Raw genomic sequence first — 72,089 nt, 5'->3', positions numbered from 1 at the left:
ATTTGAGTTAATTAAGATGGTTCTCTTCTGATTCTTGGGTAAATGGATTTGGTTGGCCGATTGATATCTTTTTTTTGTAAAAGCTTGTATGGCCTATAGCTCCGGGTTTGTGCTCCAAATGTTTTTTTTTTCCTCTTTTTTTTGTTTGTTTTCTGTTTTTTTTTGTTTTAGTTAGTAGGGGTTGTTTTTCCTTCTTTTTTTCAAAAAAAATAGCTCTAACATTTTGTTTTGTTTTTAATTTTTATTATTGATATGTTGTTTAGCTTGGTTAATAGTTTGACTCCTATTATACATATTGATATATTGACTTGATTATTTTAATGTATTTTTTTTGTTGTCAATTTTTAATAATAATTAATAAAAAGATTTAAAAATGAAATATAAAGACCCTGACCTGGAGTTACACGCAGGCTTCGGTTCTTTGCGGGAATGGGACCCGTTGTCGGGGTTCCACGACTGGCCGTTATTCGACATGCAAGGGTTTGGCCTGAGAATCTCGATCGTGTTTGGAAGCCTAAGATCTCGGGGCTCTGGAGACAGGTGGATCAAGGCTTGGCAGGAGACTCGTGTGTCATCGGGTAGGCTGGAAAATCTTTCGCTGTGGGCCTGAAGACCCGAGGTCTCTGCGATCTTCGGACACAGAGCTCGAAAAAAAGCCACAAAACGGACTTTTAACATCATAAACCAGCGGGTCGTTGTTATGTCTCCTGCTCGCTGTGAAAATGGGGGACACCTCCCTCTCCCTTGCCAGGGAGAGAGAGAACCTGTGGTTTGTCATATTTTGGATGAAATGCGAAGCCTTTGGGGTAACTTTGGCCTGTATCTTTGCTGCTGCTTAGCACACGCTTGGGCTCGGTGTTGGTACCAATGTGCATTTTTTTTTTGCTGGTGAGGGGAGGGGGGATCATCGCTTGCTGCCGCTTACACGTGGGAGGGGGTAACTGGGGGGGGAGACTTTGGGGTTCTCACATTTAACTGTCATTCATTCTTTGGGGCACTTCTCTGTTTTTGTGGATGTTTGTGAAGAAAAAGCATTTCAGGATGTATATTGTATACATTTCTCTGACATTAAATTTGACCTTTGAACCTTTGAACTCCATCTTCCCGCCACCTTAACAGGGATAGAATTCCTCGTCCTGAACTACTACTGCATGAGCCTCCGCATCCAGCACAACAGTCTCCACACCTTTTGCCATCTTCAGTGGGACCCTACCACCAAACACATCTTAATTTTCAATCTTTCAACCAAATGTGAATACAGCTAAACCAAACAGTGTTCCTCTGGGGCCACAGTGCAAAACATATTACCAACAGTCCTACACAGCAAAAGGCACATATAAGCATATAAAAGATTGCAGTAAATATACAGTAGAGTTCCAGGGAAAAAAAAATAACCCAAGTCCCTGAATGACATGTCTGCAGATTGATGGTGCATGGATGATTGTCGGTAAGAACAAACCTTCTGCAATCCACAGGCAAACATGCACACGCAATTCACCTTGCCTTCCACTGAACAAACACCGGAAAACAGCAGCAAAGGGAGGGGTTTGCCCCCCTCCCCAAACCCACATGGATGCCACACCACAGTGCCTCTGGCATCTCCCCTCCTGGGTGACTGCAGTAGATGAGACCGCAGCTTGAGACCTAGTCCGCACTCCAACCGAGGCCACACAGCTCCCTGGCTGTTGGTCTTTCCAATGAACCAGTGAACCAGAATTGCGGTATTCTACATTACCAATGTCCAACAGGGACTTGCAATCACAAGAAAAATGTCCAAGACAATTACATGCATTTAGACAGCGCACGGTTTTTATGCACCAACAGCGACGCCATTCTGTTGCAGGCAGCAACACATTCTGCATTAACTCCAGTTCCTTCAGCTCACCTGCTATTGAGCAATTCACTGACGGGTGGAGCTACAGTATCTGAGCTTCTTCTGGCCCAGCAGTGTCTTGCAATCATAAAAAAAAGATGCTTATAAAATACAAAAACACCTTTGGTTGGCCCCAGAGAGCCTGCTGCATCTGAGTGCACCACCATTTTACACAAAGGGCCTTTACCTCCCCCCAGCTCACCACTTTTCACAGGTATTGTTCCCTCTGTGATTCCATTGTTCATACATCCCCCTCCACTAATCTCCCTCCCGACGCTTATCCCTGCAATCCAAAGACCTGCCCAAACCCTTGCTGCGTTATGAACCTTCCCAAGCTCTCAGGTCATCTGGTGCAGGTCTGCTTGCTGTCCCCAGGGTCAAAACTAAACAAGGTGAACCAGCTTTTAGTCACTATGCTCCGCATCTCTCGAAGAACCTTCCAGATGATCTGAAGTCTGCCCCAACTTTAAGCTCTTTTGAATCAAGGCTTAAGACTTTTCTTTTCGCGATAGCTTTTAATTAGAATTTCCTGTACTGTAACTTTTATTTCTTTATTTTTATGTGTGATTTTATTTTTTTATGTTGTCTGAAATTTGATGCTTGAATTTTTTAATCTCATTTCATATAAAGTACTATGAACTGCCTTGTGTTTGAAAAGTGCTATACAAATAAACTTGCCTTACCTTTACCTTTACCACCTATCATCTCCTACCATGAAGCTTCTTACTTCATCACCAATCCCCCACCCACCTGGCCTCATCAATCAGCTTCTAGCTTGTGCTCCTGCCTCCTTCCCCGTCTTCTTATCCTGACTTCTCCCCCCTTCATTTCCAATGCTGATGAATAGTCTTGGCGCAAAATGTCAAATGTTTATTCATTTCCTTGGATGCTGCCCAACCTGCTGAGTCCCTGAATAAGAGTTGTTAAAGCACAATGAACCTGAGTAAAATCTTTTAAAGCACAGGGACCATGAATAACATTTGTTAAAGCAAAGGGATCCTGAGATGCACAGAATACAAAAGTGAAATTAATTGTAAAATACGTAAAGTATTAGTTAGGTCAAAGCTGGGGTATTATATTGAATAAAATAACAGTGAAATTAATTTAAAATTATGGAAAGCATTGGTTTTCAAGAATGGATTCCACTTACACAGTTATGTTGGAGAAGGTGAGGTTGATTTCCTCGAAGCAAAGGAGCCTGAGAAAAGATTTATTTGTGCTGTATTCGATCATGATGGGTTTAGTTAGGGAAACAGATGGAGCTTTTTCCTGTTAATGAAGGATGCATACACCAGTGGATGCAGAATTAAAGTGACGCCCAGAAAGCACAACTGAGAGGAAAGGATTCTTATAAGACAAAGAAAATTTATCGTTTTGGGTTCATTGATTTTGTTCAGAACAATATCAATCGGTGTCTTCAAAAGGGAATTGCATAGGTATTTGGGAGAGAATAATTCACATGACTATGGGGAAATAGCAAATAAGTGGAACTGATGAAATTGTTCTACCTGGAACTGTTATAGACATGGATCATCTTGCTCTGTGGCAAAGAATTCTACAATTTGGTAGTATTAGTTCTTCTGTGGCAGTTGACCATTTCCCAGACTTCAGTCCTTAAAGGAATGATATTTTGTTTTTAATTAGGAAGCAAATTAATTGGTCTCTCTGCATCAGCACAATTCTTTGTTTGAGAATCCCTTTCGAGTGATGTGATCATTTTCTGGATATATTGGCTGGTTATTCCCTTATCTTACCTTACACTGTAACCTATGTTTACAAATCAAGTTTAGACGTCTCAGTAGATGGCCTGCTTCTAAGTAACAATCATTTTCTCTAATGCTACAATGCTTGATCTCTGATAGTGATACCAAAAGCTGCTAAAGATTTAACATCTAATAGTTAAGAAAAGCTTCCCTAAACCAACAACTAATTAATAGTACTACCTGTCTACCAATTGACAGAAAATTGGCCAATTTAATCAGTTCAAATTAGTACGGCCAACTTGTGATCTCAACCCTAAAGGTAAATCATTCAACCCACTAACCTCAAGCTTCTCTTCCTTAAACTCTTTCACCATATCCTTCTAGTCCTCTCCTTTGCATGTTTATTTATTTTTCCTTGTCAAAATCTGTCTAAAGTCCTACCAATAAGTGAATTTTCCCCTTTTCTCCAAACCACTGAGTTCAGACTAACTGGCTAGTTTCCTTTCATTTGCCTCTCTCCCTTCTGAAAGAGAGGAGTGACATTTGCAATTTTCCAGTCTTCTGGAACCATTCCTGAACCATTCTAGTGGCTCTTGAAATATCATTACAAATGCTTCCACAATCTCTTCAACCAGTTCTTTCAGGACTCTGGAGTGTACACCATCTGGTCCAGGTAACTTATCTACCATCAGCACTTTCAGTTTCCCAAGAACATTCTCTCTAGTTATGGTAACTTCATATACTACATGATCCCTGATACCCAGAACATCCACCAAGCTGCTAGTGTCTTCCACTGTGAAGACTGATGCAAAATACTTATTCACTTCATCTGGAATTTCATTGTCCCCCATTACTACCTCTCTAGCATCATTTTCTAATGACCCAATATCCATTCTCATGTCCCTGTCACGCTTTATGAATCTGAAGAAACTTTTGTATCCTCTTTAACATTATTGGCAAGCTTACCTTTGTATTCCATCTTTATCTTAATAACTTCTTTAGTTGCCTTCTTTTGGTATTTGAAAGCTTCCCAATCCTCTAACTTACCACTATTTTTTGTTCTATTATATGCCCTCACGTTGGCTTTTATGTTGGCTTTGACTTCTCTTGATAGCTGCAGTTGTGTCATCTTTCCTTTAAAATATTTCTTCCACTTTGGGATGTATACATCCTCTGCTTTCTGAATTGCTTCCAGAAACACCAGCATTACTGCTCTGCCATCATCCCTGCCAGTGTTCTTTTCCAATCAATTCTGTCCAACTCCTCTCTCATGCATCTGTAATTCCATTAGGCTGAATAACATTGACTGCACTACAGACACTTCCTCATCATCAGAAGCTTTGATACTTTACATTGCAATCGCTTCCCAATCAGTCAGAAACTTTAAATGGCCCTCCAGTACATAATGATAAAGGTAATGCATTTATCACTGCAAGCTCTTTGCTTCAACCTTGAGTTCCAGTGTGTGTGTTTCCTTATTAACATTTTAATGAAGGTTTGCGGGAATGGATGGAAAATTCTTCAGGCATACATAATTACAAAATAAAGTGATGGGTACTGCATTTTTCAACAGTAATATAAAGAAGTTACCTTAATTTGCAATGAATTGCTAGAACACTGCATATAGAATAATTAAAATGCACTTCAAAATTCTTCCTTTGAAACTGGTAAACTTAATGTTTAGTATCCTCTTGGTAATGTTTTTGGAACTGGTGATCCAGAATCAAATTCCACATCTCCTTCTTGCTGGTGCTGTCTCTTCTGTTTAAAAACATTAGCATTTCTTTTTGCATTACCTCAGCTTGATCGACCAGAGTTACACCATTCTATTGTGATGGCACTCATCACTATATTTATCATAGTATTTATTTCTTACCCTCTCACCCTCTTGTAACAAGTTACCTAGTGTCGATCTCTCTCCAATGTCGTGTGCTAACTAGCTAATTAAAAGTTATCTGTACATTTGCCATGAGACCATTGTCTGTGTCAGGGTTTTCCAGCAGCAGTATCATTTCTGCTAAATGAGTTCATGCTCTAACATGTTTGTTACCAGTTTCTGGTTTCCCTTCTTTCCCCTTCTTCCCCCTAAACTCCTGCACTCTCTCCAGAAAATGGCTACACCTGATTCTTCTTCTTTTTTTTGTCTTATGGCAGTTGGCAAGCAGTTTTTCAGTGCATTACCGTGTTAGAGTGGATTTTTTTGGGTAGATGATTTGTTAACACTTAAATGACTTTGGCCACCAGACTTCTATTTTAACTGTTTGACAAAGGACTGTGGATTGAGTCCACCACAATGGGCTTCCTAAAAGGTGTAAATACCAGAAGCTTCTGGTGCCTGATGCTGTAGTTTCAAAGACAGTCTTATCTACACATTATAAATATTAATTGTCTTCTATGTTAGCATGTAAGATGCCAAATAAATGTATTGTGGATTGAACTAAAGGCTGTGGATACCAACACAGACAGGTTGGCGTCAGAAGGAAAGGATGAAATCCGAAGGTGTGATGTTTGTACTTTGTGTTTAGCATATAAATATCGAGCCCACATTTTCTGACGAAGGGTCTCGACCTGAAACGTCGACTGTACCTCTTCCTAGAGATGCTGCCTGGCCTGCTGCGTTCACCAGCAACTTTGATGTGTGTTGCTTGGAGCCCACATTTTAGCTAGCAGACCTTTCTGCGGAAAGCGTCTCCGTCCGTATGATGCCTGCTGTACCTTGTTGTGTCGAATAAAGAAGCTGCTTTGTATCTACCAGTGACTCTGTCTCTCCTGTGATTTCATCCACGCTAAACATCTGGTGTCAGGAGTGGGATACCTTCGTGACCCGTCGTCTGGCCAGCGTTCCTAGTAGTATAAGTTTGTGAGTATTTTTCTAAAATAACACTCACACTTGGACCTATTCGGTTGGTGGTCACACGGGAACACGAGGTGTCACGAATGTGGAGAGCTGAACTGGTAGATATTAAAGTAGTGTGTGCGTGTGCATGTGTGTCTATGTGAGTGAGGAATCTTTGCATGTTAAACTTGGACCACCAGTTGCGAAAGGTGGTAACCAAGGGTACGGTTCGAGACGCCAGCGGAGGGGCGTGTGTACTCGTTCGGGGAGCTGCATTTTAGTGTATGCGTGTGCAAGTGTGATGCAAAGGAATACAGTTGGCATCATGAGTTCGGGTACTCAAAATTGGCAGATTGTGGAGTACATACTCTGTGGTGTTAAGTATGTACTGTTTAACTGCTACCCGTCTATAATATTTTGCGTAGTTTGGGAATTAGTGTGGGGAATTCTCAGGAAGAGGTTTTACCCAGATAAATCTACCAGAGTGGCACCTATTGAAGTCAGGCAACGTCAGGCTGAGAACCCTGATGATCCGAGCCTGTCCTTGACCTTGATTACGACTATTCATAAGCCCTTCACCCCCGGTGAGAAACAGAGTATTTTGTCCGAGTTGCCCTCACTTAAAGTCGCCTGTGGGAATTCAGAGTTCTGGCGCAAACTCGAGGAAATGGTTGAAATTCACCAGCTGCTCCCTAAAGATATACATGTGTTAGTGAAAGCCAAGTGTCCAAGGAATATGTGGGACAGGATGGCCCAGGGGATGCGGGATGGTACATGGACAACTACCGGGAGCCGCCAGTAATGAAGAAAGATATCGCTCCTTTAAAGGGGAAGTGAGACAGTGTCTGGGGGGGAGGCGAGAGTAGCTGGGGAAAGATAATGGCAGTGATTCAAAAAGCTGAAGAGACAGCCATGGATTACGCAGAACGTAAATACCGAGCGTACGAGGAGCATTCAGGGCTGGATAACCCAGGGAGGGATGACCCAGTCTTCCTGAAAATGCTAAAGGAAGGCCTGAGCTCAGCCCACCAAGAAGTTTTAGATTTAGGCATAACGGTAGGATCTAACTATTCTGAGATAGTTTCGTGGGCCAGTGAGATAGACCAAAGAAAAGGCAAGATAAATCGTAAAGTGGGTATAGTGGATGCTGCTGCTGTGATGTCCCGGAGGGCTTGCTTTGCTTGCCAGCAGCCAGGGCACTTTGCAAAGGACTGCTGGACCAGGTATAAAACCGTGAAGGAGTTGATATGCTACAGCTGTGGCCTATCGGGACATAGCCGGAGATAGTGTCCAAAATGGAGGGGGAAACCCCAGGCGAAGAAGACGGCAGACACACAGTCACTCACCCCATCAGCACCCAGTCTGTCCAATCTGACTGCTGACCAGATCATAGAACTAGTAAAGACGGCTTCTAAGTCAGGAAAAGATGTGACAGGGGGCTCCACTGCCAGCTCTGGTGACCCGCGGATGTACACAACGGCATCGTTAGGGGGACGGCAATGCAATATGTTAGTGGACACAGGGGCGTCGGTATCGATAACAGACCTACCCTTACCAACAACCGGACAGGCCAGTTATATCAAGGGTGTAGGAGGGAAAACAGTAAAAGCAGAAAGAAGCGAATCGCAGATACTAGAAATCGGGGGAGTGCAGCTTCCAGTGTATTTCTGTGTGTGTCCAAACAATGAGGGCACGATCCTTGGAAAAGACATCTTAAGGGAAGCAGGAGCTGTTATAGATTCAGGAAAGGGAGAAATAATATGGACAAGTCATGGCAGCGAACGCATACAACCAACAGAATACACGGTCTGGCTGGCATAGGCGCAGCTGCCCCGATCACCAGAGATTGCAGCCAGGATGGGGTCTATGGGTTACCTTGTCAGCAGTTCCCAGCTGTGTGGGCTGGAGACAAGCAAGATTGTGAGCAGGTAAAGACAGACCCAGTTAAAATAGAGGAGAGTCTGTATAAACCCCCTAAGCAGGACCCTATACAAACTGACACACTGACCGCTGTTCAGGGTATAGCGAAGGAACAAAAACGTCAGCGGATACTCAGAGAGACTGCGGCCACTCCAGAACATAAAGTTTTCCCAGTTCCTCCGAGGGCAGACATTACTGCAAATAAGGAAGCAGGGGAACAAGAGGCAATCGAAATTGGCAGTGTGCAGGAGGAAACGACAGAAGCCAGCTTAGTAAAATTATATGAAGAGGTAGAGGCAGAAGAGAAGGAAAAATGGAGGAGAAAAAGAGCAAAGAAGGGACCAGGTGGGCGCTGGACACATGGGGATGTTGAGAAATTCTGCCGCCGTTGTATCACTTGTGCCCAGCATAACCCTGGTAAGGGCAGAAAGCTACAGCGGGCAAATCAGCCTCGGCCGAGGGGACTCTGGGAAAACATCCAGATAGACTTCACAGGGCCCCTGCCAAAAAGCAGGGGGAAAAGTTACTGTCAACTTAAAGTATTAAAGGACCGAGCGAAACAACAGCAAATCTCTGATCAGAAAGAGCCAGAGGGAAAGGGGATAGGGGCAGCCCGGCGACCAAGTCATGGTGAGGGTGCTGCCAGAAAGGCCAGGGTTTGTCCCCAGGTGGACAGGACCACAGACAGTACTCTTAACCAATGATACGTGTGTCTGTGTACAGACTCGGCGAGGCAGCCAGTGGAGACACTGGACTCAGGTTAAAGCATACAACTCACCCTCTTGTTGCTCCCACAGAGTGGGGAACCAAGTGTACCCAGTAACCATATAATTACAGAGAACCTCGGAGAGGAACACCAGCCGGCCATGGCAGACCTGACCACAGCTGATGAAAACACACCCGGAGAAAACGCAAAGGCAGAAAACGCTGAGAGCGTGGCAGAAGACACTGAGAACGTGTTGGAAAACCACGAATAGCCTGCTAAAGTGTGGTGACGATGGTACTCTGTAGAGAAGGCTGGTTGCTGAAGGTAGATGATTAATTTTATCGCATAGTATAGAAAATTATTTGGGAAATAGATGGGGAGGGATTTTTGAGTTAAAGCAGAGATGGCAAGTTCCACCACTTCAATGGCATTTCAGACTGCACACGGCATCTGAAAGCAGTCACCCTCAGTCTGAAGAGCTGAGCCCTTTTCAGCAGTTGAGCCAGTGATCAACGGAACAGTTCGGAAGGGGGTGCCACCGGGGAGAGGTCCTTACAGACATTTATGTAGAGGCCACCCAACCCCTTCCTGTACATCGATGAGAGAGCCTGTGGGTGCTCCTGGAAGGAGAGTTTCAGCGACCAGAGAATAAAGGGCTGAAGACAAAGGAACGTGATTTAAGATGCAGTCAACCTGCAGGCACATGAAAGGAGCTGCATTCCTAAAGACTTGGAACAGCCCCTCTGCTTAGCATTTGGTAGGTAATGCTAGGATAGATATCGAGGTACGTAAAATTGGTGGGGGGGGGGATTTCAAGACAGGGCATTTTTGCTGCCCTATTTGAGCAGATCCTCCTAGGTTGGCCTTTCCTGATACAAATTTAATTTGTCCAGGAGGGCCAAGAGGAGGGACTGTTAGAGTGAATTTTTTGGGTAGATGATTTGTTAACACTTAAATGACTTTGGCCACCAGACTTCTATTTTAACCGTTTGACAAAGGACTGTGGATTGAGTCCACCACAATGGGCTTCCTAAAAGGTGTAGATACCAGATGCTTCTGGTGCATGATGCTGTAGTTTCGAAGACAGTCCTATCTATACATTATAAATATTAATTGTCTTCTATGTTAGCATGTAAAATGCCAAATAAATGTATTGTGGATTGAACTAAAGGCTGTGGATACCAACACAGACATGTTGGCGTCAGAAGGAAAGGATGAAATCTGAAGGTGTGATGTTTGTATGTAACTTCAAAAGGAAGCATTGTCTGTAACTTTTTAAGTAGCGATTGCCTTTGTGTTTAGCATATAAATATCGAGCCCACATTTTAGCTAGCAGACCTTTCTGTGGAAAGCGTCTCCGTCCGTATGATGCCTACTGTACCTTGCTGTGTCGAATACAGAAGCTGCTTTGTATCTACCAGTGACTCTGTCTCTCTGGTGATTTCATCCACGCTACAACAACCGTCACCTGCTAGACTTGTGGCGTTCCAACCAAATATGTTTTGGAGTTCTCTACTTTAGACAATCTACAAACGTTTGTAGTTCAGCCTGCAGTTCTCTATTAGCATCACTCTGTAGTTGTAATTCCTAGTGAATGCTTAATACGCTCATTAGATAATGCCACAAACTGCTATTCTTCCCTAATTTTGTCGCATGTTTTCATATAGTTCCATTACCTCAATTACATTGATTTCATCTACATCACTTATAAGACTAAAATCGTCTTGTTAAAGAATAGTAATTATCGCACGTTATACTTTTAAGATTGCTGTTTTTCCAAGTCTATCTGCTTTTTCAGGTTTTCCTTTTCTTGGATCATAGCCTGTAGTTGTTTACTGAGAGCTCAGTGTTCTTCATTTGCTTCCATGTTTTAATTTTATAATCTGAATGTAGATAATTCACTTTGCAACAAATTCCTTTTCCTTTTGTATCCTTGTAATAAATTCCTCCATTTTCCAATCTCTTTCCAACTCACAGTTGTTCTTGTCGGGTACTTCTATTTGTTGTTGCAGTTCTGCACATTTACCCTGGGCTTCAACCATAAAATCTGAGGATTTTTCCTTAAATTCTGAAACGTATTCCTTAAATTCTTGACCATTTGCGATAAATATACTGCCATTAAGATTCCATCTCCCCTGCCTGTGAACTGTTGGATCCTCCATTCAGCGTTTCTTTGATTTCTTCCCACCTAATCCCTTTAGTACCAAGATACTTTTCTGAAGACTTGACTATAATTTTAATTTTCTCAGTTCCTTTGCTTGTTTGTGCTGAACAATTAATTGCACCCACCATAAAAAGTACAAAATCCTTTCCCCTCATTAGTGTATCCTTACTTTCCATATTACAGCCCTCACAATTCACCAGTTTATTATTCCCTGTATCTGTTTGCTTGACAGCCTTTTTACAGCAATTCTTTCACTGCCTCTGTAAAGCTGATTCCTTGAGTTACTTTTACATATTGTATATCAGCCGCCTTCTTGCTATAAATGCACCCTCGATAAGCTGTGCCGTGTTCCTCGCCACAATTGCAGCATTTCAGCCTAGCTCCCGCTTCACATTTCCCATATTCATGTTCTCCAGCGCATCTCCCACATCTTTGTTTTCCTCTGCAGACTGCCGCAATGTGCCCGAATTTCTGACAGTTATAGTATCTTTAAGGCGGTGGTATATATATTCTAACCGCATAACACATATACCCTAAGTAAACGTTAGTCAGCAATCTCTCTTCGTCAAAGTTAATCATTACTGATAAACTATCACACTTTTTTCCCGTTTTTTGTAACTTTCAAACGTTTGGCCTCAATAATTTTTGCTCCTTTTATGTTGTTTAATCTCATCCATAGTAACTTTTGTTGATATCCCCGAAATAACTCCTCTAGTCCACTTTCTATTGTTGGGTATTGAGCATTGTACTTCTTTGCCGTCTATTTTACTTAATCTTATCACTTTGCCTTGCTGAGCACTATCCCGACAAATCACTAATAGCGATCCATTTCGTAAAATCTTTGCTCTTTTAATCTCGCCTATAATTTTGTCGAGCATCTTTGTCAAACGAATCAGGCTCCAATCACCAAAAGACGCCCCGTCTTTGCTTAGTTTTTTAATTGCTTTAATCTCATTTTCTTTCCATTGTTTTGCTGTCCTGTTTTCATCATCCGCTGACTCCTCTGTGTTGGATATCCCGTTCCTCTGCTTTCTGTTCTTCCTCTTTCCATTCTGTTCCTCTTTCCCACCGACCTCTATCTCTAGTTCACTTCCACTCTCGCCAAGAACTTCCATCAACAGCTTAACTCTTTCCTTGATGTTCTCTCTCTCTCTCTCTCTCTCTCTCTCTCCCCGCCATTTTCCAGTCAGCCGTCTCGACCCACTGCTTCCAACACAAACTCCATCCCCTCTCAACTCCTCCAGCCACAACCACCTGATCCTTGTTAACATTCCAGTGCTTTATATTGGCCAATGTTAACAAGACAAATCCTATTGGCTGATTTAACAACCCTAACTTATCAATCAACTAAATAATTCGATTGTACAATGTAATTAAAGGAACACATTTCGTTTTGAGAAAATCTGCAGAAAGTAACATACCCAACAGCTTAACTGTGTTAATGAAATAAAGCACCGTGGTAAACCAGGGTATTACATATTATTATTAGGTATTGTATACTGTTTGCTCTGTCAGCTTCACCCGGGGAATGAATTACATGATAATAAACTAAACTAAAATGGATTCTGAATCTACAGATGGCTTGGAATTTAAACTGAAATAAAGATACTTGAAACTAGAATCCAACATGATTTACAGTGACCACATAACTATCAGACTGTGATAGAAACAATCTGATCTTGCTTGCTGATGTCCCTTTCTCAAAGGAATTCTACTGCCCTGGTGATTGGTGGTTCTGGACAAAGATAATGTTGTTCATTCTTAATTGGCCTTAGAACAATTTACCTCAGAAGGTGGGAGATTCGTGATTAAGTTAAAGCGCTTCTATTCAGCATTCTGGACTCTTTTTGAAAGCAGCCAATTTCAAATCAAATCATAGGTACTGCTCAACTCATATTCAAACAATTAATTAAAGCCAGAATTTTAAAATGAGAATCAGTAAAAAACATGTGAAATTACTGAATTATCATACAAATACATTGCTCTTCAGGGAGGTAAATCTATTCACCTCTCCTGGCCAGGCTTGTAGAAACTGCAAGTTCACAGCAAGGTGCTTGGCTCGTAAACAACAAACAAAATGATAGAGGAACTCAGCAGGTCGTGTTATGTCGGTAGGGGGAAAGCTTTAAGTCAAAACCTTGCACCCACATTGATACTAAAATAACACAACTTGAAATTGTTGTGCAACTGACAAATCAAGGCTTGCCTGTGGTGTCTACATTTTCAAACTAATAACAAATCAACTTACAGAAGTTCAATAACCTCTGTATGTCAGCCAGTGATGTCATGTCATCAACACCAGACTTCGAGATGTATGCTCCCGAGTACGAATCTGGCTGGCTCTTTGCGTGCTTTCCATGCATGCTGGGTTGATTGTTAATCTTGGCCTCATCAAAAAACAGTCAAAATGCTATGAAAATGGCAAAAATGCCACCCGATGCATCATAAGGCACAAAAAAGAAGAACAACAACAATAACCTCTGGACTGGTGAGTGACCTCCTACATCATCTGAATAACATTCTCAATTATTTGTCATATGCCAAGAAGTGTGAAGTACATGTAGAATGAAACACTTGACAATTGAGTTTTTTAATATTTCAGTAATATTTAGTTAATATTGTATGTGCATTGTTTGATTAAGCATTCTTTGTTGTTTACATAATTCATTGCAGGTTATATGTAAAAGTACGTGAATTGAACCGTCATTACGCCACAATGTCATACCTGAGCACCTCACTCTCAGTAAAAATGAAATTGAGCACAGGCATCTCTGTGCTTCTCTTTTGATTAGTTTTATGTTTTAGAGTTACAAAATATAACAGTGGCAACAAGAAAGTTTTAAATGAACTCAAAATGACTAACTTCCAACTGAAGCACTGCAAGACATAGAAACAACATACAGAACAGAACAATACAGGCCCTTTGGCCCACAGTGCTGTGCTGAACATGTACTTACTTGAGAAATTACCTAGGGTTACCCATAGCCCTCTATTTTTCTAAGCTCCATGTACCTATCCAGGAGTCTCTTAAAAGACCCTATTGTATCCGCCTCCACCACCATCACCGGCAGCCCATTCCACATGCTCACAACTCTCTGTGTAAAAAAAAACTTACTCCTGACATCTCCTCTGTACCTAATTCCAAGCACCCTAAAACTGCCCTCTCATGTTAGCCATTTCAGCCCTGGGAAAAAACCTCTGACTATCCACACGATCAATGCCTTTCATCATCTTATACAACTCTATCAGGTCACCTCTCATCTTCTGTCCCTCCAAGTAGAAAAGGACAAGTTCACTCAACCTATTCTCATAAGGCATGCTCCCCAATCCAGGCAACATCCTTGTAAATCTCCTCCGCACCCTTTCTATAGTTTTCGCATCCTTCCTCTGGTGAGGTGACCAGAAATAAGCACAGTACTCCAAGTAGGGTCTGACCAGGGTCCTATATAGCTGTAACATTACCTCTCAGCTCTTGAACTCAATCCCATGGTTGATGAAGGCCAATACACTGTATGCCTTCTTAACCACACAGTCAACCTGCACAGCAGCTTTGAGTATCTTATGGACTCGGACCCCAAGATCACTCTGATCCTCCACACTGCCAAGAGACTTACCATTAATACTATATTCTGCCATCATATTTGACCTACCAAAATGAACCACCTCACACCTATCTGGTTGAACTCTATCTGCCGCTTCGCAGACCAGTTTTACATCCTATCGATGTCCCACTGTAACCTTTAACAGCCCTCCACACTATCCACAACACCTCCAACCTTTGTGTCATTAGCTAATTTACTAAGCCATTCTTCCACTTCCTCATCCAGGTTATTCAGGAAAATCACAAAAAGAAGGAGTCCCAGAACAGATCCCTGAGGCACATCACTGGTCACCGACCTCCATGCAGAATATGACCTGTCCACAAACACTCTTTGCCTTCTGTGAGCAAGCCAATTCTGGATCCACAAAGCCAGGTCCGCTTGGATCCTATTCCACCTTACTTTCTCAATAAGCCTTCCATGGGGTACCTTATCAAATGCCTTGCTGAAATTCATATACACTACATCTACTGTTCTACCTTCATCAATGTGTTTAGTCACATCCTCAAAAAAATCAATCAGGCTTATAAGGCACAACCTGCCTTTGACAAAGACATGCTGACTATTCCTAATCATATCATGCCTCTCGAAATGTTCATAAATCCTGCCTCTCAGGATCTTCTCCAGTAACTTACCAACCATTGAAGTAAGACTCATTGGTCTATAATTTCCTGGGCTAACTCTACTCCCTTTCTTGAATAAGGCAACTACATCTACAATCTTCCAATCCTCTGGAACCTCTGCTGTTCCCATTGACGATGCAAAGATCATTGCCAGAGGCTCAGCAATCTCCTCCCTTGCCTTCCACAGTAGCCTGAGGTATATCTCGTCCGATCCCGGTGACTTATCCAACATGATGCTTTCTAAAAGCTCCAGCACATCCTCTTTCTTAATATCTACATGCTCAAGCTTTTCAGTCCACTGTAAATCATCCCTACAATGGCCAAGATTCTTTTCCGTAGTGAATACTGAAGCAAAGTACTCATTAAGTACCTCTGCTCTCTCCTCCGGATCCATACACACTTTTCCACTGTCACACTTGATTGGTCCTGTTCTCTCACGTCTTATCATAGTCATAGTCATAGTCATACTTTAATGATCCCGGGGTAAAATGGTTTTTGTTACAGTTGCACCATAAATAATTAAATAGTAATAAAACCATAAATAGTTAAATAGTAATATGTAAGTTATGCTAGGAAGTAAGTCCAGGACCAGCCTATTGGCTCAGGGTGTCTGACTCTCCAAGGGAGGAGTTGTAAAGTTTGATGGCCACAGGCAGGAATGACTTCCTATGACGCTCTGTGTTGCATCTTGGTGGAATGAGTCTCTGGCTGAATGTACTCCTGTGCCCAACCAGTGTATTATGTAGTGGATGGGAGACATTGTCCAAGATGGCATGCAACTTGGACAGCATCCTCTTTTCAGACACCACCGTCAGAGTCCAGTTCCATCCCCACAACATCACTGGCCTTATGAATTATAATCTTACTCTTTACATACTTGTAGAATGCCTTGGGGTTTTCCTAAATCCTGTTCACCAAGGCCTTCTCATGGCCCCTCTGGCTCTCCTAATTTCATTCTTAAACTCCTTCCTGTTAGCCTTATAATCTTCTAGATCTCTATCATTACCTAGTTTTTTGAACCTTTCATAAGCTCTTCTTTTCTTCTTGACTAGATTTTCTACAGCATGGTTCCTGTACCCTACCATCCTTTCCCTGTCTCATTGGAATGTACTTATGTAGAATGCCATACAAATATCCCCTAAATATTTGTCACATTTCTGCCATACATTTCCCTGAGAACATCTGCTCCCAATTTATGATTCCAAGTTCCTGCCTGATAGCTTTGTATTTCCCCATACTTCAATTAAATATTTTCCTGACTTGTGTGCTCCTATCCATCTCCAATGGTATAGTAAAGAAGATAGAATTGTGATCACTATTTCCAAAATGCTCTCGCACTGAGAGACCTGACACCTGACCAGGTTCATTTCCTAATACCAGATCAAACACAGCCTCTCCTCTTGAAGGCTTATCTACATATTGTGTCAGAAAACCTTCCTGACCACACCTAACAAACTCCACCCCATCTAAACCCCTTGCCCTGGGGAGATGCCAATCAATATTGGGGATATTAAAATCTCCCATCATGACAACGCTGTTTAAAAAAAAACATTCGAGTTTAAGAAAAGCACAGCAAAATGTTTGAGTTAAAAAATGAAGCAATGCATGTGCTTCTTTGGGAAGGACACTGGTAGTCAAATTTATAAAAGGGCAGAAAATGGACTCAATTCACTGATTTATAAATAGAGTACAGAGTGATAATAATGATAAATAAATAAAAAGAAAAACATAAATGGCTGGCTAAATCAGAAAGATTGATGTGTTCGATCGCACAACATATAATATGTATGCTGAGCAAATTTGAAGCTAATCAAATAGCCAATGAGAAGCAAGTACCAGTTTTGGAAGATATAGAAGGGCATTCGGTTTGTTTAGAAGGCTTGACTGTTCCAACAAAACAAGCAGAAATGAGCTTTGCCCATATTGTTAAAGTAATGTAGGGACAATTTGAACAAAACCATTGTTTACTGCAGAATGTTTAAGGTTTCATAAGTGGAATCAAAAGGAGGTGGGATGCATTTCAGCATACATGGCTGAATTGAAGAGATTATCTGAGCACCGCCAGTTCAGTAATAGGCTTAATGATGCACTGAGAAATCATTTTGCTTGTGGAATCTTACAAGAAAGCATTTAAAAACAGCTCCTAAATGAAGCAAAATTGCATTTAAACGAGCAGTTCAAATAGCTGTGACCATGGAAACAACAGATAGAGAAGCAATTGAGTTGCAGTTAGGAATAAAAGTAAGTGTGAACAAAATGGTAACATCTAAACAGAAATGTGCCTGGCCAAAAAAAATGTTTTATCATTGTGGCAGGGGCTCTCATACACCAGGCCAATGTAGGTTTAAAGGCAAAACTTGCAGAAAATAGAATAAAGTAGGGCACCTACAAAGAACATGTCAGACAGATAAAAATAAATGGTCTGCACAGGGAAGAGAAAAAAGATGAAAAGTCAAGTTGCAGTTTCAGAAAGAGCAGTAATCTGTGAAAAATCTGACAATGATGAAAGTGACACAGAATTAAGCATTGAAAACTAACAAGAGGGAAACAATATGATTTACATCAGAAGTGAACAGTGTATAACTAAACTGGAAACGGACACTGGCTCAGATGTTTCAATCATTCCACAAAATTAGTTTGAACAGCGTTACAAAGATACTAAACTGAAGCCTGCAAATATGCAATTAAGAACTTAAAAACTTATACTGGAGAAAATATAACTCATGTGGGAATGACATTTGTAATAGTGAAATACAACAACCAACAAGCCACATTGAGCTTGTATGTGGAAAAACAGGTGGGCCAGTATTGTGGGGCCATGATTGGCTAAAACAGTTGCAAGTTGATTGGAGATCCATCCACCATTTTCATGCCAAATCCCCTGTAATAGAGTCAACTGAAAGGGAATTAAGAAAGGTACTGGATGATGCCACAGAATGTTCAAGGATGACACATGGAATTATCAAATACATGAAGGGTAAAATAGTGTTAAATGAAAATGCATATCCAAGTTTCATAACGCTCATCCATTTCCTAATACCATCTGTGATAAAGCAGTCAATGATTTAGATCACATGAATGCTGAAGGAATTCTTTCCAAGATTAAGTGCAGCCCAAGGGTAATGCTAGTGGTCCCAGCAGCCAAGATGAATCGGTCTGTCAATATCTGTGGTAACTTTAAGGTCACCATCAACCCAGTACAGAAAATAAATCAATACTCTCTGCCTAGGATAGAGGTTGTCTTTGCAGACCTTTCTGGAGGAATACACTTCAACAAAGTGGACTTAGTTGAGGTCTACCTACAAATGGAAATGGAAGAGGAGTCAAAAATGATTTTCACCACGAGCACTCACAAAGGGCTTCACTGCTATAACAGGCTTATTTTTGGAATAGCATCTGCACCTGCACTCCAGCACAAAGCTATGGACCTGGTGCTACAAGGTTCCCCAGGCACTCAGTGTTACCTGGACGACAGCAGTGAAGATCACAAGGATCATCTCCAAAATTTCAAGACTGTGTTTAAATGATTAGAGGATTAAAGACTCAGAACATGACACGACAAGTGTGATTTCCTTAAACCAAGCATCACTTATTGTGGTTGCATTATTGACATACACTACAAGCTTTGCAAAAGTGTGCTGAGAAAACTCAAGCAGTGGTGGATGCCTCAAGGCCAAAGGACGTGTCACAGCTGTGGTCCTTTTTAGGATTAGTCAATTAATATAACAGATCTCGGCCAAACTTGGCTATTGTACTCCACCCTTTGAACTCATTACTACAGCTTGGGAAGTAATGGCAATGGACAAAGCAGTGTGTGGTGGCTTTCCAAAAGGTAAAGGAAATGGTGATACCAGATACGGTATTCATACATTATGGTTCACATCATCCAGTGAAGCTTGACTGTGGTGCCTCGCCTTCTCTTGATGTATTCTTCCTAATGGAAATCAAATGTCTCCCTATTATCCCTTACTATCTCAGGTCCACATGGCAACCCAAAATGCCCATAATATGTTGCAGAAGTTCCAGTTTTCCCATTTTACCAGTTCCAGAAAGAACTTGCCCTTAATGAGGGTTGCCTTAAATGGGGATTGAGATTTGTATTGTCTGAGCTGAGAGCTAAAATGTAGGAGGAGCTATATGCTGGACATTTAGGTGTGGTCAAAGTGAAAGTGTTGGCTCAAAGCTTTGTTTGATGGCCTGGTATAGGTTATCAGATCAAGCAGATTGCCATGTACTGTTTAGGATGCCAACACGTCCAGAAGATGCCAAGAGCAATGCCTCTCCATTTCTGGAAATTGCTTCATTGCCCTGACAGGGGATTCATGTAGATTTTGCCGGACAATTCAAGGGTACAAACTTCTTGGAGGTAATGGAGGCCGCTACAAAGTGACTGAGCCTTCACTACAGCCTCAGACATTGTTGATGTGTTGAGAAGTCTCTTCTCAAGGACTGGTCTTCCAGAACACTAAATCAGTGCCAATGGACTACAAATTCTCGTGGAACAATTTCAGTCATTCTTGAAAATGAATGGAATAAGACAAATTACATCTGCACCATATTGTGCTGTGGAGGTGTATATAGTAGTTATATGGTATAGTATACTGTATATATATATATATATACAGTATATTGAGTTGGAGTTTATAGCTAAGCTGGGAGGAGTGCTGTGTATTTAATATTTCAGTAATATTTCAGCAAATTTGTAAATATATTGTTTGATTAAACATTGTTATTTACATAATTCACTACGGGTTACATGTAAATGTACGTGAATGGCGTACATCATTATGCCACCACGTCATATTTGCCTGCCTTGCTTAGAGTAAAGATGAATCTACACACATACATCTGTCGGCTCCGTTTTTTTCTTTCCATTAGTTTTACTTTTTGAAGTTGCAAAATATATCATTGTCTACACTGAAAAATCATTTGGTATCAGATTTACAGCATCGGTTTTGCCTAAAATATTGCTGCACTTCCAGTTTATATTACATGCTTTCTTTTCACATAATTTGCAATGTTATCATTTATTTTTACTGATATGACAATCAGCAAGCTATCTTTATGTTATCTTTCATTCCCAGAAATGTGGGTTAGACTCTTTTAATTTTAGATTAGCTGTCATTAAGCTTGTGTGACGAATGGGAAAAAGAACGGGGATCGTTAATTTAAGATGTTGGCCTATTTAAAACATTCACATATGGCTTTTTCTGATTTTGACAGAGTCAGGATGCTCTCACCTGCAACTTAATTCAATACACTGCTGAAACCTGGGTGGCACCAATTAAAGAAGGGCCAGTCTTTTATTTGGAACTTTCAATGACCACCGGGCATGCCTTGGCCGTGGAGATAATGTAGGAAACCACTTTCAAATCACAGCAGATAGCTAATTCCCTGGCAGTTAAGTGAGTGTGAGTGAGTGATAATTATTTTCTCTGCAAACATGTCTGCTAGCTCTCTTTCAAAGTGGTATGGATTTTAACGTATGACAGAGAGACTAGTCCAAGGCTGAGTTCTTAAAAGTCAGCAGCAACATTGGTGTGAAAGGTCTTCTGGCAATGCACATTCAGCGTTGCAAAGGAGGCATGGCACGTCAAGAGAAGCAGGACAGACATGGATAAGGACGTAGAAAGAGAATTCAAATCAGTTGGTGGAGTAAATAGCAGTGCTGGAATAAAGGCATGTGTGCTCAACAGGAATCCTCATAATCCCATTCGAATGTATGGACCCAAAATGACATTGCATTCTTCCCTGAGGGCCAGGGGATTAACGAGGTTCTCCACTGAAGCTGTCACAGAGCTGTGTAGCCTCTAGAGCAGGTTGTTCCAGATAGTTATAAAGTTACCCTCAGTTTTTAGCTTCTTTGCCTCCAGCCCCTTCCAATCTGTCACAGGTTATTAGGTGTTATACTGAAATGTGGTAGAGAGATGGCAGTTTCCTGATGTGGCATAACTTTATTCTGCAACTTGCTGGAATTCAGAAGACAGAAAGGGGATCTCAGAGAAACATATAAAATTATGAATGGGATAGATACAATAGAGACAAGAAAGTTGTTTCCTCTGGCAAGTGAAACTAGAACTAAGGGATATAGCCTCAAGATTTGAGGGAGAAGATTTAGCACAAAGATGAGGACGAACTACCTTTCCCTGAGAGTACTGAATCTGTGGAATTCTCTACCCAAGAAAGCAGTAAAGACCACCTCACTAAATATATTTAAGACACAGTTACTGTAGATAGATTTTTGCATAATAGGTGAGGTAACAGTTATGGGTAAATGGCAGGTAGGAGGAGTTGATCAGCCAGAATCCTTCTAAGTGCCACAGCAGGCTCAGTGGGCCAGACGGCCTCCTCCTGCTCCTCTTTTTTATATTCTTATGGTCTTATGTAAAGTCCCTCCAACAGAGCCACTTGTGCTCCACTTGGCTACTCACAGCAAAGTCTCTTCAAAGCCACTTCTTCAAGGTCTACTATGAAGAAATTTTCCTCCAATCCTGATGAAGGGTCTTGATCTGAAATGTCGAATGTCCATTTCTCTCCAGAGGTGTTACTTGATCCGTTGAGTTTCTCCAGATAGTTGTTTGCTGCTCCAGATTTAAGTGTCTCATGTATCTACCCATTTCTGTCAGCATGGTAGGGCTATAACATGACAGTTAGACCACAGCTACTGTACTGTGTGCATTTCTGGACATAATGCAACTGAATTAGCATTGAATTGAAATAATTTATTATTGTCCCATACCAAGATGCAGTGTTTTGCATATTGTTTATACAGACCAGATCATAACACAGTGCATTAAGGTAGTCAGGGAGAAACAGTAATGGAATGCAGGATAAAGTGTAACAGCTACAGAAAATGTACAGTGCAAGTAAATAATAAGGTGCAAGTTCATAATGCTGAAACTCATACTGTAAATTCATCTTATCATACAAGGGAACTATTTTCTACAGGTATATTAAGAGTAAAAGGATTGTAAGGGATAAAATTGGTCCTCTTGAAGTTCAGAGTGGTCGGCTATGTGCAGAACCAAAAAAAATGGGGGAGATCTTAAATGGGTTTTTTGCATCTGTATTTACTAAGGAAACTGACATGAAGTCTATGGAATTAAGGGAAACAAGTAGTGAGATCATGGAAACTGTACAGATTGAAAAGGAGGAGGTGCTTGCTATCTTGAGGCAAATTAAAGTGGATAAATCCCCAGGACTTGACAGGATATTCCCTTGGACCTTGAAGGAGACAAGTGTTGAAATTGCAGGGGCCCTGGCAGATATATTTAAAATGTTGGGGTCTACGGGTGAGGTGCCGGAGGATTGGAGAGTAGCTTATGTTGTTCTGTTGTTTAAAAAAGGATCGAAAAGTAATCCGGGAAATTATAGGCCGATAAGTTTGACATCGGTAGTGGGTAAGTTATTGGAGGGAGTACTAAGAGACAGAATCTACAAGCATTTGGATAGACAGGAACTTATTAGGGAAAGTCAACATAGCTTTGTGCGTGGTAGGTCATGTTTGACCAATTTATTGGAGTTTTTCGAGGAGGTTACCAGGAAAGTGGATGAAGGGAAGGCAGTGGATATTGTCTACATGGACTTCAGTAAGGCCTTTGACAAGGTCCCGCATGGGAGGTTAGTTAGGAAAATTCAGTGGCTAGGGATACATGGAGAGGTGGTAAATTGGATTAGACATTGGCTCAATGGAAAAAGCCAAAGAGTGATAGTAGAGAATTGCTTCTCAGAGTGGAGGCCTGTGACTAGTGGTGTGCCACAGGGATCAGTGCTGGGTCCATTGTTATCTGTCATCTATATCAATGATCTGGATGATAATGTGGTAAATTGGATCAGCAAATTTGCTGATGATACAAAGATTAGAGGTGTAGTGGACAGTGAGGAAGGTTTTCAGAGCCTGCAGAGGAACTTGGACCAGTTGGAAAAATGGGCTGCAAAATGGCAGATGGAGTTTAATACAGACAAGTGTGAGGTATTGCACTTTGGAAAGACAAACCAAGGTAGAACATACAGGGTTAATGGTAAGGCACTGAGGAGTGCAGTAGAACAGAGGGATCTGGGAATACAGATACAAAATTCCCTAAAAGTGGCGTCACAGGTAGATAGGGTCATAAAGAGAGCTTTTGGTACATTGGCCTTTATTAATCAAAGTATTGAGTATAAGAGCTGGGATATTATGATGAGGTTGTATAAGGCATTGGTGAGGCCGAATCTGGAGTATTGTGTTCAGTTTTGGTCACCAAATTACAAGAAGGATATTAATAAGGTTGAAAGAGTGCAGGGAAGGTTTACAAGGATGTTGCCAGGACTTGAGAAACTCAGTTACAGAGAAAGGTTGAATAGGTTAAGACTTTATTCCCTGGAGCGTAGAAGAATGAGGGGAGATTTGATAGAGGTATATAAAATTATGATGGGTATAGATAGAGTGAATACAAGCAGGCTTTTTCCACTGAGGCAAGGGGAGAAAAATAACAGAGGACATGGGTTAAGGGTGAGAGGGGAAAGTTTAAAGGGAACATTGGGGGGGGCTTCTTCACACAGAGAGTGGTGGGAGTATGGAATGAGCTGCCAGACGAGGTGGTAAATGCGGTTTCTTTTTTAACATTTAAGAATAAATTAGATAGATACATGGATGAGAGGTGTATGGAGGGATATGGTCCGTGTGCAGGTCAGTGGGACTAGGCAGAAAGTAGTTTGGCACAACCAAGAAGGGCCAAAAGGCCTGTTTCTGTGCTATAGTTTTTCTGTGGTTTCTATGGTTTCTATTGAAATTGTCTATATGACTGACGTACAAAAGAGTTTATCATTGTACTTCACTCACTGAGTTTTTCCAGCAGTTTGTTCCTGTGCTCCAGATTCCAGTATCTGTAATGATTTGTGACTTCAGAAAGAGACCGTTTGGTGAAAGGCCTGGGCAGAGTGCATGTGGAGAGAATATTTCCTATTTAGACAGGGGTCTATGACCAGAGCACACAGCCTCAGAATACAAAGATGTAACTTCAGAACAGAAGTTTCATTAGCTAGAGTGTGGTGAATCTGTGGATTTCATTGCTGCAAATGGATGTGGAGGCCAAGTCACTGGGTGTATTTAAAGTGGAGTTAGATAGGTACTTGATTTGTAAGGGTGTCAAAGGTTATAAGGAGAAGGTAAGAGAATGGAGTTGAAAGGGATTAAAAAATATATCAGCCATGATAGAATGGAGTAGACTCAACAGTCCAAACGGCCTATTGGTACTCTTATGTAATGTTGTCTCAAAGCCTTAATTAATTAATAGTCTTATAACAGCAGTATAGAAGCTTCTCCTGAGCTTTTGTATGTGCTTTTGGGATTTGTAACTTTTGCCTGATGGAAAGGGGGAAAAAGGAAGGTCCATGGTGGATAGGGTCTTATATTATGTTGGCTGCTTTACTGAGCTAGTGAGAAGTATAGACAGAACACATAGAGGATAGATCGGTTTCCATGGTATGCTGAGATGTGTCGGCAGTTTCCTGTGGTCACCGTTCGAGCAGTTGCCATACCAAGCTGGTATGCATCCAGACAGGATGCTGTCCAAGATGCAGCAATAAAAATTGGTCAGGATTGACTGTGGTGGTTGTCTCTCCTGGAACAAAAGAAACTGAGAAAAGATGATGTATATATAATTTTGAAACTCCTAAATAGGACATGCAGAAAAGATCAATTTCCCTTAGTGGAAGGGCCAGACACTGTGGGGAACATACTGTAGGTATAAGCTATAAAAACCTCGAAGTTGCTGCTCAAGTTGATAGGGTGGCGAAAAAGGCATATGTTGTGTTGGTCCTCATTAATCTGGATATTAAGGTCATCATCATAGCTTGTCGCACCAGACAGCCAGCCACTCTAGTTGTTTGCATTTTTAAAGCCACTCTAGTGTTGTTTGGTTGATGTTGAGCAGATCAGCGTCAGCTCAATCAGGTGAGAGTGGGCAGTTGTGCAGAACTTGTTCAATGTTCTGCACCCTTTCGCCACACTCGCAGGATTCGCTGGTCTTTAAACCCCACTTCACCACATTGTCTCCTGTCCTACAAACTCCCGCTCTCACTCTGTTGAGAGTGCACCACTTCCGTCTATCAAGCAGTACCCCGTATGGCAACATTACTGTGGGGTCTTGCACTGTATTGTATGGTGGTGTTCTGTCTTCTGTTTGTTGCCAGAGGTCAATCCTGTATGTTTGGGGGAATGTTCCGCGCGGTAGTTCCTCCCCTGTAGCAAAGCTTTTCCTCGGTTTTAGACGGTTGGAAACTGGCACATGATGGTGTAGTGGATGCCGTGGATCCGAGTTCTCTTTACCTTTTCAATTTTTGTTTTAGTGTGTCTTCAGATCTCCGCGGCAGCAATGCCTGCAAGTCTGTAAATAATGTTAGTGGGTGTGGCGCGCAGTGTGCCCATGATTACTCGGCAGGCTTTTGTTAAGCAACGGGTCAATTTTCTTCGCATGGGCTGATCTGCCCCACACAGGTGCACAGTATTCTGCAGGTGCATAGCAAGGTGCTAGGGCAGTTGATCTAAGTGTGTGAGCATTAGCTTCCCATTTCGTGCCAGCTAATTTTTTCAAGAGAAAATTGTGAGAGCCAACTTTCCCTCGGAGTTTTTGGATGTGAGTGGCAAAGTGATCCATTGGGTGGTGAAAGGATAAACCCTTGGCCCACTGGAAATCATGAGAAGGGTACTGAGGTAAAGAGCCATGAGGTAATGTTGCCGCTCTATAAAACTCACATTGGACCACACTCGGAGTATTGTGTTCAGGTTTGGTTGTCTCATTGTAGGAAAAATGTGAAAGCTTTAGAAAGGGTGCAGAGGAAATTTTCCAGGATGCTCTCCAGATTAAAGAGCTTTTCTTATGAGGAAAGTTTGAGAGAGCTAAGCTTTTTCTCTTTGGGGCAAAGGAGGATGATAAGTGACTTGATAGATGTGTATAAGATGATAATTAAAAAGAATGTGTGGGAATAGCTAATAAGAAAGGGCATAATTTTAAGGCGATTGGTGGTAAGTGTGCTAACTTCCATTTTGAAAAGGCACACTCAACTTTATCTCGAACGTCAAAACTGTTATGTATATACAGAGGCTTTCACAACCCATACGGCATGGCAGGAACACTATATACAGGACACACCGGAAGTAAAAAGAATGGAAGAAAACCCCCTCACCCCATTATCCTAATTAGTATTAACTTACTTTTAATAATGCTCACATTACAACACTTCTCCCCCTTTAAAATCCACCATTCACCAAATGTCAAAACTAGAAAATAAAAACAGTGCTGTTCTTAACTTGTGTACCCCTGAAAACTTATACTAGTGTCTCAGCAACAGTTTACCAATACAAAACATCTGGAAAACGTGACAGATTCAACATTCAGTCTAACAACAACAAAACAAAACTGTCCCATCAAAGATTCAGTCTGTCAAGAGATTTACAAATGCGCACCACCCCCGGTGACCCAGCAGGCACTGTTGGTGAGAGTGTTTTGGGTGGATCTGGTTTTGGGGACATGAGAGGGGTCTGTGTGTCTGCGTGAGAATGTCCATCCTCTTCAGGGGACACTGACCTCTCTGCTAGCGTCTCGCCCTCTGGCAAAGTCACTGGAAGACATGCTTCCGCAGTAGTCTGTCTTACTTTTGTCTTCATGTCCGGGTGCAGCAGGTCCAATCGTGATTTGGGCCTATGCTCCATCAGCATCTCTGCTAGCGTGTGGGCAGTCGTAGTCTGTGGCGTGAGGTGGTATTTAAACAGGAAACGTGAAAGCCGAAGGCTAAGGGAGTCCCCTGTCATCCGCTTCAGGCCTTCCTTCACTGTCTGAACAGCTCGCTCAGCCAAACCATTAGAGGCTGAGTGGAAAGGGGCCATCCAAATCTGATGAATGCCATTCTGCTGCATGAACTCACTGAACAGTTCACTGGTGAACGTCGGGCCATTATCAGTGACCAGAGTGTCAGGCAACCCATGGACTGCAAACACTTGCCTGAGTTTGTCTGTGGTTGAGGGGGCTGTGATGTTGCTCATGATGTGAGCTTCGATCCATTTAGAATGCACATCTACCATTACAAGAAACATCTGCCCCATAAAAGGGCCAGCAAAGTCCAAATGCAGCCTAGACCAGGGGTGGTCTGGCCACTCCCATGGGTGCAAAGGAGCTGGTGGTGGCATATTCTGATCAGTCTGATATTGTGTGCATGATTTTATCTTGTTCTCCAGATCCTGATCCATTCTTGGCCACCAAATGTAGGATCTTGCAAGGCTTTTCATTCAAGTCTCATGAATTTCCTCCACAATCTGTGAACGGCCAGGGGGAGGCACGATGACCCTCGCCCCCCAGAAAATGCAGACATCCTGCAGACCAGGTTCTGTTTTGCATTTGGCATAAGGCCTCAGTTCCTCTCCTTCCACGACTCTGGGCCAACCTTGTAAAAGAAAAGTCTTGACTTGGAACAGGACTGGGTCCCTCTCTGTCCACTGTTTAATCTGGGTTGCCTTTACAGGTGTCTCTGATAGCCTCTCTGATGAAAACACCGTCTCTGGAGGCACATATGTAGTAACAGGTGTCTCAGGTAAAGGTAGTCAACTCAGTGCATCAGCATTTGCATTATTTCCACCCGCTCTGTACACTATAGTGTACTGGTAGGCTGACAATGTGAGAGCCCAATGCTGTATCCTGGCTGAGGCTAGTGGTGGGATGCCTCTGGTCTCACTGAACAGGTTCATCAGTGGTTTATGGTCCATATAAATTGTAAATACGCGTCCATAAAGGTACTGATGAAAGCAAAAACAATGGCCAGACCTTCTTTGTCGAGCTGTGAATATCCTCCTCAGCTGCTGTCAGGGTACGTGAAGCAAAACCAATAGGCTTCTCTGAACGGTCCTCCATTACATGTGAGAGAACTGCCCCGACTCTATAGGGCGAGGCATCGCATGCAAGGGTGATCTCCTTATCTGGGTAATAGTGAACAAGCAACTTCGCTGAGTAGAGGAGTTCTTTCACTTCTTTGAAAGCTTTCTCCTGCTCTTCACCCCACTGCCACTTAGTGTCATTGTGAAGCAGCTTATAGAGTGGGGTGAAAAGCCATAATAATTCACCATGCCCTAAAATGATCTGAGTTCCGTGACCGTCTTAGGGCTTGGGGCCTCCTTAATAGCTCTCACTTTGTCCTCCACAGGGCAAAGCCCCTCAGCTATGATCTTGTGTCCCAGGTAAGTCACCCTCGATGCCAGGAACACACATTTTCCGCATTTCAACCGCAGCCCTGCGTCTAAGAGCCTCTTCAGCACCCGTTTTAAATTAGCCAAATGCTCCGCCTCCGTAGGTCCCGTGATCAAAATATCATCATGGTACACTGCTACATGTGGAATCCCCTGCAGCAAAGTGTCCATTGTCCTTTGGAATTTGGCAGGGCTGGACGCCACTCCAAACACCAGACGATTGTACTTGAATAATCCCTTGTGTGTATTAATTGTGACGTACTCCTTTCAATCCTTGTCGAGCAGAAGCTGTTGGTAGGTGTGGCTCATGTCCAGCTTTGTGAACAGCTTACCCTCTGACAGGGTCGCAAACAGGTCATCACCCGTGGCAATGGGTACTCCTCCAGCCTAGAGACTTGATTCACCGTAAACTTATAATTCCCACATATCCTCACCGTTTTGTCTGCCTTCAAAACTGGAACAATGGGAGCCGCCCACCTTGAAAACTGGATGGGCTCAATAATGCCCAGCCTCTGTAAACGTTCCAGCTCCTCATCGACTTTGCCTTTCATGGCATAGGGCACCAACCTGGGCTTAAAAAAACGTGGTGTGGCCTCAGGGTCGACATGGAGTTTCACTGTCACGTCCTTCAGTGTGCCCAGCTTGTCCCTGAAAACATCACTATACCACTGCAGCATGTCCTCCGTCCTGTGTGCACACTTAATCTCATGCCAGTTTAGTCGGATTTTGCAAAGCCAATCACGACCCAAAAGACTGGGCCCATTGCCTTTAGCTATCACCAGCCTGGCTTCAGTCTTCTGACCCCCGGCTGAAATGTCCACATATAACACCCCTAAGTGAGGTATGGGCTGCCCCGTATAGGTCCTAAGTTTGAGCTTTGACGGTCTAATGGGAGGCAGGTTGGACCCCCATGTCCTCCTGTAGGTCTCCTAACTAATGACCGATGCAGTAGTCCCTGAATCAATCTCAAACTTAATGTCCTTTCCCCCGACAGTGACTGTGGCATAATATGGTTCAGGTGGTTCCTCATCTGCTTCCACTGCAAACATGTTGTAGGCACACGCTGCCTCTTCATCTGCTTCTTCTAGATGGTGTGTGGCTGCCTGAGCCTGTTGAGCTTTCCCCTGCCCAGGCTTAATCTTACCCTTTGAACTTCTGTACTCTTTAGCTAAATGTCCCTTTTTACTACAAGCATGGCAGACAGTGTCTTTGAATTTGCAATCATTTGCATAGCACGTCTCTCCACACCGGAAACATTCCACCCGCTTTGCCTGTTTACCAGTCTCCCTCCTGACTTGGTGCACTGCCACTGACTGCGACCCCCCATGTCCTTTCTGGATATCCTTGACATTATTAGCAGCCATCTCCATGCCTTGGGCAATCTCTAAGGCTTTCTTGAAAGTCAATGGGGGGGTTTCCCCTAACAGGCGGCATTGCATGACGTCATTATTAATGCCACATACCAATCTATCACTGTGCATGTCATCCAACACCACTCTGAAATCACAATGCTCCAATAGCTGCCGAAGTTCGGCCACAAAATTGGCCACAGACTGACGTGGCTTCCTGAAATGGCTGTGAAACTTATACCGTTGGACCATCACAGAAGGGTTTGGATTGTCGTGGTTTCCACATGAGCTTGACCAGTTCATCATATGGAATGTCCCCTGGTTTCTGCGGTGTGGCTAAATTCTTTATTAGCTTGTAAGTCTTTGCTCCACACACACTCCGGAGAATAGAGCGCTTCTTAGCCTCCTCAGTAATTCCATTCGTGCAGAAAAAGTGTCCCAACCTTTCCTCATACTCTGGCCAGTCCTCCGTCAACTCCACAAATTCAACGATAGTCCCAAACGTAGCCATCCGAATGTGACGCCCCTTATCGGCGCTGCTGCTCTCGTTCGGAACGTGCCAACACGTCCACAAAACCAGTTCACCTCGTTGCCAAAAATATGTGGTAACTTCCACTTTGAAAAGGAGCCCTAGACAACTTCACACCTAAAGAAACAATTTTATCTCGAATGTCAAAACCGTTATGTATATACAGAGGCTTTCATGACCCGTATGGCATGGCAAGAACACTGTATACAAAGCACACTGGAAGTAAACTCCCCCCACCCCCATTATCCTAATTAGTATTAACTTACTTTTAATAATGCTCACATTACAACAGTAAGTATAGGGGGGATGTCTCAGGTAGGTTTTTTTTACACAGAAAGTGATAAGAACATGAATCGTAATACCAGGGTTGGTTGACAGAGGCAGATACATTAGTGAGATTTAAGAGACTCTTAGATATGGATTCAGATTCAGATTTGAACCATCTCAGATTATTTGTGAAAATATGGCAGTTGCGCATGCAGCCTATAGATCGTACAGTGAATCGATTGGGCCTCCTATGTGCTGGAGACACTCTTTATTGCACAAGCTTTCGGGTGCAGGCTTTCCATCTCTGTGGGCCCAATTTGTCCAGCATGCATCCTGACTAACATAATTCAGTTACAATGTCTAATCATACTATTCCATTCTCATTCCTGCTTCGCACATATGTAATGGGGTTCATTTATTTAACATATGTACTGTACATCAAAACATACAGTGAAATGGATGCAGGAAAATGAAGGGAAGTGTGGGAAGGAAGCATTAGATGGATCCGGGAGTAGGTTAAAAGGTCAGCACAATATCATGGGTTCCGGAGCTTGTACTCTGCTGTACTTTTCTATATTCTATGTTGTACTGAACTAATTAATCTAGTAATCAAGTGTCTAACTAAACTAATCCCTTTCGTCTACACAATGTCTATATACATCTATTCATGTGTGTGAAAGCCCTGTTATCATATTTACCACCACCACCAACCCTGGCATCATGTTCCAGTCACTCACCACTATCCATGTATAGAAATTGCCTGGCAGGTCACTTCTGAGTTTTTCTCATCTCTCCTTAAAAACATGTCCTCCAGTACTAGACAATTTGACCCTCTGTAAAAGATACCAGCTGCCTCTCATAAAATTATAAGCCTCTATCAGGTATCCCATTAGCCTCTGAAATTCTAGAGAAAGCGACCCAATTTCTCCAATCCACGCAGCTTCCTGGTGAACCTCTTTTATACCCTCTCCAAAGCCTCTGCATCCTTCACTATTGACCTACAGACCTAGGTGGACAAACTCCTACTTTAGGGTCTAAACACACCACTGTGCAGCTGGCTATTCCTTCCTAACCATAAGACCTCAGAAAGTCAGGAAGCAAAGCCGCTCCGCCCTCCCCCAACATCCTTAACACAGGGCTGCGTGCTGAGCCTACTGCTGAACATTCTGACTACACATGACTGCACAGCCAAGCTCCTGAGTAATCACATTGTCAAGTTCACCGATGACACAACTGTGCTTGGGCTCGTCACCAACACGATGAGACAGCCTACGGAGAGGCGGTGGTAGAGCTCAAGCCCTGCTTTCAGGCAAATAACCTCTTCCTCAATGTCAACAAGACAAAGGAACTGGTTATCTGCTATAGGAGAACTCCCACCACTTATATCCTCTTTACATCAATGGTACAGCTGTGGAAACTGCAAGCAGTTTTAAACTCCAGGGAGCGCATTTCTAACAACCCATCCTATGAGCAAAGCTCACTAATGCCTCTACTTTCTGAGGGGGCTGTTGAGAAATGGACTATGCACGTCTATATTCACGCCCTTTACAGATGAGCAGTAGAAAGCATCCTAGCGTGGTACAGATACTACACTGCATCAGTCAGGAAGGCTCTACTACGGGTAGTCAAAACTGCACCCAGCCTACCACTACAAGGACATATATACAGAAAAGGCATGAGATACCATGAAGGACCCTGCTCATGAACTGTGTGCCCCCCTCTCATCAGGGAGGGGGTCATGCGGCACCCACACCAGACTCAAAGACAGTTACTTTCCCCAAACAGTAAGGCTGATGAACATCTCCACCCACTAACCCACCTCCACTGCACCCCATCACCACCACTACTTTATCATTTCCTGTCAGTCACCTAATGTACAGACACTCCTGTACTTAGCTATCTTATGTATTGTACTGTATTTATTGTTTTTTTTAAACTACTCTTTTCTTTTAGATTATGAGAACACGCAGTCCTCTTTTATTGTCATTTAGTAATGCATGCATTAAGAAATGATACAATGTTTCTCCAGAATGATATCACAGAAACACATGACAAACTGACTGAAAAACTGATAAAAACCACATAATTATAACATATAGTTACAACAGTGCAAAGCAATACTATAATTTGATAAAGAACAGACCTTGGCACGGTAAAAAGTCTCAAAGTCTCTCGAAAGTCCCATCATCTCATGCAGACGGTGAACCTCCAGCGCTGCAAACTTGCCAATGCAGCATCCTGGAAGCATTCAACCACAGTCTGACTCAGAGTCCGTCCGAAAACTCTGAGCCTCCGACCAGCTCTCCGACACCGAGCACCGAGCACCATCTCTGCCGAGCGCTTCGACCCCAGCCCCGGCAACAGGTAATTTGCTTATCTTATTGTGTTTTTTTTAGCTGCATCAGATCCTGAGTAATAATTATTTCATTCTTCTTTATACTTGCGTATTGGAAATGACATTAAACAATCTTGAGTATCAGCAAGAGCAGATCTTTAGCTAATATTCTACACAGATAGTGAGAAATAGGTCAGCTGATCAAATATAATTTTCATGAATGATAGAACAGGAATAAGGTCTGAATGGGCTTGTCCCTTGTATAGCGTTGGGAAGGGATCTTTCCCCAAAAAATGATCAAAGTTTGGAAATTCCTCTCCCAAAAGAATGGTGAGTTTAGGGAAGGACTAAACAGTTCAAAACAGAGTTTGATGTTTTTTGATAGATGAGGGTGTTGAATGTTAAGGAACCAATGTGTGTAAGTGGAATTAAGATACAGATTAGGGGTGGATCGATTGAATGCAGAATGCCCTCCTTTTTCCTGGATATCCAACAAAATTTGGATATGAAGTGTCTCTTTTCTTAATCACTACTTCAATCTTCTTCCTAAATTTGCTGTTTTATCTCCAATGCACTCATCCTGCCTGTAAGGACCAGTACTTCACTAGAACAATCAAGTGATTATGTAGGTTCAGGAGCACATCAAATCCCAAGAGACTGCTTAGTGTAAGCTTGGAGCGATAGACTACCAGTTTCCATCTGTGCAGATACAATGGCTTACAGATAGAAAATACCTCTTCTGTCTCACTGGAAAGAGTACTGGGGTGATTTATTAGGACATTGCTAGTAATGGGGAGAGTTTGGACGGTTGGGACATTTTTCATGGGGGCATAGCAGAATAAGAGTTTATCTTATAGGGGTGTAAGAACATCCATGGCATAGGTAAGGTGAATATGCACAGTTCCCCCCTCCCACCCCACCCCCTGCCACAGAGTTAAAGAATCAGGAACTAGATTGCAAAGGTTTAAAGTAAAAGGAGGACGATTTAATAGAAATAGATATCTGAGTGGTAACTTTTTCTCCACGGAGGGTGGTCTGTATATGGAATGAGCTATCAATGGATGAGGTTGAGGCATATACATAAACAATATTTAAAGGTACTTGGACAGGTACGTGGATCAGAAAGGTTTACTGATTTGGTTCAAACTCGGGCAAATGGGACTAACTTAGATGGAAACCTTGGTTGGTTAGTTAACATGACCTGTACCTGTGTTGAATGACTCTATAATTCTGTGATTCATATCTAACACCTCACTATGTAAATTACAACTACCTAAATGTTCCCGTCAATACAATTGACCACAGCATTCTCTTAGATCACCTTGAGAACTAGGGTGGCCTCTCTGGTAGTGCCCTTAATTGGTTTCATTCATATACCTTCTGGAGAACGTTTTTTGTCTGTCTTAGAGACCAATTTTCTAAAAGATACACTGTACCTTTTGATGTTGCTCGGGGAAGCTAATTTGGTCCCCTGTTCTCCTCCTTATACATACATACTCCCCTTAGGAGGCGTCATTAGAGAGTTTAAACTTGATTTCCAAAGTTATTTAGATGACAGACAATTGTATCTCTCTGTTGAGCCTAATGATGATAACATCCTATCTTCTCTGGCTTCTGGTATGGCTGCAATAAACAAACAGATGAGCAATAATTTCCTGAAAGTAAGTGAGGATAAACTGAAATACTTTGGTTGTTTCCAAAGCCAACAGAGATAATCTTCTTGATAATCTTGCGATCCTGGCTGCCTTTGTAAAACCAGAATTTTATCCTTGATTCAGAGTTGAATTTTAAATCCCACATAAAAAAGTGACCAGAGCAGCATTTCTACACTTAAGAAATATTGTTAGGATACATTCATTTCTGTCATGATGCTGAAAATCAGATTCACACTTTTATATCGAATAGACTCGATTACTGCAATGTACTTCCATAGCAATCTATTGACAAACTTTTAACTCATTCAGAAAACCGTTGGTAGACTTTTAACCAAAACCAGGTTGAGGGAACATATCACTCTCAGACTATCTATTCTGCATTGGCTTCCTGTATCTTTTAAAATTGATTTTAAAGTTCTCTTGCTTGTTTTAAAAGCTTTTAATGTTATGGGACTAGAAATACATCACAGAATCATTTTTGTTTTATAATTCTGCTCGAGCTCTCAGGTCCTCCTCCATCAGTCTCTTAAATTTATGCAATCTCCCTCAAAGGATAATTGGCAGGTTAGCTTTCTTGGAACTACCTACTAAACTATGGAATTCAATGCTTAAAATGATAAAGGATGCAGACTCAGTTGACACTTTTAAACACCAGCTCAAAACCTATTTATTTAACATTGCTTTTAACTAACATCTTTCTGTCTTTTATTTTCATGTTTGTACTTTTATCCCATTGTAAAGCTCCTTGATCTAATCACCAGCATGAAAAGTGTTCTACAAGGTTAATATTATCATTACAACTAATTCTTTACCAAATCTCACATTAAGAGAATAGCATAATTTAAGTGTTATCTTTATTGTATATATTTTTTTCTTAAAATAAAGTTGCATTCAACTTAATACAGAATTTAAAAGTCGAACCAAGTGATCTGATATGGAAAGCAAAGAATGCAACTGAAACATTCCATAGTCACATATTCATGCATGATTCTAATTTCAAGGCATATCTACACTAACAGACAGATTTGCAGATGGCAATAACAGTTGATGCAACACTTTGCATTGGAATTAGTTTTTAAAATGGGCAGTATAACAATGGCACAGCTAATTCAAGGAAGCATGCATTTTCGATGGGAGCCGCTCTGTGAAGGTGTATGGGTCACTGTGTGTTGAATCATGTTGTATTGTCCTGTTTTCAAGTTCTGAGCTCCTGCTGAGTAATATGGATTACTGAACTTACCATAGATGACCCCAGTGTAATGGGCCATAATTTGCTGGAGAGGAGAATTTGATGGCATCTTCAATTAGTTAGATTTGTGCTTGCTCACTCAGCCAGTTCTTTTTTTTGCAATTCAAGTTGCTGAATTGTGGACTGATAATATTAGTCAAAATCAAGCAGCTAAAAATGCAATGAATGGAACTAACCACATTCTTGCAGCCTATAGGACCACAAAATAAATGCTTTAAGCAAGGCCTCTGAAGGAAATATATTGAAAATAGGCAATTCAAACAAAGTGCTCGAGGAACTCAGCAAGTCAGGCAGAATCCATGGAGGGGAATAAATAGTTAACGTTTCGGATTGAGATCCTTCATCAGACTGGAAAAGAAGGGGACGGAAGCCATAAAAGGAAGGTAGGTGGTGGCAAAAATGTTGACTTTTTATTCTCCTCCGTTGACACTGACAGTCTTGCCAAGTTCCTCCAGCATTTTGTGTATATTGCTCAAGATTTCCAGCATCTGTAGAAGCTTACATTAATGAAAATGGGAATGAAGAACTCAGTTTCAACGTAGCTACATAATAGTAATAAGGAGGAAAAGAAAGGCTAGATTAAGAGAGCAAGATAAAGGGATAGATTAAAAATACATTGCATATTTTAAGTCAATAATTTAATAATGAAGTCCATTGCTCATTAATTGTCACTGACAAACAAATTGTTTGATTATAATTAGCTCACTTGACTGTGAGAACTTCCCTTGTTTTGAAATGCTGGTGACCGGTTTATCATCATGCAAGTGTAGGGACCCATGTGCCTGTGATGCTGCTGCAAGTTTTTCATTGGAACTGTGTCAGCATCTTGGAAGACTTAACCATGCCCCTCTTGCTCTTCAAAGCTTCAACAACTGGAAGCTAAGATTATCCAGTCCTTCCTCACCAAACAAGCCCGCATTCTAGATATCAGTCTGATGAACTCTTTTTAAGGCATACACATCCAGTATCGTACACATACTCTAGATGCGGTCTCAATAATGTGCCAAGCTTATTCCCCTGCTTGGCTATTTATTTCTGTAGCAATACATCAGAGTAGTCTCCTATCATTCAGAAAATATGCATCCTTTTTATTTTTTCTGTCAAAGCACACCTGTCTTTTTAATCCCTGTGTTAGTTTGTGTTTCACATTGATAGATATAGTTAACAGAAGTAATGTGTCCTTCTCTTAACAGCAGTTGTAGCAAGGGGGAATGCAACAAATATCTGGTTACAAATCAGATTATTGGAGTATAAACGTAACAGAATAGGAAGCAAGGTGGTTCAACTGAGAGTAAATTAAATGGCAAACTGGATACAGTTAGATTAGCCCGAAGACTCACATTCAACTATTTAGAAGCAACTTCTTTCCTACCGCCATCAGATATCTGAATGGTCCATGCACCCATGAAAACTATCACGCTATTCCTTTTCTTTACACTACTCATTTTTGTCACTCACAGTTATTTTATATCTTTGTACTGGATTGCTGTTACAAAATGACAAATTTCACATCATACTGATAATAAGCCTGATTCTGATTCTGATGGAAATGATGAGACGGAAAGAAAACTCAGACTAAGAAGAAGGAATAAGGAGATGGAACAAAATATTAGAAACACAATGAGATAAAGGAAGAAAAGATAAAGTATATCTACATAAACTAAAACCTACTGGGCTCACATAGATGGGGCACCTTAGTCAGCATAGATTTGATCGCCGAAGGATCTGTGTCTGTGCTGCAAGACTCGATGACTCTGACTCAATGGCTTGGACGATGCTCAAAATTTTAAGTAGTTATACATATCGTTGTTCCTTTTGATTCCTTGTGTTACATCAGGTGGCAACCTTGCTGTTTCTTTAGCAGTCTGTTTTTTTACGAGGCCAAGTTTCTAGCTCGACGCTCAACCCAGCATGGATGGAAAGTGCAAAAAGAGCTGGCCGGATTCGAACCAGTGATCACTAGCTTCAAAGTCCAGTGCAGATGCAATTACGTCACTGGCCAGCTAGTTATACATATCTTAATGTTTAAGTTAAAAATTGAAGCATTTGGACTCCCTACTTACAATGGGGATTTGCAGTACAAAAGAGATAGTCAACCACAATTAACACACATTAAGCCACCAAAATGGGACTATGAGTGAAATTGTGGCTACCTATGGTGAGTTCAGTTTCTATCTGCAGGGTAAGTATAACTAATTCTTTCCACTCAATGCGCTTCAACGCTAAGCAGGCAGCTATGTTCATAGTCAACACCAGAGAGAAATACCTTGGCCGCAACTCCATAAATGTACTAAATTCATTGTTTATCTGCCCTTCTGACCTTCACGGGATAGGAGGAGGATGAGTGATGTTGGGGTAGGGTACTATGGGCTCATCCGAAATGACAGAGATCAGGAAGTTCTCCGCCAAGGAACTGGCAGGATTGGGTGTTAAGCACGGGCAGAAGCCAGGAGAGCCTCTGGCCACGTGATTGGTTGATCGTTGAGGATATAGGATGGGGGGGTACTGGAGCGAGCATATCTAATAGAGGGACGGGTGCTCTAGAGCAGGGGTCCCCAACTTTTTTGCATTGCGGTCCAGCTGACCGGGGGTGGGGGGGGGGTTGGCAACGGACTAGAGCAGCAGTCAAATAAATGAAGCCTTGCGCGGGCACCAGTGCGCATGGGTGACTTGCGTGTGCGTGTACGTGCCGATTTCTTTCTACGAATCGTTTTTGGTGATTCTGTTGTGGGGGGGGGGTGTTAACCAGGACTGGAATATAGGTGATAAGTGGCTAATACACTCAATTTTGTTTCTGACAAATTTAATATTAAACACACAGCGCATATTTTCCTCGCATGAATATAGTGATAAGTCAATTGTAAGTCATAACATTTTAAGTAACATTTGGATATTAAATACACAGCACATATTTTCCCCGTATGAACATATAAAATCATTGCAACACACCAATATCGCTGAATCAGTGGGAGCCCTGGGCTTGTTTCCCTGCAACAAGACGATCCCATCGAGGGGTGATGGGAGACAGCGATACTCGAAGGGGGTTCCTTATGTCCAGTCTATTCCGCAATTTAGTTTTTGTTGCATTCATTGCAGAGATATGTTGGAAATGGAAGCAACGTTTTCAGTGCTTTTGTGGCTATCTCAGGATATTTAGCCTTGACTTTGATCCAGAATGCTGGCAGAGATGTTATGTCAAACATACTTTTCAGACCGTCATTTGCAAGCTCGAGGAGTTGATCTCCTTCCCGCGCTGACATGAATGACGCATGTATAGTGACCTCGCATGTGTTCAAGCTCAACAGTGGGTGTGACAGGGAATGAGGAAAGGTGCAGCTGACTCAAATCGCCAAATCATATCGTTTCCTTGTGGCCTGGTAGCACATGCTTTGTGGCCCAGTACCGGTCCGCAGCCCGGTGGTTGGGGACCACTGCTCTAGAGGGGCTGCCATCCCACCCAGAGTCCCCACTAATGCTCTGAAGATGCATCCCAACCCCCATGACAGTAATAAGTCCTTATGGGATCAAGTGGCAGTGGTGCTCAAAGTCGGGTACCCTGCCCTTCATGAGTGGGATTCCCGGTCAGAGTGGAGCACAGTAGAGGAAGGGACCAAAGCCCTTGGCCAGTAGCTTTAATTATAGGATTACACAGCAATAGTGATAACCAGACAGAGGATTCTGAACTAACCCCGATGATGGTAGGGCCTTTGGTTAAAACAGCAGCTCCTCACTTATAAGGGGTGGTTCTACCTTTAATGATTCAAGCAATCAAGGGTACTGTAAATGGAAGTGTTGGAGCTTGTGGGAGAAAGTACTCAGAAATTGGATTAGCAAACGCAAAGTGGGTGATCCCAAGAGATGGTTTTAGTGCTGCTTAGGGCAGAGATCCCAAAGAAGCAGATTGATGGTGTTCCCACTCCTTCCTCTATGTGATGTGGAGGGAACACCGCAAGGGAATTGTTAAGGGAGGGGGCTCATCTTCTAAGCTCTCCCTGAATAAAGGTTTGTTTGATCCCTCGTTGGATTCCTCGTCTATATCCCCCGCTGAAGGTCCTTCAAGGGGCACAGGCAGACCTCCAGCGGTAGCAGGGGTTGGGTGGTGGGTGGGTGGTGCCCTCCTGCCCCACTTACATATGGATGTGGTCAGGGCTCCCGAAGGATATGCCTGGCAGCCCTCTCTTAGCTGAGGGAACTGTGGTCTTATGTATGCATTATAGTACATTGAGGGGAAAGGGAATGTGTAGCAATGGATGGCACCAGCAGACACCAGCACCAAGCATACCATCATTCCAGGTAACAACATTTGCCGGGGTTGCCGGGTTACAATAGAGGGTTAAGGGCATCCCTTCTTCCTGACTGGGAGGTTGTCCTGCAGGTGGCTACCTGACTAAGTCAGGCAGGACCCATAACATTCAACCTGCCACCTCCCCCATACTGTCCCGGTGTGGCCAGTGTGGAAGGAGGATGGATCACAGCACGTGATGGTTGACAATCGACGGTTTAATAAGCACTCACCGCCTCTCAGAGCAACTGAGCCAGATGTGGTGACCATTACTGAGCACACAGGGGGTCGGGAGTGAAACCATTGGTAGGCAGAAGTGGACTGGCTAAAGCCTTTTTTCTCCATTCCCCTGAATCCACATGGGAGGGCTGGCAGGACTCCTTTTGCTGCCTCCCTTAGGGGGAAGCACACAGTCCCATGTTGCACTATGACATGATAGCTCGAGATTTACAGGGATATAGCTCGACCCAAGTGTCTCCTTATCCCAATCTATAAATGATGTGCTGTTATAGGAGCCCTCACATGACCCCAGCATTCAAGATCATGCACTCAGGCATCTCCTGCTGACCAGAATGCTGCTGGATACCTCAGCGCACCAGCAAAACTAGGAGGAACATGGGTGATCTCTCTGGGAGGGTAACCCTATTGGGAACGTATTAGGATATAATGAGGCAGGCATAGGATGAAGTGGTTACCTCATGAGAGAGTGGGGTCAGTCTATCAATCTCAATAGGATATGGGGCTCCAGTCAGAGTGCTCTATTTCTGGACATGCAGTGGCATTCTGGGTAGCAGAAGATACCTGATAAGGCCAAGAGCGAGATTTTGGATGCTGCTATTCCCACCACGGTTCCCTCGGCTAAGAAAGTGCCGCTGTGTATTTGATTTTATTGTCATTGTGCCGAGTACAGATACAAAGCCAATGGAATGCATTTAGCATCTAACCAGAAATGCAAAGAATAGTGTCATTTACAAAATGACTGCGAATAAGAAGTAAGTGCTACAACACACAAATATGAAAGTACTGAGACAGTACAATATGGGTGCAATAATGGGTATCCGTCAGGAGCCCTGACCACATCCCTACGTGAGTGGGGCAGGGCACAACCCACCACCCGAAGATGCAGCATTTTGAAGAGCTTCTTGGGTATTGACGCCAATGTATCCCCCACCTGATTGTGATATTACCCCCCAATACCAGGCCTCCCGCAAAAAGACCTCTTTTCAGTGGGGTCCCGTACAGCAGGCGGCCTTTGAGGCTGCCATGCAGGCAGTGGAATAGAGCGGCCAAGTGGAGCCCGTAGCAGGTGTTGAAGGGACACCATGTCCCCTTGGGGCTTTGGATGAAGATTCTTCCCGAAGCAGACTCTCTGAGAGGCAGTTGTTGGCCTTCTATTGGGCCCAATCACAAACAGGAGAAAATCTGCAGATGCTGGAAATCCAAGCGACACACACACACAAAATGCTGGAGGAACTCAGCATGCCAGGGAGCATCAATGGAAAAAGTACAACTGGCGTTGCAGGCCAAGCCCCTTCATCAAGACTGGAGAAAATAAAAGACGAGGAGTCAGAGTTAGAAGGTGGAGGGAGGGGGGAAGAAACACAAGGTGATGGGTGATACTGGGGGAGGGGGTGGGGTGAAGTAAAGAGCTGGTAAGTTGTTTGGTGAAAGAGACACAGGGCTGAAGAAGGGGGATCTGATAGGAGAGGACAGAGGACAAGGAAGAAAGAAAAAGGGGAGGAGCACTAGAGGGAGATGATGTGCTGGTTAAGGGATAAAGTGAGAGGAAAATGGGAGTAGAGAATGGTGAGGGGGGCATTACTGGAAGTTCAAGAAATCTATGTTCATGCCATGAGGTTGGAGGCCACCCTGAAGTAATATAATATGTTGCTCCTCCAACCTGAGAGTGTCCTCATCACAACAGTAGAGGAGGCCACGGACTGACATGTCCCATCCCTTACATTTCATGCACATCTACCCTCACCCCATCCTCCTGCCACCCCACCAGGGATAGGATTCCTCTTGTCCTTACCTGCCACCCCACCAGCCTCAGCTTCCAGCACATAATTCCATCACCTCCAACGGGACCCCATCACCAAGCACATTTTTCCCTCTACCCCACTTTATGCTTTCTGCAAAGAAACATGACTCCCTTGTCCATTCGTCCCTCCCTACTGATCTCCCTCCTGGCCCTTATCCTTGCAAGCAGAACAAGTGCTCCCCCTGCACCTACCCCTCCATTCAGGACATCAAACAGTCCTTCCAGGTGATGCAACACTTCACCTGTGTGTCTGCTGGGGTCATGTACTGTATCTGGTGCTCCCAGTGTGACCCAACATAGATTGAGAGACCTCTTCTCCGAGCACCTACCAGAAAAAGTAGGATCTCCCAGTGGCCACCCATTTTAATTCCACTTCCCATTCCCACTCTGACATGTCAGTCCAAGGCCTCCTCTACTGTCTCGATGAGGTCACACTCGTGTTGGAGGAGCAACACCTTATGTTCCCTCTGGGTAGCCTCCAACCTGATGCCATGTGCATCGATTTCTCAAACTTCCAGCAATGGCCCCCTCACCATCTCTCATTCCCTTTTCCCTCTCTCAACTTATCTCTTTACATGCCCATCACCTCCTTTTGGTGCTGCTCCCCATTGTCTTTCTCCCATGGGCTTCAGTCCACTTCTATCAGATTCCCCTTTCTCCAGCCCTGTATATCTTGCATCAGTCAACTTCCCAGCTCTTTACTTCGCAACTACCCCCCCTCCCAGTTTCACCTATCACCTTGTATTTCTCTCTCCCCTCCCCCACCTTTTAAATCTACTTTTTTTGTTCTCCAGTCCTGCTGAAGGGTCTCGGCTCGAAACGTCAACTGTACACTTTTCCACAAATGCTGCCTGGCCTGCTGAGTTCCTCCAGCATTTTTGTATGTGCTGCTATTGGGCCCTCCTGGCCACTGAATACCAGACAGCTATTCAGCCAGTTGTGCTGTATCTGCATCTCCTATTATGCAGTGGGTAAAGTCCGACAATGTGACTCACAAGGAGGACAGTGCCCAATGGTCTTCAGTCGTTAAATGGAAATGTTATATCACAGACGGAGTAGAGTGATGTCCTGATGGGGTTTGCCATCTTCAGGAAGAGGTTATATCCCTGCCCAATAATGACCATTGCACCCACAACGAAGTTCTTACAATTGGTCCTCTCCCACCCATACAGTGGGGTAAACCGTTTAACGATCTTACCTCTGAGGAGAAGCAACATGTCTGGTTCACCGATGACTCCCATCACTGGTGGGGCAGCAAGCAGTGGTGGAAGGACACTGCTCTCCGCCCTGAAACAAGCAAAGTCATCTTCAGGAGGGAGATGAGGGATCAGGTCAGCTGGCTGAGTTGGAGGCCATGACCCTGCCCATCTGAGAAGAACTGTGTCTATACTGACTTTTGGGCAGTGGCTAATAGCGCGATGATATGGATATCATAGAGGCACGAGTAATACTGGGAGGTGTATGTGTGACGACTTGGGGATGCCCCAATTGGAACATATCTGAAGGGTCCACACCAGTGGCAGATTACGGTCCATCATGTAGATGGTGCATCTCTCCGGACACTGCGGAGGCCATACATAGTGGTACTGTAGATAGAGTGACACAGATCAGGATTGTCAAGGTTTGTTCCGAGGAGAAGGAATGTGGTTGCATGGCAGTATGTGTACATTAGAAGTGTGGGCATTTAGGGGTTGACAGGGTAAGGAAATCGGTGGAAGCTCAAAGAGGGAGGGGAAGGAGGGGATGTTAACTTATGATGAGGCCAAGGTAGTAGTTGTTAGCTGTTCGACCTGCCAACAAATTAAGTCCAAGGGATGGCCGGCAGGACCATCAGGACACATCCAAAGAGGTATGAGAGCTGGTCAGGGATGGCAGATCGATTATATCGGGTCCTTCCCATGACAGAATAAGAAATGGTATGTGCACACCATGGTCAACACGTATTCCGGAGTCCTGATGGCAGTGACGTGTGACCATGCTGACCAGGAAATAAGAGGGTTACAGTGCTTCTCATCCATGTATGGAATTCCTGGGAGATTCTGCGATGCTTTGTAACTTCAAAACATTAAATTAATAAAACACTGGAGTCCAGGAATACAGGTCTGGCCCGTCATTGCTTTAGGCAAGACAGACGCATATCACGAGGTAGAGTAATGATGTATGCAATTAACATATTTTTACATATAACACATTAATTATTTAAACAAACAAGAATGATTAATTAAAGAATATATATACAACATTACTCAAATATTATTGAAATATTAAATGCACTGCACTCCTCCCTGCTTAGCTACGTATAAACTTCCTCAACAGAAAATGCATCAACTATATAAGACAGTATACTATATAATACAACTACTATGTACAGACATTCACAACATAGGAAGTTTTAAATTGTCCCATCACAGACAAGAGAAAATCTGCAGATGCTGAAAATTTGAGCAACACACACACAAAATGTTGGAGGAACTCAGGAGACCAGGCAGCATCTCTGAAAAAGAGTACGGTGTATGTTTCGGGTCGAAACCCTTTGGCAGGACTGGAGAAAAAAAAGCTGAGAAGGAGGTTTTAAAGGTGGAGAGAGGGGAGAGAAAAACGCAAGGTGATAAGTGAAACCTGAAGGGGGAGGGATGAAGTGAAAAGCTGGAAAGTAAATTGATAAAAGAGACAGAAAGCCAAGGGAGAAAGAAAAGGGGATAGGAGCACTAGAGGGAGAGAGGGAGAGAGAGAGTTGGAGAAGTTAAAATGGAGGGAGAGAGGGAGAGAGAGAGGAAGAAAGGAGGCTGAGTAGGCTAAGGTATGTGTGTGTGTGTTTGCCATCAAAGCCAAGTGTGCAGCTCTCACAGAGTACAAGTGCTCACCATCCGACCAAACACTCCAGGCACTTCGAGCTGCTAGAAGCAAAGTGCAACAGACTGCAGGCAGTGTGCAAATGAGTACTGGCTCCAGCTCAGTGAGGATGATCAGACAGCAGCTGTGATAGGCAACATCAGATCGATGTATGATGGTATTAAGAAGGCCCTTGGCCCATCGTAGAACAAGAGAGCACCCCTGAAGTCATCCAGCGGTGAAATAATCACTGATAAAAGCAAGCAGATGGAACGCTGGGTAGAACACTACTCTGAGCTCTACTCGAGGGAAAATGTTGTTAGCTCAGCCATTGATGCCATCGATTGTCTACCAGTCATGGATGAACTCGCCTCCGAATCAACCAGTGAGGACCTCAGCAAACAATTGACAGTCTGGCCCCAGGGAAAGCTCCTGGCAATGATGGGATTCCTCCAGACCTGATCAAACACTGCAAGAACCCACTCCTCCAACTTTTACACGAGGTCCTCCGTCAGTGTTGGAAGGAAGGAGCTGTACCACAGGATATACAAGACTCCAAAATTGTCACTTTGTACAAGAACAAGGATGATAGGAGCGACTGCAACAACTACAGGGGTATCTCCCTCCTGAGTATTGTCAGCAAAGTCTTTGCTTGTGTAACTCTGGCATGTCTACAAACTCCAGCAGAACGGGTCTGCCCTAAGTCCTAATATGGTTTTCACGCAAGGAGATCAACTGTCGACATGATTTTCTCACTCCATCAACTCCAGGAGAAGTGCAGGGAACAACAGAAACCGCTTTGTCGCTTTCATCGACTTGACCAAGGCATTTGACCTTGTCAGCAGGGAAGGGCTCTTTCAGATTCTCCTCAAGATCAGCTGTCCCCCGAAACTCCAAAGTATCAAGTCATTCCATGACGACATGAGGGCTACTGTTCAGTATGATGACAGCTGATCAGAACCCTTTGCTGTTTGTACTGGAGTCAAACAAAGATGCGTGTTGGCCCCAATGCTATTCGGCATCTTCTTCTCTCTGCTATTGAAACACGCTTTTGGGACGTGGACAGAAAGGATCTACATGCACACCAGGTCTGATGGGCGGCTGTTCAACTCTGCGTGCCTGAAAGAAAGAACAAAGGTGCAAAAGATCTTAATACATGACATGCTCTTTGCTGATGACACTGCTATAACCTCACACACCAAACAGCAACTACACACTCTCATGGACCACTTCTCTAAGGCATGCAAGGACTTTGGACTTACCATCAGCCTAAAGAAAACAAATGTCCTTGCCCAGAACGTAGTGGAGACACCAGTCATTACCATCGAAAATTATGATCTAGAAGTGGTCCACGAGTTCACATACTTGGGGTCGACCATCAGCAACACTCTCTCCCTCGATGCTGAAGTCAAAAGGCATATTGGCAAAGCAACATTGATCCTTGCTCGACTTTCCTCGCGGGTCTTGGAGAATCGGAAACTCGCTACAAAGACCAAGACTGCTGTGTACAATGCATGCATTATCAGCACCCTCCTGTATGGTAGCGAGACTTGGACCATCTACTCCAAACAGGAGAAGAAACTCAGTAGTTTTCACCTGTGCTGCCTTCGACGCATCCTCGGCATCACCTGGAGAGACAAAGTCCCAGACTCTGAGGTCCTCTCCCGCACTGGACTTCCCACAATGTTCACGCTTTTAAGGCAATGCGGACTGCGCTGGCTGGGCCACATCCATCGTATGAAGGATGGTAGACTGCCAAACGACATCCTCTGTGGAGAACTAGCAACAGGCAAGAGGAATGTTGATAGAACCCAGCTTCGCCTCAAAGACCTCTGCAAGCGCGACATGAAAGCCTTAAAAATCAACACAGAGTGCTGGGAGGATACAGCAGATGACCGCAACTAATGGCGAGGTACTCTTCAGCAACACCTACAGCAAGGCGAAAGAGTGATCCTGAGTCAGTTTGAGGAGCGGAGAGCCAAGCGGAGAGCACAGCAGACAGCGGACAACAATTCCACGACGCCCTACACGTGCAGCAACTGTGACAGAGCCTGCCGTTCCAGGATCAGCCTCAATAGCCACAGTGGATGCTGCTCGACAAACCAGTGACTACCAGAGGTGCAGTACCCGTGGTCTACCACGACCGACGGAGGCCACACACACACACACACACACACACACACACACACACACACAATTATTTGAACCAGATATTAATTTGCAGGAGAATTTATCTGATACATAACACATCATTCAGCCTACACAACACAACAGAAGTTCAAATATTTAATCATATATCCAGTTGCTGCCTGTGGGATCATGCTATGCCGCAAACCCACCTGCTACATATTCTACTTCGCAGCACTTCAAGAAAAGAATGCTTTATCGATTGTGAATAGCTTTGAGATATCCCGAGGTTATTGCATTGCACACAAGCTGAAATTTATCTCATATTCTTACAGAATTTTTCTGGTGCAATAGAGCTATGTAAACCGTGTGTTGATCTCATGTATTATGACTTTTAATGAAGAAAGATTTGAGCCCAAGGGCTATTATTTTAAAGTCTTTACAGCAAAGGCATTTCTTTTCCACTGGCATCTGTGATTCCATTCAGCTTGTTCTGGGAATTAAGCTAGTTTAATTTTCCAAGCAGTGCACATTTTCCAGTGTATGCAGATGGCTTTCTGAAACCTCTAAGGGTGTTTCAGTACTAATGAGCACCACCTTCACCATCAAAAGGAGGCAATATTCAAGTTACACCAAAATTTTAGTCAAGGGGTGATCTCAGATGTATTAAAGCAGATATGATAGATGTGTCCTCAGGCTGTGAAGTCTCCAATCAGTATGCAACTAATTATAACATAATTCACCATGCTTCTCTGATCATTTCTTCACTGATAGGTGGTCCTGACACCTCCTGATGTTCCCATACAAGTGAAAATCTGTGTCTTTGATGGTCATTGGTGTTTATGTAAACTTGGTTTGGACTACAGAAAGTGAAATTGTACTGCTCCAGAGATGGAAAACATACTCTCTGCAGATTGTTTGCTGATAATTTTATCTTCCTCTAGGGAAGTCACAAATGTTTTCGTCAATTTGCTTTGAAACCAGTTCTCAAATACTCAAAGCAATTTTTTAATTTTTCTCTTGAAATGCTGCTGCATAGGGAATGTATCTGTTAAATTATAGACTTAATGTGGTCCCAAAGATATAAACGTGTAAGAGTCACAGAACATCCAATTATGTCTGAAAACTATTTAGTTCATATGTCCTGAAGCCAAGAATGACAAAGTGGATGAATGGCTACACTGCAACAACTTATTCTTAGCAAAGTATACTGATGCTTGAGCTGGAGTATTCTCAACTAAATTAAGCACCAATCTGCATAAGGAGATCAGGACTTTGATAAAGTGGATGTGGAGAGGATGTTTCCAGAGGACACAGCCCCAGAAAAGTGCCGAGGGGGGGGGGGAATTCCTTTTATAATGGAGATGAGGGGGAATTATTTTAGGTGAAGAGTGGTGAATCTGTGGAATTCTTTGCCACAGCCAATGGTTGAGACCAAGTCCTTATTTATATTTAAGGCAGAGGTTGATAGATTCTTGATCGGTCAGGGCATGAAGGGATACGGGGAGAAGGCAGGAGATTGGGGCTGAGAGAAAAAATAGATCAGCCATGATGAAATGATGGAGCAGACTTGATGGGCCAAATGGCCTAATTCTGCTCCTCTATCTTGTGGTCTTATGGTTTTATGGTCACATCTGAGATATATATTTAAAAGCAGCCATAAAGGTGGGGAAAAAGAAACAGTGAGGCCAAGGGAAAGGTTTTGAAGGTGAAGGTTCAGACAGGTGAAGATACAACCACCAACAACGAGGTCATAAAAATCAACATAATGCAGGAGTTCTTACACCAGGGGTCTACAACCTTTTTTGCACCACGGACCGGTTTAATATTGACAATATTCTTGCGGACTGGCCGACCGGAGGGGGATGGGGGGGATGTTCAAGTAGGTTTAAACTCACCTCAACATGTCTTTTACAGTTAGAGTTGCCAACTTTCTCACTCCCGAATAAGGGACAAAAGTAGCAGTCAAACCCCGGGACACTTTACCTCAGGAAAGACTACCATGAACATGAAGCCGTGCGCGGGTACCTATGTGCGCACGCGTGACATGTGCATGTGATGTGCGCATGCGTGTACGTGCCGATTTTTTTCCCACAAATCAGTTTTGCCTTCATCTTCCTGACTATACTATACATACATTATTTCTACTTTATACAGGCTGTGTATTTATCATATCATTCATGCTTTTACTATATGTTAGTGTTATTTATTTTCAGTTTTATGTGTTATTTGGTATGATTTGTTGGGTTATTTTTTGGGTCTGGGAATGGTCAAAAAATTTTCCCATATAAATTAATGGTAATTGCTTCTGCGCTTTATGCCATTTCGGCACGAAAGGTTTCATAGGAATGCACTGCCTTCGCAGGGGAAATATGGGACAAACCAATTTAGCCCAATATACGAGATGTCCCGGCAAATATGGGACAGTTGGCAACCCTATGTTCAATTTCAACAGTGTGTGACAGGAAAAGAGGAAAGGTGCAGCTGACTCATATCATTTCCTCACGGCCCGGTAGCACATGCTTTGAGGCCTGGTACCAGTCCGTGGTCTGGTGGTTGGGGACCACTGCCTTAGACTGCTCATCCAATTCAAACTTATCCACAACTTTAAATTCTGACCTACCTTCTCATTTGTGAATTTGTGCTGATGAAAACCAAGCTTACAAAAATGCAATCCAAATTGCTCCTCTTACTTTGCAACTAAATAAACTACTATCATGTTCTATAATCTGACATTGCATCCAGTCAGGTTTAAACACTTCTGCCTTATCCCTCATGTGGAAATGTAGCTCTCCATTAATCAGACAAACCTTTCATTATTAATCCAGAAATAGTTCAAGTTCAGGTTTGATCATCATTCAACCATTCATGAATACCCATGAAATAGCCAAATGAACCAGCGTTCCTCTGGGTCGAAGGTGCAAAATACCATACCGACAGTCATACACATCACAAGGCCCAAACCTCAAATAAGAATAGCTCATATAAGATAGCAGTAAACATAAAGTTCCAAAAAAAAATGTAGCCCAAGTCCCTGAGAGACATCTTCAAAATTGATGACGCATATGTGCTATTGGCAGAAACAAGCAGTTCTTAGCAGTCTGCAGACGAATGTAGGCATACACATGTGCAATCCATAATATACTCATAATAAAGCTCCATCAAATCTTTTCTTGTAATTTGGAAATCCGTGGTTCTGAAGTTCGAAGTATAAAAACTTGCCATGTTACAGAAGTTTATGTCTGCATATTACAGATGTTCATTCAATCTCTCCGTCTCACCCCTTTTGTGACCTAAATACTCTGGTTTCCTCTGTTTTGTAGTTCCAATGAAATGCCCTTACCCTCAAACTGTAACCTCTGCTGTTCCTCTCTCCACAGATGCTGCCTGACCTGCTGAGTACTGCAAGCATTTTCTTTTTTGTTTTGGATTTCCAACCTCTGTGGTTTGACTTTCACTCTTTTGGTCACCAACTCTCTAGCACATGGACAATGAATCCAATGCATGTTAAAATTTCACAGCTGTAATGATAGAAGGGTAAATAATCATAAGTCCGCATAAATCCCCTCCCTATCAGTTAATTCAGGCCAGAAGCCTTAGAAGTTATGAATTGAAATGGAGTAAGAAAAAATTCTAGAATTGTCCACATACCCTTCTATATCAGGGCTTATTTAACTGGGGATCATCCCCAGAACTAAGTGAACTAAAACTGGTAGCTGGATTCCCTAAGCATTGTAATTTTCTGAAAAAGGATCTAGCGCTTTCTCGGCATATATGACAAATAAACTCTTCTCGGGCTTCCAGCCAGGTACAGATATGATTTTAACTGACATTTCGATGAAAAACTCTGTCATCTTCATCAAGGGTGATGCCTGGGCATGTATGATCCAGTGATATTTATGCCTCTGTCGTCCGCCTTTCTTGATTGGTTTGTTCTCATACAATCAGGTTTCCTCTGTCCCACCTTGTTTACAATCAAATTCCGATTTATGCTTACAATGAGATCTTCGTCTTTGTTAAAATTCTTTTCATCTAGTTTTATTTCAATGGATTCCTTCACCAGATGGTCTCAGAAACTATTGGTGTGGCACCGTGGTTTTGTGTGGTTGAAAACAATCCTATGGACGTTGCAAAGGCAATGTTCTGCTACAGCTGTTTTCTCTGGGTTACACAATCGGATCCACCTGCTGTGCTTCTTGATGCAGGTTTCCACTATGCGTCCCACCTGGCCAATATACGCCACTCTGCATTGTAATTTTCTTCTTAAACCTGTCCTCTTCACTGTTTTCTTCCTCATTAAAACCCACCTCTTTGTCAAACTTTGGATCAGCTGTCCTAATAATTCCTTATGTAACTCAGCATCAGATTGTCTTAGCCATTACTCCACTAAGACAGTTACCAGGGTTCCCTGATAGTATTTGCAAAAACATGCCAGTTATTGCAGCTGTATCACAAACGTCAATTAATTCCCCAGTGCAAATTCACATGTTTGCAAATTCAAGGCAGAATAATCACGTATCTGACTTTTCCACTTAGTTCACAGACTTGTTCTCAGCCAACAACTAATTAGAGCCTGTTTGTCATGGTTTGCAGGCTGCAAGTATGTAAGTTAACCCAATGACAGGAAGCAGAACATGTCAGGACATTAATGTTCACCCATTGTTGCAACACTGAATCATAAGCTCACTTGAATCAATCACCTTTGCTTGTTTGTGGTGTGTACTAATTAATTTTTGTGGTGACTGAATACAAACAAGGTAGAAGTTACACTACAACTCCTAAGGTTGCCGTTAGACAGCCTTTGGAACACTGGTTTGCAAATGGTTCTGGGCACTACTTTTCGAGAACAAAGGGTTTGACATGAAGGCAGTCCAGAGTTGATTTATATTACTGAGTCTTGTATGCCAAAGGTTTTATTGAAAGAGGAGATTGTACAGGTTCAGGGAAGGCTTGGTTGAAATTTTCAAGTTAGGACTATCATATCATTTCTTGTATTTCCTTACTACATGAAGTAGTTAGCATAATGCTGTTATAACACCAGCTACCCGGGTACAATTCCACCGCTGTCTGAAAGGAGTTTCCCATAGTGGTTTGTGCAATTGCTCTACAGCACCAGCGATCACTGATCAGTATTTGATTCTTGCCTCTGTCTGTAAGGTTTTTGTACATTCTCCTTGTGACTGTGTGGTTTTCCTCTGGGAGCTCTGGTTTCCTCCCACATTCTAAAAACGTATGAGTTAGTAGGTTAACTGGTCACATGCATGCATTTGGGCAGTGGGGGTTCATTTGGCCAGAAGGGCCTCTTACCATGTTGTATCTCAAAATAAATTTAAAGGAAGCCATTCATCCCGTTGTGTTTTTGCTGGCCCTCAGCACAATCCAGTCAGTTCAATTCCCCCACATTTCCCTGTCATCGAGTCTGCCATGATGGCCCCATGTGATAAGCTGGACTCTAGATCTCACAAGTTACCTCATTATGGCCTTGCACCTAGTTAGCTGCCTGCACTGCACTTTCTCTGTAAGTGCACCACTCTGTAAAATCCTCCATTCTGTTTACTGTTTTTCCTTATGCTGTCAATCTCAATGCGCTGTTGTAATGAAATTATCTGCGGATGTGGCATGCAAAACAAGATTTTTTTTGCTGTATCTTGCTGCTTGTGTCAATCATAATAAACCAATGAATCCAATGTCGTTATATGGTATGAGCGGTAGACCATTAATCTACCAACCTGCATGTCTTTGCATTGTAGAAAGAAAACAGATCACCTAGAGACAACCCACATGGTCACAAGGGGAAATGTACAACACCACACAAATAACACCCAAAGTCTGCATCAATCCTTGGTCACAGGAGTTGTGAGGTGGCAGCATGAACCACTGCACCACGATGTCAGTGAGGAATCATTTCCATTGTTTGGGGAATTCAGGAACTGGTTACAGTGCTTAAGAACTACAGCCAGGTTTCTCTGAAGTGAAATTAGAAAATATTTCCTGTAGGCAGCTAATTAGGTGCAAGGCCATAATGAGGTAATTTGTGAGATCAAGAGTGCAGCTTATCATATGAAGCCATCATGGCAGAATCGATGACAGGGAAATGTGGGGAATTGAACTGATTGGATTGTACTGAGGGCCAGCAAAGACTATAAGGGGGATTTTGACTAATTAAGGAAGTGGGCAAATGAATTTCAAAACAGGTAAGTATAAGATGATGAATTTTGGAAAGTCAGATCAGTGTAGGACTCATTCTATGAATGGTAGAGTACAAGAGAGTATAATGGAACAGAGGGACTGAGGAGTACATGCATAGTTTGTTAAAAGAGGCATCACAGGTAGACACAGGGTGTTGAAAAAGGTATTTAGCATATTGCCTCATCAATCAGGAGTTGGGACATTATGTTGCAGATGTATAAATCGTTGGTGAAGCTGCGCTTGGAGTAACGTGTACCGTTTTGGTCATCCCATTACGAGAAATACATAGTTAAACTAGATGAAGTGCTAAAAAAGATGTATTACTCTGTTGCTAGGACCGGAGAACCAGCGTTACAGGGAGAGGTTGGTCAGACTGGGTCTTTATTCCTTGGAACATAGGAGAATAAGGGTGACCATATAGAAGTGTTTAAAACAATGAGAGGCATGGATAAGGTGGTTGGTAACAAGCTTTACCCATGGCAGGAGAGTCCAAAACTAAGTGGCATACAGTATACTTAGGATGAAAGGAGAAAGATTTAAAATAAAACTTTTTTCACACAGAAGGTGGTGAGTATATGGAACGAGCTGCCAGAAGAAGCGGTTGAGACTTGTACAATGGTATTGTTTAAGAAGCGCATGGTGGGGCGGGGCTCAGAAGGATATGGAAATCAGGACTAGCTGGGGGTGAGCGCCATGATTGGAGTAGGCTGATTGGGCCGAAGGGCCAGTATCCAGACGGTTTAGCTCCATGATGATGACTCTATTACCTAATGGGGTGAGTGGATGTGTTTGCATTTACACTGGGTCTCTGCTGCCCTGATGCTCAGGGACCTCAATGCATACCAGATGCTCTTGCTCTAATTAATGGAGTCAGTGGAGATGTCACCTTCTCAAAAGAGTCCGTCCTCCCTTCCCATGTCAGTGTCTGTGTCAGAAATCTGGTGTGGACCCGAGAATGTCACACTCAGCCCGATGGAGTTTACTGAGTGGAGGCAGAGCCACCATGCTAGAAATGCTGAGCCTACAGGACAGAGACATTATTGTATTTCCTTGCAAGTATTGTGTATAATTTATGTTTTCCTTGTGAATGCTGCTTAAGTAATGCTATGTGCCTGTAGCACTGCTGCAATTAAGTTTTGCATTGCACTTGTCAATACATATACTTTGGCATATGAGAATAAATTCAGCTTTGATTTGGACATGCTCTCTTCACACCGCTGTCATCAGGAAAAGGGCTCAGGAGCCTCAAGACTCACATCACTAGGTTCAGGAACAGTTATTACCCCTCAACCATCAGGCTCTGGAACCAAAGGGGATAACTTCACTCAACTTCACTTGCCCCATCACTGAAATGTTCTCACATCCAATGGACTTACTTTCAAGGACTGTTCATCTCATGTTTTTGATATTTATGGTGTATTTATTTATTATAATTATTTTTCCTTTCTGTATTAGTACAGTTTGTTGTCTTCTGCATTCTGGTTGAACAGCCGTAATGGACAGTCTTTCAGTGATTCTGTTATGGTTGTTACTCTACAGATTTGTTGAGTATGCCCACAAGAAAATGAATATTAGGGTTGTATGTGGTGACAAATATGTACTTGGTAATAAAATTTACTTTGAACTTTGAACTCACTCTTCATTACATCATGACTTTCAGAGCAAGACCCTGTTTCCTGTTCTCCAGCCAAAACTTCTGGCTATACCAATCTGTTACTTCCTGCACGATGACCTTCATTTTCCACAATATGGTTTGATATAGCACCTCATGAAATACCATCACTCAAGTTTTTCCTCCTGTCTTTTCTCATCTAATCCATCAGCACAATTCTCTTCTCAATGATGTGTTGCCCAGCTTCCTGCTCTACACTGTCTAAAGATTATTATTTCAACTTTGAAAGTGAGCTTCATCTTCTTACTACTCTGTGGGTAAGGAAGCAGTTTCTTCTGAATTCTCACCAGGATTTCTTGAGAGTAATCCTATATTGATAACCTGCAGTTCTGTGAGTTAGAAGCTTGTTAGCATTCAGGCTTTAAACTTTGTACTATGATTCCCAAGTGACATTAGGAGTTAAGATCAGTTTCCTTATAGAGAAATAAGTAGAACACACTATTAATTAGCAAGCTGGAAAGAACTGTTTAATTATTTCTAAGTTCATACGAGGGTGTAAGTGTTGTGTGTGTCCTTCGTGTTTGTAAAGTCAAACTTATTTACAATCATTATAACCTGACTCCAGTATTTATACAGTAAACTAAATTGTCAAACCTATTGATCGAGGCAGATTTGTTGTTCATACAACGCTTTGTTCCCTAAAGCCATGTTTATCTTGTATTATTTTAAATTAATTTGACTCCTGCTCTGTACTTGGGAGGGAATGAGATAACCCATTGAGAGCTAGAATGCCAACTAATGAGTTTATTCGATTACAGGTGGTATAATGCTGACAAGTGTAAGGTATTCATTTTAATACTAATTAAAATCCAGAGCAAATTAACCTTCCCGATCTATATATTGGATTTCACTTTAGAAGTTTAAATTTAGCTAAAAACTAAATTAATTTTTATAATGTTAATAGAGCAACACTAATTTCATTTTGCTTCCCATCACAAACCATCAGGAGTGTTGTACAGTAGATTCAGCATCAGACTGGGGAAATAACTGAGTTGCTGGATATTTCCATTCTTTTCTGTAATAGTTCCAATGTCTGGTTTTACTTTGGGTTATTTGATTAAGTTAGATGGTACTATAAGTAATCTAGTAATTGTCTTTCATCTGTGGACCTCAATACTTAAAGCTTCAGATACATTTGAAAAGATTCAGACAAAGGCAAAACTATATAAGATTAATTAGGGAGTTACAAGCTATAAAGTGATATGCCTTCATAGATTTTAAAAGTTATAATTTACCAGAATAATACAGTATATGGCTGGGAAAGGCAATGACTCTCTCTGGCTTACAGGGTTTAGCCACAGTCTCCTGAATTTCAACATTACGCGACAATGTAAGAAAGTAAGAAACTAGAAGCAGGAGTAGCCCATTCTGCCTCTCAAGCCTGGTCTATCATTCAGTAAGATCATATGTTTTACCTCAGCACCACTTCCTTGTGTTAACCACAGATAATTTGATATCCTTAAAATCTACCTATCGTTTCCTTGAATATACTGTAGAAAATTACCTTCCAATACCTCTGCCCTTTGGTAATGAAATTATTATTAATTTCCTAAGTTCACAAATGTCCAGAATTATAAGTGAATAGGCTACATTTTCCCTGTAACATAATATTCTGCATTCTGTTTTCCTTGATACTACCTTGACGTACTTGTGTTTGAAATGACCTAATGGATGAAATGCAAAAGAAGACTTTTTGCTGTATTGCAGTACTTGTGACAATAATAATAACCCAATTATTAATTAAACATTGTGTCTGCAAGACTCATTTTGAGAATGGCTATCCTATTGCACAGAGCGTTCCACCTGATACGACGTGTCACAGGTCAGAAGCTCTCCACTTAACTGGTTGACCGCAGTTCCAGCTCTCTTCTCAACAAAATTCAGGACATAGCATTCTATTTGACTGGAATCCTGTAGCAACTCCAAGCATTAACTCCCATCATTACTCTGCACAGCCATTGCAACATGTACCACTTACAAAATGTTATCGCACCAACGCACTGTTATGCAGGGTTTTGATCCAAACCATTGTCATTTCCTTTCCTCCCACAGATGCTGCTTATTTTCTCCAGCGGATTATTGCTTCTGCATCCAAACCTAGAGAGCATAGATACAAAGTAAGAGGGGAGAGATTTAAAAGAGACCTGAAAGGTAGCTTATTCACACAGAGGTTAGTGAGTACCTGGAATGAGCTGCCAGTGAAAGTGATCAGGAACAATACAATTGCAACATTTAGGAGATATTTGAATAGGTATATGGAGGGGAGGTTTTGATGGGTGATGTGCCAAATGCGGGCATCTTTTCTAGCTGGGAGCATGTTGTGATCAGTATGCATCAGTTAGGCCAAAGGTCCCGTTTCCAAGCTGTCTTTTTGTATGACTCTTGATTCTATAACAAACAATCGGCTGGAGCTGCATCTGCAGAGTGAAAGGAATTGGTGACATTTCTTCCCCCCCTCCACCATAACTCCTGCTGAGATCCTCCAGCACATTTCTTGTTGCTCCAGATTCCAGCATCAGCAGTCTCCTCTGTCTCCCTTATACATACTACTCTACTGCAATTTCTCTTCAAGGTAGGCTCACTCTGAAGGAGGTTTCTTCCACCCCGATTAAGGGTTTCAACCTGAAACTTTGATAGTTCCTTTCATTCGACCTGCTCTGGTCCTCCAGCAGGTTGCTTCCCCAAATCCCATCCTATGCCAGCAAGGAGGCTGAGGCCAGAAGCTGGAGTGGAGCACTACCACCTCCAGGTATCCCTCTAAGCTGCACACTACCCCTACATGACAATACACTCAGTTGCCACTTTATTAGGTACTTGTTCTACCTTATAAAGTGGCACCAAAGTGTGTGCTCATGGTCTTCTGCTGCTGTAGCCCATCTACTCCAAGATTCAATGTGCTGAATGTTCAGAAATCCTCTTCTGCACACAACTCCTGTAACATGTGGATATTTGAGTTACTGCTGTCGGCCTGTTGGCTTGAACTAATCTGGCCACAATATACTCTGCAGATGCTGGGGTCAAAGTAACATGCACAACACGCTAGAGGAACAGAGAAGGTCAGGCAGCATCCGTGGAAACGAACAGTCAACGTTTCGGGCCAAGACCCTTCATCAGGACTGAAGAGGGAGGGTGTACAATGGATAGTAGAAGGAGGCGGAACCATGAGGGAGGTACCCATTGTGCTTTCCCCTATTCCTTCTTCACCTTTCCTGCCTATCCCCTCCCCCACCCCTTGATCTTTCCCCTTACTGGTTTTTTACCTGGCACCTACAAGCCTTCTCCTTCCCACCCTCCCATCTCCTTCTTTATAGGGTCCCTGCCCCCTTCCTCTTCAGTCCTGATGAAAGGTGTCGGCCTGAAAAATTGACTGTTTGCTTCCACAGATGCTGCCCGACCTGCTGAGTTCCTCCAGCGTGTTGTGCAGTTATCAATCTGGCCATTCTCCTCCGACCCACAGAATTGCTGCTCCTGGCATTTTGTTTTTGTTTTTGTTTTTCACGCCATTTTCTATAAACTCTTGAGACCCCATCACCCAGGACATGCCTACTAGCATCAGGAAAGAGGTACAGGAGCCTGAAGGCACACTATCAGTGATTCAGGAACAAGTTCTTCCCCTCTGCCATCGATTTCTGAATGAGCATTGAACCCGTGAACACTATGTCACAACTTTTTGTTTAGTTTTTATTTTTGCACTGCTTATTTAACTATTTAACATGTATATATACCTATTATTATTCATATCTGTTTCCTCAAAGATTATGCATTACATTGTACCGATGCCAGAAGACAACAAATTTCATGACTTATGTGGGTGATATTAAACCTGATTCTGAGACCGTTGTGCATGAAAATCCCAGGAGATACTCAAACCTCCCCGCCTAACACCAACACTCTTTTCACAGTCAAAGTCACTGAGATCACACTTCTTCCCCATCCTGATGTTTGGTCTGAACAACAGCTATTATGAATTGAGTTGCTGCCAGATGATTGGCTGATTAATGTGCAGGTGTACAGATGTACCTAATAAAGTGGCCACTGAATTTATATCACTGTTCCTTCGTTGTTGCTGACCTGAAATCCTAGAACCGCCTCCCCACGAGCTGTATGGAACAGCCTTGCTTAAGCAAGCCTGCACTGGCGCATGAAGATGCCTCACCACCACCTTCCCAATTCCCAAGGGCAATTAGAGATGGACAATAAATGGTGGCCTCAATGGCAATGGCCAGGTCCCACGAATGAATATAAAATAATAATTTTATTGAGAGTATGGCTGAGGTGATCCATTACTGTCATCTGTGACACGCACTTAGCGCAAAAGATGCATGGACGTGAAAAATCAGTGTGTTCAGCACTGAGGATGAGCAAGAAAGAAATGCAGGGAATAGTTTAAACTCTCATCCATCAATTAAATTCTCAAAATGATTTATTGATCTTATCTGCCAGAATTTTATGATCATTTTAACCTTATCGGAACCAAAGAACTCTACATTTTTCTGAACATCTTTGCAAGTGCAGACTAAAAGAACATGTTTGTTAAACCTCAAGCATATTTAAAAACAAGTTTATATAATCTTCTGCAACAAATCCTTGCTTAATCTGCTGCACAAATCCTGGGACAGTCATAGTTTTTTTCCCCATGGATGGGGAGACTGACACTGGAGAGCACAGATTAGGATGAGAGGGAGAGAGCTTTGAAAGAAACCAGAGAGGTATGTACTTTACACAGAGGCTAGTGAGTACCTGTAATGAGCTGGGGATAAAATGACCAAGGTGGGTACAATTGCAACATTTAAGGAGAATTTGGACAGGTAATGGAAGGGAGGGGATTTGATGGTTATCGGCTGAATGCAAGCAACAGGGACTAGTAGCTGGCATGAACCAATTGGGCTGACTCTTTTACAAACAATCTGCTGAAGGAAGTCAATGGGTCAAGCTGCAACTGAAAGGGGAAAGGAATTGTTGATAGCTGCTGGTTAAGTTTCTCCAAACTGAAACATTTAGCCGGGGCTACCCCTTCAGCCTCCTGCAGTTGAGACGTCAGCTTCTTCGGGGACTCCTTCAACTCTCGCCACAGCCTCAGCAGTTCTGACTCAGGGTTCCTGGCCATTTCAATCTGGGACGCAGTTACCCCACCAGCTTCTTCCTCCCTGAGCTGAAAAGCAGCAGTTAAAGGATGTTCAGCCTCCGGTTTTTCTTCCTGAGGGCGTCCTCCAGGTCAACGTTCAGTTTTTCCACTTCATTTAAACTCGCGATAGTCATCTTCAGGTTCCTTTCAAGCGTCCGCCTCCCCTTTCCGAGATCTGTCCTCCATTTCTTTACCTCCTCGGGAGTGTAGTCAAACTCCCCTCCCTGGGCTCTCGGTTTTTCTGTTGACCTTAGTCAGAACACTTCCATGATCTTCCCCAACTTGCAAGTCTTCCAATCTGTTCTGAATCAACGTCTTGAGTTTCTGCTGATCCCTTCGAAGACGGGTCATTGTTTCTTCTTGCTGGATTAATTCGTCAGTATATGACCGCAGTGCAGTGCAAATCCCCTCTCTTCCCTGTGTCTCATTCAGATTGACGACCTGGGTTTCCATCCCCCCGTCCACCACCGTCTGTCCCAACACCAGGAAGTTCAACTGGTATGTCGGGTCATTTTCCTCACATTGCACCAAACTCCTCCGGCCAAAAACTCCTCCACATTTGACACTTCGCTTCGGTCGCCCAGGCTCAGCCATTCGCCTCATCTCATAGTCCCCCCAGGCGAATCCAAGCTCTAGACGGTCATCCACATACGTCAAAACTCCACACACCTTCACTTCCCCCATGGTTTTCCTCATGCCCTGCGGGAAGGATGCAGGGGCTCCGGATATGCCCTTGGGCATCTTTTCGGATCGGAAGAATCCTAGGGAACTAGTAAAGGCCATCTTCAGCTCAACAGCTGCACTCCTCAGGATCTGGCAACATCCACCCCTTAGATGCAGCACATTAAACCACATCGCATAATCCACACACACGCTGTCTTCATCTCCCATGCCGCCAGGGTCCAGTTGCCGCGACCTCTCTCTCACTGAGGTGTCTTCAGCGGTCAATTCCCCTCCCTCGTGGTAGTTCAGAGCGTCTACTAAGAGGGTCTCACCCTCAGCTACTTTCCCCAGGCCGTACCACCGCTGGGTCTCGTTTAAATTCGGTACCGGCTCAAGGCTGCTACACACGTCCTCAGAAGCAACTCGACACGCTGGGTGCCCAGAAAATGCCTCCATGAACTCCAGGGTCATTAACCAATCATCTTCTTCTGGATAACTACTGCCACTAGTACCCAAAGTCTCCGGTGCCCTTGCGGTTGTCAAGGATAAATGTTTCAGACACCGGTTGTAAAACGAACTGTACAACAACTTGATCTGTGCCCCGGGCCGAGGATAGCTTTAGCATCGCTTCCCTCTATTCATAACGACACCCTGGGGCGTGGTCCCTCTAAGCCTTCAGGAATAGGGTCTTTTCCTTGTGGAAGTTCAGTGGTACATTGCTGGGAACGTGCTTCCCCAGAGACCCCAAGCCTTTCCCCCACTGGGCCTCCACTAAGTTTCCCGACACCTCTCTGATCAGCTGACAACTGAGGGAGGGGCTGAAATGATCCCCCTGGCACTGCAAGCAATTTAGCCGCCCTCCTCGTCAGAAAAGACACACTGAAAACTTTCCCCCCTCTTTCAAATAACTGGCAGCTGTCACTACGGTGTAAGTGAACCTGACAGCTCTAACACCGTCACCAGCCTGCCTACTCAAACTTTCAACCAATCCCTGTCGCTCTCCCTCAACCGAGCCTGCCACTCATCTAACAACTGAGAGATCCGCTCCGCCCACGTCTCACACGCCTCCGCCCCTCTTGGGGTGGACACTATCCCAAGTGCCAGGCAGAGCCTGCCAGAGCTAGAACATTTATTCGCAGACTCTACCTCCAAATCAGACCACTCTTTCCTCTCTCTCCCAACCGCATGGACAGCCCCGAGTGCCACCTCCAACTCGTCAATGCTAGTCTGAACTCAAACAAAGACCTCACCCACCACGCATACAGCAATAACCAGCAAATAACCCACAGAGATACACATTACAGATTTAAACAGGGCACCCACACAGCATACCAACACACTCAAGCATCCCGGACAAAGCCCCCACAATGTAGCCCCCTGGCCAGCCTCAGGGTCACTCGGCTCGCTGTCGTCTAGGGAAACAGCCTCGGCCCCGCCAAACTGGGTAATTAGTTTGTGTGGATGCTGTGTGAGGTACCCCAACCCGCCCAAATAACAGACAATACACCAGATGCAATTAAATGATATACAGTTTATAGATATTACTGGAACTATATAATTAAAAGAGAATAAAATATAAAAGGAAAATAAAAGGTGCCACAATTATCAAAGTTCAATCTCTTCGTGCACAAAAACCGTTGGAGCTCAAGGACCTTCTTCTTCACCCTGCGACCCCCTCGGACCACCTCGACTGGCCGCCTGGGACCAACAACGGTGGTCGACCAGATGCTCCACACGAATCCGTCTCCGTCTCCTCGCCGAACGTCCTGCTCGGGGTCCGACCCCATTAGCGGACTCACAGCACCTCGTCCATCCTTTGTCTCGCTCTCCCGCCTTCTGCCCCCAAAACCCCCTCGCAAACAGTATCTTCAAATACACCAAAACCATAACAACTATCCCAATTGGTTAATAACGTATTTCTTATCACCCTCTAAACCACAACAAGCTGCTAGCGCAAACTTTCTCAGCATTTAAGACAACAAAGCCGCATTCCCCAGATTAACATAACAAAGACGCCATTTTAATTAGCCTCCGCAGTAACATAAAAATCGAAACCCCCTTACACAAGGGTAGTGGCGTTTCCATACCAGGCCATAATGAGGCCAGTATTCTCCACCACACATCTATAGAAGTTTGTAGATGACAGGCTGAATCTAAGAAATTAGAAGCACTGCTGTGCTTACTTTGTAACGACACTTACATGTGTTGACTCATGAGGTCTCAGTTTCCTCCTCCCCAAGTTAACAATCATCTCCTCGGTCTTGCTGACATTGAGTGAGAGCCAATGTATCTGTGCACACATGAGATATGTTGCCCTGATACCTTTTCATACAGGTGGTCTAAAAGCTTCTGGAGACAGAGATCCCAGGAAGCTGGTTCTTTGAATACACAACCTTCTAACTGTTAAAAAATCTGCTTTTGCTGCACTGTGATAAAATCAACCTGGTCTGCAACTTTGAACAACTTCGGTAGCTTTGTCTAGTTTGAAACAAGCCACATTAACATTACGCATTTTCTTATACTACATCCCTTCAAAAGTTAACCCAGGTGCTGTGGGCCAGCAAGTCTGCTACATACACAATGCTTGTTTTCAAAGCTGTCCTTTCAACTTCAAACTGATTACTGCTTTCCATTTGCATTAAGAAGTGAAAACTGGTTTCCATTTATGACAAGCAACGCACATCTGTTATGTACCCCTTAACTGGGTTGCCAAACCAGCAGAAATGGACCACTTAGTTGGAGTCTGGATTACTGGAACTACGAAAGTTTTATTAAAGAAATAAGCAACACAGTACTCTAATCACAAGGATAATAAATGCAACAGTTCAGCAATGATAAACATACATGTACACAGAACTAGGATAATAGGATCAATCAAGCTCTATCGCAGCCTAGGGGTAAATGACCAGTTTCAAGTGACGTAAAGTTCAGTTCAATTGAGTTCAGTTCAGTTCGCAGTAATCACTGTTGTGCCGTTGGGCGGGGAAAAGGAGAGAGAGCGAAAGCGAATGAATATGCAAAACGGATTCCACACAGACCTTCGATATTCCTCGCAGTTAGCTTTTGGGCGAGTCCTTGGTAATTTCTTTTGAGGTCACCGATTGTGACCCCTCCATTCCAGATACGATCGTTCTTCTGCGGTGAACCCAGCACCCAGGCAAGGGCGGACACACACACCAGGTTTCCGCCGATCCGTACCTTTCTACCCTGTGCATCTATGGCTGGTCCCACGACCAGACCTCCAACAACTCCCACCAACTAGTTGGGGGGGGGGCACACTGCTTTCAGGGTCTCGTTACCTCATGGTGTCGTGTGTGTCCTGCCTTAGTGAACCTGCCCCTTTTTATCCCCCTGCTGGGGTATCGCCTGTCCATCACACTTCAAACAGTTCAGGGTTCAAAAGGAGCCGGGCTTGACAATACTCAGACTGGTGTCTCCTTCCGTTAAACTCTCTCGTCTCTTCATTAACATTTCCAAATGCTGCTCCATTGTCTTACTTATCTCTCTCTCCTGAGGACAGGTGGCAGATCAACTGTTGATCCCACTGGAGCCAGCACAGGACAGTTAACACCTTAGTCTATGTGTACTTTTGTAACCCTCTTTCGTCACACATCAAAGTTGCTGGTGAACGCAGCAGGCCAGGCAGCATCTCTAGGAAGAGGTACAGTCGACGTTTCGGGCCGAGACCCTTTATCAGGACTAACTTATTACTGGCCTGCTGTGTTCACCAGCAACTTTGATGTGTGTTGCTTGAATTTCCAGTATCTGCAGAATTCCTCGTGTTTCCATTTATGACAATCGGTTAAGCAAAGAATATTGGTTGGAAGTTTAACTTATTTAAACTTTGTTCTTTAGAGGTGCCAACTGCTAACAATTAGAAAGCTCAGCAAGGCAAAAAAAGAAAAGGCCTCGGAACAATAAATATCCTTCACAACATGTTAAAAGGGCTGGACGAACTCAACAGGTCAGACATCATCTTTGGAAGGGAATAAACAGTCAACATTTCAGGCTGAGACCTTCTATGCAGGCAAACCATTATTCTTAGCTCCCTTAGCCTTTGCTGTGAATGTTAATGAACATGATCTTTTTATAAATAAACAACTTTCCAATACTTTGGTAGCTAAGGACATTGTTTTTGTTGGCCTCTCTCAACCTTTTCCATCCCCAATTTCTGCTGTGCTGATAGTGCCAGGGTTAGCTTCTGGTGATGGTGCATGTTGCATCTGATCACCAACTCACACCCATTTGGGGTCAGGTAAAACTCCTCTCCTATTGTTTAGGCAGCATAAGATTTGCTGGAACAACTGCTGTATATGTGTGGTTCCTGTTGTGCATTAATTTTGATGATTTAGCCCTTGTATTAGTCATTAAATATCCACCGATTTGGTATTTTCTTATACCCTGATATTAGGAATTTAAATTGTTATCCAGCCCTATCTCTTCCTGACAAGTCCTGACAAGGGTCTCGGTCCAAAACGTCGACTGTACCTCTTCCTATAGATGCTGCGTTCTCCAGCAATTTTTTATGTGTGTTGCTATCTCTTTCCACTTCTATTTTAAAATGATCAGAATCTTAAAAACTAATTGAGTAGGTTAAAAGGGTGACACAATATTTTTGGATAAAGGGCCTGTACTCTGCTGTAATTTTCTATGCTCTATGTTCTAGAATTATAGTCACCTGGCCCAAAATGCTCCTCACTGTACAACATGTGAACAGGCCCTCCAGCCCACTGGGTGCCTGTGTCAACCGTGACGCCAATCTGAACTAATTCAAACACCACTGGCCGCTCCTAACATAGTTCCTTCTGAAGTCTTGTTGGCAGTACTGCCCAGTCACTTGTGATGTGAAAGAATTCCCTGGCTGAATGAAAGGAAGCATTGAGTATAACAGTAATCGGTCAAGAACTCTGTTAGGAACTGGAATTAGATCCACATGACAATAAACCCAACTTTGACTTCTTCTTCACCACTGAGTTGCATTTCTCACTGATAGCACTACAAGTTATCAGCATCGGACATGCAGAGTGGCTTCTTCACCAGTTTTACAAGGACAGTAAAAATTGATTCATAAATTGTGATGCATGTTTCAAGAATAAATCTTAAAAATATATTAGGGCGATTACAGAAAGAAAACAAGGCTTGCACCCCATCATAAGCTTTGATAGGTTCTATTATTATTAAGGTCATCAAAGGTCATCAAAGGTTATGGGGAGAATGCAGGAGAATGAGTTTGAAAGGGATTATAAACTAACCATATAGAATGGCAGAGCAGGCTTGATGGGTCAAATGGCCTAATTCTGCTCCTATGTCTTATAATTTCCAAATCACACCAGCCAAACAACACACTGCTGTATCTACACTAATTATATACTTGTTCATAAAATCATGCAGCAGGGAAATAGGCATTTTGGCCCATGGATTCCATGATGACCATCAAGTACCCATCTGCAATCCTGCATTAATTCTGTTTTATTCTCCCTGTATTGCCATCATCTTTTCCCCAGATTCTACACTGGCGTGTACACTAAAAGCAATTTCCAGTGGTCAGATTACCATTTTATGGTCTTCATGCTCTCATTCAGTACAACGAGATCTAGGTGTTCTTGCACATCAGTCACTGAAAGCAAGCATGCGGGTACAGCAGGTAGTGAAGAAAGCGAATGGCTTGCTGGCCTTCATAACAAGGGGAATTGAGTATAAGAGCAAAGAGGTCCTTCTGCAGCTGTACAGGGTCCTGGTGAGACCACACCTGGAGTACTGTGTGCAGTTTTGGTTTCCAAATTTGAGGAAGGACATTCTTGATATTGAGGGAGTGCAGCATAGCTTCACAAAGTTAATTCCCGGGATGGCGGGACTGTCATATGTTGAAAGATTGGAGCGACTGGGCTTGTATACACTGGAATTTAGAAGGATGAGAGGGGATCTGATTGAAACATATAAGATTATTAAGGGATTGGACATGCTGGAGGCAGGAAGCATGTTCCCGCTGATGGGTGAGTCCAGAACCAGAGGCCACAGTTTAAGAATAAGGGGTAGGCCATTTAGAACAGAGTTGAGGAAAAACTTGTTCACCCAGAGAGTGGTGGATATGTGGAATGTTCTGCCCCAGAAGGCACTGGAGACCAAGTCTCTGGATGCTTTCAAGAAAGAGATGGATAGAGCTCTTAAAGATAGCGGAATCAAAGGTTATGGGGATAAGGCAGGAACTGGATACTGATTGTGGATGATCAGCCATGATCACAGTGAATGGCGGTACTGGCTCAAAGGGCCGAATGGCCTACTCCTGCACCTATTGTCTATTGTCTATTCTCTTCTTTCACAAAAGTCGAACACCATTCGTTCACAATAAACTTGACGTCCCAATCCTCCTTTGAACTTAACTCTATCCTCTTAAATCTATTCACCTTCTATCCTCTCCTTTTATCTTTTGTCCCTGGTGCCTGAAAAATTGGGAAGATTTAGTTTTTTAAAATTCTTAAATGTGGAGTTATGACAATTGCATCAGCAGGTTGGCAGCAATCAGGAAGAGGTCTTCCTCAGGACCTCAAGACACAGAATTTTTAAAATCTAATGTTCAAAACTGCTGAATTAACCATACAGAACTGTCATGAGCTGACATCTGCTTAAAAGTTATACTCTAATTATCTGTTTGCTGTTTGCTCTTTACACCAATTATTTCTCCAATCTTTTTCTATTTTCTGCAACATTTGACTTATATTGGGTTTACTGAATATAATTATCATCTCTTTTTTTTCCACAATTTTATTTATCTTCATATTAAACAATTTGCTTTTGCATTATGTACTTTGAGCAGCCTTTAATTATAATTAAATCAGATAACTTTACACTGCAAAAAAGAGGCATTCACCCATTCTGTTCGCTTTCTTTCTAACAAAATAATCCAGGTTCTCCAATATTCTCTATCTGTAGCTCTGCCAGTTTCTAAACACAAGAAATTTTGCATATTTTGGAAATCCAGAACAGCATGCACAAAAGACACAACATTGTCTTGTATGTTCTCTCCGTGACTGCATGGGTTTCCTCCAGGTGCTCTGGTTTCCTCCCACAGTCCAAAGTTGTACCAATTAGTTGGTTAATTGGTCATTGTAAATTGTCATGTGATTAGGCTCGAGTTAATTCTGAGTTTGCTGGGCAGCTCAGCTCAAACAGCCAGAAGGGCTTATTCCATACTGTTTCTCAATAAAAAATAAAAATGCTGGATGGACTCAGCAAGTCAAGTATCTTCGATGGCAATGGATAAACAGTCGATGTTTCGGGCCAAAACCCTTCTTCAAGACTGGAAAGGAAGTGGCAGAATCAAGAAATTGAAGGTAGGGGGGAAGGAGATGTACAAGTTTCTGAATTATTCTTGAGCAGTCAGTTCAGATAACTACAGAAACACACAGCAGTGAGGGCCTCCCAACTGCCTGGAAAGGAGGAAGGAGACAAACAGTAACACCAAAGTTACTGATTTGTGACTACAACATAACAATCCTGAAGGAATACTTGTTGGCTCAGTAGAAAAAAAGAAGTACTTCTCAAATTTCACGTATACTTTAAGTCATACTGGAGCTCTGAAGTACTTTGGAAATGTGGATATTTCTCTCATATAAGAAGTGCAGGAGCAACTTTCCAGGCTTTGAAATTTCATTGTAAATTAAATAACATCAAGGGAGTCATTGGCCAAGATATTGGGGAAATCTTACCTGTACAGTTCTACCTATAACTCTATAAATTCAATTTGAAACAAATTTGCAATAAAAAAGCTTAGAGAAATTAGTTAATGTAAAGAGAAAATAGCAAGGGTTGGGGGAAAATTTTCAGCAGATGTCAGCTCTTCACTTCAAATTTGGCAAATCTTTGGATTTAGTCCAGAGGGGCTGCAGATGCTTAGTCATTCAATTCATTCTGATCTGAGATCATTAGAGTACTGGATATTTAAGACAAGATCAAGAAAATGGTACCATTGTATAAAATCAGCCACTGGTTGTAAATCTCAAAGGACCAGATGAGTGTTTCCTGCTCCTAATTTTTAGGTTCTTAAGTTTCTTTGTTAATGGGGTATTGCAGCATTTTACTGAGTAATTGTCCATGTACTAGAACAGACATGAAACTCCAATAATTTTAATGGAGCTCTTGTCTTGCAGATTAAGAGGAAAAATCATGTTTCTTTTTTTCAATTATATGATTTTACCTTGGTGGTTTTGAATATCTCCACAGGTATTGATTCAAGAAGGCAATATCTACCATTGAAATTTACCACCTGCATGTCATGCTATCTTCTAGTAGCTACCATCAGGCAAGAGGTTCAGAAACCTGAAGTTCCAAACTACTATATTCAAGAACAACTCCTTCCCTTGAACCTGGTAGTGTGGGAAAACATTGCCCTTCAGGTCACATTTAACTCTTTCCCTTTTCACTTTAAACCTATGTCTTTTAGCTTTAGACCCCACTACCCTTAGGAAAAAGTTGTCACTGTTCTCCTTATCTATGTCCCTTATGATTTTATATATCGCTATAAAGCTACCACTCAGCCTTCAGGGGAAAATAAACCTGTTCTATCCAATCCCTCTTTGTAAGGTTATCCACTTTGATGACAAAAACAGGAAAACAGATTATTATCTGAATGGTGGCTGATCAGGAAAAGGGGAGGTGCAACGAGACCTGGGTGTCATTGTATACCAGTCATTGAAAGTGGACATGCAGGTAGAGCAGGCAGTGAAAAAGGCGAATGGTATGCTGGCATTCATAACAAGAGGATTCGAGTACAGGAGCAGGCAGGTACTACTGCAGTTGTACAAGGCCTTGGTGAGACCACACCTGGTATTGTGTGCAGTTTTGGTCCCCTAATCTGAGGAAAGACATTATTGCCATAGAGGGAGTACAAAGAAGGTTCACCAGATTGATTCCTGGGATGGCAGGACTTTCATATGATGGAAGACTGGATCGAATAGGCTTATACTCTCTGGAATTTAGAAGATTGAGGGGGGATCTGATTGAAACATATAAAATTCTTAAGGGATTGGACAGGCTAGATGCAGGAAGATTGTTCCCGATGTTGGGGAAGTCCAGAACGAGGGGTCACAGTTTCAGGATAAAGGGGAAGCCTTTTAGGACCGAGATTAGGAAAAACTTCTTCACACAGAGAGTGGTGAATCTGTGGAATTCTCTGCTGCAGGAAACAGTTGAGGCCAGTTCATTGGCTATACTTAAGAGGGAGATAGATATGGCCCTTGTGGCTAAAGGGATCAGGGGGTATGGAGAGAAGGGAGGTACAGGGTTCTGAGTTGGATGATCAGCCATGATCGTACTGAGTGGCGGTGAAAGCTTGAAGGGCTGAATGGCCTACTCCTGCACCTATTTTCTATGTTTCTATGTAACTCAAACCCTCCAGTCCCAGTAAGTTCCATGTAAATCTTTTTTGTATCCTTTCCAGCCTGATCAAATCCTTCCCCTAGCTGGGCAACCGGAATTCCAAGTGTTGGCTCACCAGTGTCTTACACAGTTGTGAAAGGATGTCCCAACTGCTCTATGTCATGCACGTGGCCCAGACACACCTAGAAAACAAGGACACTTGTTTCCTGATGCTATATGAAAATGCTATTTCTAGATTTCAGTTCAGAATTCCACACTATCTTGGCACAGACCTTGTTGAACAAAGTGTTACTCCTCGGTATAAATACACCACTGTACAATGAGGTGTTCTTTCCTAACCAACAGACCTCAGATAGTCAGGAGGCACAACTGCGCCTCCCTCCCCATCACTCAGCATGGGTGCCCATCAGGGCTGTGTGCTGGTCCCATTGCTGTGCACTCTGCTCACACACGACTGCATGGTCAAACACCATTGCCAAGTTCTTGTGGCAGTGGTCAGGCTCATCACCAGCAACGACGAGACGTTCTACAGACAGGAGGTAGAAGACTTCAAGGCTGACTCCAAGCAAGCAACCTCTTCCTTCCTGTCAACAAGACAAGGGAGAAGGTTATTGACTTCAGGAGAGCTTGTAACACTCATATCCCTCTTTACATCAGCAGTACAGCTAGGAAACTGTGAGTAGTTTCCTGGGTGTGCCCATATCAAACAACCACTCATAGTCCTAAAACATATTCCAGCAATCAGGAAAGCTCACGAATGCCTCTACTTTCTGAAAAGGTTGTAAAGAGCTAGACTATGCACATCAGGAATGACTTTTTACAGATGCGTAGTAGAGAGTATGCTAACATGCTGCATTGCTGTATGGTACGGAAACTGCACTGTGGGAGAGAGGAAGGCTGTACAATGGGTAGTCAAAACCGCCCAACACATCACCAACACCAGCCTACCCACTATCAAGGACAAGAAATGTGCCAGAAAAGGGCCAGTAACATCATAAAGGATCCCACCCACCCTCATCATGGATTGTTTGTCCCATTCCCGTCAGTGAGGAGGCTACAGAGCATTGATACCTGGATCACCAGACTCAAAAACAATTACTTTCCCCAAGGAATAAAGTCGATCAACACCTCCACCCAAAAACCCCCTCCTCAACACTCCCCCCCACTATCACTACTTTATCATTTCCTCTGTACCACTTAATGTGCAGACCCTCCAGTGCAAGGCATCACTTTATGGACGTACAATCAATCTATGTACATCAGCTATCTTACATGTTTATATTGATTGTGTTTCTTTTAATTTATTGTATTCTTTATCTTCGTGTGTGTGTGTGTGTGTTTTTTTTTGTGGTGCATTAGATCCAGAGTAACACTTATTTTGTTCTCCTTTACAGTTTTATACTGGAAATGACATTAAACAATCTTAAACTTACATACTCATAGTGTGGCATTCTCTAAAGACAAAGGGATAGATAAGAATTTGGTGCAGAATTTACTACACTGAGATCCACACCATATTTGAACTGAAAGGAATCCACACTTGCAAGAAATTGCCAAGTTTTCAGTCTATTTTCTAAGTCTGATTTAGGATCCTGTGCTCACAAAACCCCATGTGCAATAATGACGATGTCAATTATTTCTTATGCTATTGGCCAGAAGGGAAACATTAACTTTATTGTTTCCATGCTTCTTTGGCTGCAGTTCCATGTGGAAACTGTGCTGTACCTCAGGACTTTGGTCATTTTAAGATAAGCCAATA

This window comes from Mobula birostris, chromosome 5 (assembly GCF_030028105.1).
Source record: "Mobula birostris isolate sMobBir1 chromosome 5, sMobBir1.hap1, whole genome shotgun sequence".
Lineage (NCBI taxonomy): Eukaryota > Metazoa > Chordata > Chondrichthyes > Myliobatiformes > Myliobatidae > Mobula > Mobula birostris.
The sequence above is the reverse complement of the archived record's forward strand: the minus strand, read 5'-3'. Positions refer to the sequence as shown.